The sequence below is a fragment of the Podarcis liolepis genome (assembly GCF_965112155.1).
Source record: "Podarcis liolepis genome assembly, chromosome: 7".
Taxonomy (NCBI): Eukaryota; Metazoa; Chordata; class Lepidosauria; order Squamata; family Lacertidae; genus Podarcis; species Podarcis liolepis.
Genome location: NC_139561.1, coordinates 27013852 through 27078564, shown reverse-complemented (window position 1 = coordinate 27078564; position 64713 = coordinate 27013852). Strand labels below are relative to the sequence as shown.

The window sequence follows — 64713 nt, the reverse complement described above, 5'->3', positions numbered from 1 at the left end:
GCTGTACTGGCAAAAGATTGTTGTCTAGACAAAAAAGGATAAAGAATGATCTACAGTCAACAATGTCCCCAATGATTGTCTTATATAAGCACTCTCTGCACTGAAAATGATAACATGTGGCTTAATGATTTTAATTGTTAAGTTTGCATCCAAATTAGCTCGGAAGAAACTGTTCTGAGTTTGTATACAGGGTAACGCTATGACATAGCTATGATTCCCCAATGAATGCTGTTTGTGTATGTCTTCATTAACTCAGTACATTTGTAAACTTATTAAAGGTTATAAATTTACAAACAGTTTTTTGTCATGCAAAAATTTCAGCAATATTCTGCTTTCATTGAGTAGATAGAGAAGAGAATGAGGTTTTGTGCTTCATGATCACAAATACAAAATAGGACAGTGCAGAATATCTGGAAAAGACTTAAATCAGGCAGGTAGAGAACTTAAGACCATCAGGAAAGCCAAGATTCATGTTGAGAAGGAGTCCAGTGTGTCTGCATTTGTTGTGTGTGTGATAAAATCTGACCAAGCAGCCTAGAATTTTTTGAGATTTTCCAAGCCTTGGTCAACATGTAGTTTATGTGTTATTTTTCAGCTAGTGCGAAACGCCACATATTTTTAACCCAGAGCGAATGTTGCAATTCCTGTAAGTTTTCCATTTGGGGTCAATTGACGTTCTGGCACTCATCAGCACCCACATCAAGAATTCCTGAGAACTGACACCTTTCAGTTGATTGTCCCAAAGATTTAGTAAACAAATCTGCAGTGAAGCTGGAATGGAATATTGGAGTATTTTGGTTGTTTCTTAACAAATCATTGTCCAGAATTCAAATACAGTGGTACCTCTGGTTGTGAACAGGATCCGTTCCGGAGCCCCATTCACAACCTGAAAGGAACACAACCCGTGTCTGCGCATGCGTGGGTCACAATTTGATGCTTCTGGGCATGCGTATGATGTAATTTTGCGTGTCTGCGCATGCGCGAGCGGCGAAACCCGGAAGTAACCCTTTCCGGTACTTCCGCGGGACACAACCTGAAAAGACGTAACCTGAACCGAACGTAACAAGAGGTATGTATGTACCTGTCTTTTGAATTGTTTAGACTTTCCCCAAATGTGTCATATAGGACAGTGTTTCTCAAACGTTTTTGGGCAACGGCACACCTGTTTACTGGAAAAAAATCTCGCGGCACACCACCATTAAAGCCCCGCCCCGTGACGTCAGCGCGCAGCGTCACGCCGGGAGGGACGCACAAAAGTGAAAGTTTTTTCCCTCGGCAGCTCCTCTCAGCTGCGCTCAATCCGCCTCGGAGCGCAGGAGCGATGCCTCTCTCTGGCTCTCCCTCCGCGCAGGCTGAGGGAGGGAGGGAGGGGCGCGTGTGACCCGTCTCTGCTGGGAGACCAAACCCAGCGAGGCAGAGTCGCGCGGAGGCGCCCAGGCAGCGCTGCCGGCTGCGAGGAGGAGCGCCAGGCAGCAGCAGGAGGCGCGGCCTCTCCTCGCCGCCGCCGCCCCGCCTCTCGCCGCCCGACTCGCCCGCCTCCCTCCAGGCATCTCGCGGCACACCAGCCGATGTCTCACGGCACACTCGTGTGCCGCGGAACACCGGTTGGGAAACACTGATATAGGAAGCAAATTTCTCAAGTGTACATAATTGCTGCTTCTCTCAACCTTCACACCGATACGAATCAGTAAAGAGAGCTTAATTGAAATGAAACCTTTAATAAACTCTGGCTTGTATCATGGTCATTGTATATCTATATGTCATGTGTTCAGCAATGCATGTTATAGAATGTAGTTGTTGTGGATGCAACAAAGATGGTGTGTTGGGAAAGTGGCCTTCCATGTTGCAGAATCCAAAAGTTAGCAACCACAACAACAACAAAACTGAGCAACAGTGAGATGAAAAGTGAATGGGATGGGGAGAACAAAGAAGAAATTCTAATGCATCACTTCAAAAAGACGTGGATGTGATCTGGTACTCCAGCATCAATCTGGAGGGGGGAAATCAGTTGAGAATTACATCTGAATACATCTGAAAAAATGACATCTGAATAGAGAGCTCAGGGGCCAAGCAGGGATCACCATAAACACCATGGGTGGGAGGAAAGGAGAAAAGAGGACAGTGATTCTTATAACATTTGCATATGCTGATTTAGAAATGAAACTCTTTTTTTAGATAAGATTTATTAATTTTGAAATTTACAAACAATGATCAAACAACCAATAAAAAGAGAATTCCATAGATGCCCCTGAACTTCCCTCCTCCCCTTTGTGGGTCCTTATGTTAACATTTTTCCTCCTGTTTCTTCTCTATTAATCCAAATCTGTTAAATCTCCATTACAAGCAAAGTTCAACATTAAACTGAAAGCATCATTCCCATCCTAATAATAATTTCAATTGTTTACAGTGATTTTTAAGGCAAATAATATATTTTCCCTATTCCTTATTAAAATTTTGGTCTTCCTGCTTTCTAATTCTTCTGGTCATTTTTGCCATTTTGCCATATGCCATCAGTTTAATTTGCCATTCTTCTCTAGTATGTCTTCTTTCCATCTCTGCGCTAGTAACATCCGAGCCACAGTGGTCGTGTACATAAATGGTCTTTTCTGACCCATTGGTATTTCAGCACCCAGAATTCCTAGAAGGAAAGTTTAGGGGTTTTTAAAGGAAATGTTATTTTAAACATTTTTTCCAGTTCATTATATGTCATCTCCAAAAATTTTTTTACTACTTTACAAGTCCACCACATGTGATAAAAGTTACCTTCTTTCCCCTTACATTTCCAGCATGTATGTGACCTTGTTTTATACATTTTAGCTAATTTACTAAGAGTTAAGTACCAACAATACATCATTTTCATACAATTTTCTTTCGAAGTATAACATGCTGTAAACCTCAAGTCTCAGTTCCATAACTTCTGCCATGCTGTAAGTTGTATATTATTTCTGAAGTCCCTCACCCAGTGTATCATAGCTGATGTAACCTGTTTATCTTTTGTATGCATTAATTTATGCATTTTAGAAAGCAACGTAATCTTATTTTCTAACAGCTCTTTTTCAAATTTAGAGGTTTGATTAAAAGAGCGTTTCTGGTCTCCCTTGTCTCTAGGGGGACTGGCAAAAGATCTCTCTGGAACGCTTCCCCTGTTGTTGAGGAGAGCAGGGGAGACTCCTTTAGGAGATTGCATTCCCAACGCAGGTGCAGTAGCAGGTGTTTCTCCACAGGTGCTGCAATGCCTTGGGTTTTAAGAGCGTAATCAGGGAGCAATGGCAAGATGGAGATGGCACTTACCTAACAGCTACAACCACCACTCCACATTCCTTGGCAATATGCCGCAATAATCTCTCGTAGCCATCTAAATGTGAGACAGCTGCAATGCATACAAGATTGATCAAGCCAACCATAGCCCCTTAAACTGTTTGCAGAGAGATGGCCAGTTGATGTCCTTTAGCAAGGGGTAAAGGTAAAGGGACCCCAAACCATTAGGTGGATCCACCATCGTGGATGACTCTGGGGTTGTGGCACTCATCTTGCTTTACTGGCCAAGGGAGTTGGCGTACAGCTTCCGGGCCATGTGGCCAGCATGACTAAGCCACTTCTGGCAGGGACTGAACAACGGGAGCTCACCCAACACGGGGATTTGAACCGCCGACCTTCTAATCGGCAAGCCCTGGGCTCTGTGGTTTAGACCACAGCGCCACCCGCGAGGGGTAGGGGATCCTTTTTTCTCAGCCCAGGTCATAGATTCCCCATTAGGAAACTTTTCAGGAGGGCACAGGCCAAGGGTGGCAGGGAGGGCCTGGTGCAAAACAAACAAACAAATTAGGTGTGGCAATGGACAAAGATCTTAGCTTCGTACTGCTGTAGGCTCCTACAAAAGCAGGGCAGACAAGCAAAATATGCAGGATGTGAATGAATCATAGAATCATAGAGCGGGAAGGGATCCCAGGGATCACTTAGTTCAACCCCCTGCAAAGCTGGAATCACAGCTAAAGAATCCCTGACAGATGGCCATCTAACCTCTGTTTAAAAACCTCCAGTGGAAAGAAAGAAAGAGTTGGACCTTAAGGGTAGGTCACAACTTTTTCAGCACACCTCTGAAACTTTTTCTCCCCAGCTGGAAAAATCTAATCATCCAAAAACGTAACGCAGCACTGGACTTCCGGTCTGCCAAGGGAGTTATGGGCCTATTCAGTCCCCTTTCCAGGTGCGAACTATCCAGTGATGAAACTAGGCTTTTTTTTTCTTCACCTGGGTCAAAGACTCATGCATACACACACACACACACATTTATTCATAGAGGGCATAAAAGGTATTTTATTCGAATACAAAGTTTTTTAAAAAATATACAGTGGTACCTCGGGTTAAGAACAGAAGTGGTGTGAGGCTTGTGGAAACATATTAACAAGCTACGGATTTATTGAGTATAAATCAGGACAAAGGAAACATGTCATCTCTTGTCTCCTCAAAGAGAGTCAAAAGCAAAAGCTACACACAATGTAGTGACTCGGCTGGCACCATTAGCGCCCTCCCGACTCATGAAGGAGCCTTTTTAAAGGCTTCGGATCGGGTGCCGGGGAGCGGCATGGTGCTTTGAGTCCTCTGCTTTCCCTGCCGAGCGCAGCCGCATGCCATTCGACGGAGAGCGCTGACTTCTTCCATTGGAAATTTGGACTATTAACAACAACCCATGAGTAATTGGGAAACCGGGTTCAAAAGGAGAAAAAAAAGGAATTTTTTTTCGGATTCGGCACGAGCGGGGGCAATCTAAAAAGGAAGTCAATCCCCCCCCCCATTGTAAACATTCCAAAACAAGGACTGGGTAACCAAGGTCGAAAGAGAAGTATACTTTTGATAAAAATCATTAATTCCACGATGTGAAATTATAAGCACTGTGCTGGAGGAGAAGAGTGGAGGGTGAGAAGGAAAATGCAACCCCCCCTGGGAACCGGGGCGATTCGCAGAGCCTGGTGAAGAGAGACGGAGACTTTGACAGCTGTCAAAGTAGCTGTCAAAGCTGGAGAATATAAAGAGGACTTTGTTATGAGGACAAAGGTTAATTTTGTTACAATTTGCTACAATATGGATATAAACTGTCGGAAAATAAGGAACAACAATTTGACTTTTGGATTAGAGGATACAAAGTCATTACAATCCCCCTAGAGGGGTTTCGGGACATTACAAGAACGGTCGTAAGTGGAAAAATACTCCGGGATTCGCACAGGACTTGTTATCTTCTGGGAAAGCTGCAAAACTGAAATAGTATTTTGTCTACAGAGGTATTTACATTAAAGGAGACAATAGAATTTTCTATTGAAGAAAGGAAGGGACTGGACGTAAGTTTTTGTTCCTGAATAGCAAACCTCTGTAGAGATACCAGATTTCTGAATTAGAACGTTTTAGCAGCTGCACAGGACAAGAAACCTGAGAAAGTGAGGAATAAGAAGAACAAAGGACTGACTACGACACGGAAAGAACAATGGGAGGATTGGCAAAGATCAAGGAAATTAAAGGCCTCTGTTAGATTGGACGTTTGAAGTTAAATATTATTAAAATTAATAATTTAAAAGAAAACCGGCAAGATGGAATTGGGGAGAAATTTGGCCATGACTTGAGACCTACAGGCTGATAACATATAGACTGATGGACATGGGGAATCCAAACCGGGGAAGGGGGGGGGAGATTTGGAATCCAAAGGCTGTGTAACCATCTTTTGAATCTTTTTATATCTTTTATTTTCTATTTCTTTATATAACTTACGTATGTCATTTTATTTTGATTGGACGTGTTTAAAAAAGGGAATTCGTGGAAGGAACTGGGGTGGATCTTGGGGAAAATCTTTTTTCTTTTCTTGTTAATGATGTGGGACGGTGGTAAGATTTGTACAATTCAATTTGGATAGTGGGTTAAACAAATTAAGCTTTAAATTGGGAGTGAGAGCTTGTAGAACCAAATTAATGAAAGGGGAATACAATTGGGAGGGGGAGGGGGGAGTCCCAGAAAGTAGGTAATGAAAGTAAGGTTTCAAGTATCTTATTTTCTTTTTCTTTTTCTTTGTATTTCTATATTTCTGGAAACTTTAATAAATATGATTTTTTTTTTTTAAAAAAAGCAAAAGCTACACACAATGGAAGTTCCCAGCAAACTGTGCTGGAATGTAAACAGACATGTGACATGTAACAATCTCACACATCTGCAAGTTATGGTGGAATTGAATTTTCCAACATCCTCCCCCTTTCCATGTAACCTGCGATGCAGTATTTCAACCTAACTGCAACTGTTGTACATATACCTGTTCCCTGTTAACAACTTTAGACAACAGGAATTTCGTTTCCTGGCATGTAGGACACCTGAATGAATCCTTTCTGAATAGACTCCTTTGCACGATGTAACTATCTGCAAGTACTTGGTTCTTTGCTTGCAACTCTCTGAATCTAGCAAAGCCAAACAGGACCTGTTGCCTTTATAAACCTGTATAGGACATGTCACATTAACCCTGAAACAGTTGCAACAACCATTCACAATCCATAAGTGAATAGGACAGTGCATTGAGTTCAGTTTCACAAGAACTCAGGCTCACTATTGTCTGCTTCTTGCACAACCAAACAGACACTGGTTGTACATGTAGCACACCCTGGAAGTGCTTGTGCCATCTGTGGTGTCACTTCCAAAACTTGCATCTGCAAACATCTCAAGACCCCTAGACTTCTGACTAGTGATCCTGAGTCTGTAGTGCATGTAACAATTTCAAATGTCTGCAACTTAAGGTGGAATGGAATTTTCCAACACTACCACCCACCCTTGTCTCTATCCCCCTCCTCACTTTCCTGCCTTGCAGATCCCTGCAGCCCTGGGACTCCCCTTCACCCAAAGGCACAGCGATTGGGCCCAGTAGCTCATGCAGTGTTCAGGAGTGACAGAAGCCACTTCGCTCTGGCCAGGAACCTGGCAGGAAAGGCATTGTTGAGGTCAAAGGTGATGCAAGGCCATGGAAAGGACTGGGGGTGGGGGGAGAAAATACTATTTCCTCTGCAAGATTATTCCTCCTTCCCACATTCCTTTCCTATCCTTAATTTTAATCTTTAGAAGGCCAAGCTGCAGGATTGTCTCTGCAAGCCGAAGCCGAGGAGAAACTGCACCCAAATGAATGGTGGTTTGGCTGGGGTGGGTGTGTGGCCTGTGGCAGAGAAGGGGTCACTGACATTTGCCTCCCCTGTGATGAAAATAGAAGGTTGAGAGGTAAAGCTCAGCAAAGATACTGGGAGAGTTGGTGAAACAATTCTAACTGGCGCCCTCTGGAGGCCTCACCCTGCACAAAATTCCTGGCTAAACGCCCATAGTTTTGGCACCGCACCTGTTGACGGACAATTTCAAGGCCTCCCTCCTCTCCCTTCTTAAAGTTTTGTATGTTTAAACCAGACTTGGACAAATCAACCCTTCAGATAGAAGCCTGTCCTCTAATAGCCCTTCAAACTGAGGGCTGTCTTCTGTGAAACAAGCTACATGGCCACTCTCAAATCATAGAATCATAGAATTGTAGAGTTGGAAGGGACCTTGAGAATAATCTAGTAATTCTAGTTCAATGTCCTACAATGTAGCAATATACAGTTTCCACATAGGGGGACTGAACTTGCAACCTTGGCATTATCAGCACCACGCTCTAACCAACTGAGCTATTCAGGCTGCAACCTTTCCTCACACACAAACTCAACACTCTAACACCCTTAACTTGGGATGATAACATATCCATTTTTACCTATGCAGGTGCTTCCCAAACATATTGGGTTGTAGCCAACTAAGCCCTACTCAGAGCAGACCCACTGGAATGAACAGACTCAAGTTAGCTGTGCCTGTTAACTTTAGTGGGTCAACCCTGAGTAGGACTGGCACTGGAGGCAGCAAACTGATGAGTTTTGAAGTGAACATGATAGTCAGTAGTAGGGTGTGCTGATGACAATATTCATTTCCGACACCCATTTGGTGCTCTGGAAAACAACCTGATTTGTCTTGGACTGATTTGATTAGGGAGCTGTCTGATTTAGCTCAGGAATGAATCTGAACCCCAATGGAGTTAACAGAAGTTTTACGCTTCCTCATTGTTATGGCAACTTTTATTATTTTTAAAAAATGGTTATAACTGCTTCTAGATGAAATTTGCAGGCTCATTGGGGGATGGAAAATATTCACTAAATTCCAAACAAATAGGTCTAGGGGATTTTGCACTGGGCTCCCTACTTGTTGTCCTGCCAGCAAGCGAAGGCTGTTTTATTCTTGATAAGTTTTTTGGGAACTAAGGAAAGCTCTTTTAATAGTGTAGTGCTGTTTTTATTATCTGTATTTTAATAGATTTGATTTGGGGGGGGGTTAATTCTATAGTTTAATTACTTTTAAATGATAGTCTTTCGCACCTTTTTAGCTTTTTTGTATTTTATCTGTGGTTTTCATATTAACAAAACAAATCAGAACAACAGAAAATTCCCCTATATAATTATTTTGGTTGCAACCCAGCATATCCAGGACAAGCAGCAAATCCAGCAATACAACCTGCAGCAACTAAAACGTTACTTCAACAAAAACAACAAACCAGCTGGAAAATACCTTTTCAAACAAAATGAAATACCGTATTTTTTGCACCATAACACACTTTTTTCCTCCTAAAAAGTAAGGGGAAATGTCTGTGCGTGTTATGGAGGGAATGCCTACGGGTGGCATGCCTACGGATTTTCCTCCTCTAAAAACTACGTGCGTGTTATGGTCGGGTGCGTGTTATAGAGCGAAAAATACAGTAAATTTGCAGCTAAAGCCTGCATTAAATAACATAGGAATTAAGGCTCTTACCTTCATGCAAGCCTCTGAAAAGCTAGAGCTGAATGATGGTGAGGGCAGGGCAGGCAAAGAGTGAGGGGTTTTTTAAAACGTTGGATCCCTTACCACTCTGGTTGTTTCTGAGGTACATCTGCCAGTCCCAGTCTCCCCAATCCAGTCCAGTTCCTGAGACTCCACAGGGTTCCAGTCATCCCACTCCTGACCCCAAACTTTTGGAGAAGTTTAAAAAGGGGTTCCTAGACTGAAGGTATCCCTCTCAGAAACCCAAAAGAAAATGATGCAAGCTCCGAGTGAAAAGATTGCTGAAATACAAATGTGCGTAGGGACAGCCTCAACATTCAGGAGGTGGCTGCAGAGAACCACATCCAAAACAGTATATTTTTAAATACACTTCCAGATTACTAGTCACCCATCAAAGGATTTCAGCAATCTTAATAGTTGCAACACAATGTCACAATCTTAATCACAATCTTATGGTTGCAACACAACGTCACAATCTTAATAGTTGCAACACAATGTCAACATTCTGAACCAGCCCTCATCATAATGTCCTGCCATTTCACAGTCTTTCTTTATTAAGATTTTGACTAATTTTCCTATTCATTAAATGTCTCCTAGTATCCTCTTTCATCTGTCTACAAAAGAATTCAAGGTTAATCACATTTGCCTGGATTATTCTCTTTTCATGCACACAGTGGCCATGATTCCTAGAATTTATTATTTGCAGTGCTCTGGAATGGACATTAGGGTTGCCATCTGAAGGCAGCCCTGTTTAGGGATGTTTTTAATGACTGATGTTTTAATGTATTTTTAATCTTTTGTTGGAAGCTGCCCAGAGTGGCTGGAGAAACCCAGCCAGATGGGCAGGGTATAAATTATTATTGTTGTTATTATTATTATTATTATTATTATTATTATTATTATTATTATACATCCAGAATTTCCTGGACATAGCTGGAATACAGCAGTCAAAAGAAGGGTCTGGGTGGAAATCACTTAAATGTCTGTGAAAATCTGGACCTATGGCAACCCTCGGAAGTCATGATTTTGCTGAATTACCTTAAAAATAGCTCAAAAACATCATCATCATAATCATCATCATCATCATAATTATTCTGAGATTTTGCGAAAACAGCTCAACAACTTTGCCAAAAAGAGTTCAACAGCTTTTGTATCTGGATTTTCACTTTTTGAAATATGGCAAACTTAACGGACATTCACTATGTACAGTACTTGTTCTGTACTGTAAAAGGTAGGCAAGCACAGGCCTTTTCAGTTTAGCTAGGTCATAGGCTCAAAACAAAATGGAATCATCATCAAAATGATGCACTTTTATGAAATTGCTCTTCTCTCCAGCGCTTACATTTCTGGTGCGGCATCAAATTGTCTCCTTTATTGGAGCACTGGTGAGCAAGTGTAAGAATTACAGGCGGGCCTTCCACGCTCTGCCTTGATAGGTTTGCACTGGAAGTGTGCATCAAGGCAGATTGGTGGGCATCTTTCTCAGCCACCCTCTTCACTTACATAGATGACACTGGCCGCATCCCAAGGGAATGGGGAACAGCCATAATAGTTCCAATCTATAAAAAGGGCAAGAGAGGGGACCCAGCGAATTATAGGCCGGTTAGCCTATTAAGTGTGATTAGTAAACTCTACTCAAAGCACCACCTTAATAAGTTTACAGAATGGCTAGAGAATGGAGATATCCTGGCCAATAGAACAACTGGGCTTCAGACCCGGAAGGTCCACGACAGATCACTGCCTAATGTTACAACATCTCATTGACAAATACAAATCAGGAGGGCATGCCTCACTATACGCAGCCTTTGTTGACCTAAAAGCAGCCTTTGATACAGTCTCCAGAACCAGACTCTGGGACAGACTACAGGGTACCAATATAGATAGAAGGCTCCTGCTCTTAATTCAGGCACTGCATGCAAACACGGCTCTTAGAGTCAGGTGCAGCAGCCTAGGACACCTAATGGACCCTATTAAAACCTTCAAAGGAGTCAGGCAAGGATGCCTATTGGCCCCTCTACTATTTACCTTGCCAATAAAGGTCCGTATAGTAAAAGCTATGGTTTTCCCAGTAGTGATGTATGGAAGTGAGAGCTGGACCATAAAGAAGGCTGGTCGCCGAAGAATTGATGCTTTTAAATTATGGTGCTGGAGGAGACTCTTGAGACTCCCATGGACTGCAAGAAGATCAAACCTATCCATTCTTAAGGAAATCAGCCCTGAGTGCTCACTGGAAGGACAGATCCTGAAACTGAGGCTCCAATACTTTGGCCACCTCATGAGAAGAGAAGACTCCCTGGAAAAGACCCTGATGTTGGGAAAGATGGAGGGCACAAGGAGAAGGGGAAGACAGAGGACGAGATGGTTGGGTAGTGTTCTCGAAGCTACCAGCATGAGTTTGACCAAACTTCGGGAGGCAGTGGAAGACAGAAGTGCCTGGCGTGCTCTGGCCCATGGGGTCACGATGAGTCGGACACGACTATACAACTAAACAACAACAACTATTTAATTTCTATCTAAATAACAGTATCTGCACTCAATGACTCAGAACTCCACCCGCCGAAGCTCGCAAATTGGCATATTTCAGTCCTGCTATATGCTGATGATGCAGTAATTCTATCTAGAACCCCCATTGGACTCAAAAGAGCACTAAGAAAACTCACAGCATACTGTGAATCTGAATGTCTCAAAATCAACTATCAAAAGACCAAGATACTCGCTTTTGGGGAAAAACCAAAGCTTAGAAGCTGGGAACTCCAAGGCCATAAATTAGAACAAGTCACAAACTACAAGTATCTAGGAATGGTGGTACAGGCCTCAGGAACCAATAAACTACACATAAACTCCATTGGGAGTTGAGTGGGAAAAACCACAAATTGTATCCTTAAATTCTTCAGAGCACAAGGGAGTTTCTTTGTCCCCGCAGCTCTAAAATTATACAAGGCCAAAACTTTGGCACAACTCCTTTATGGTTCCTTTTTGGGTCTGCCTTCCTCTGCTTTCTCCCCCCTTGAGAGAGTTCAATCTAGACTTCTTAGAGCTCTCCTACAAGTCCCTAGATGTGTCTCAAATGCATGGGTCAGATTGGAAATGGGGGTGATGAGAGTGGAGGCTAGCATCTGCCTAACATCAATCTACAAATGGCTGACATTGAATCTGCTCCCCCGAGGGATAGCCCCATTGATCCTCTGCGACCAATTCCAGTCAGGCTGGCAGACTGCAGTCCTGAACACCCTTCAGAAACTGGGTTTTGCCCCTCAAGCCCTTCTAAGTCTGGGCTTGGGCCAGGCAAAAGCTACAGTCAGGCAAAGAATATTAGACACCAAGAGACAACAGGACTGCGCAAGGTGCCCCGACTATAAAATTGGAGAAATCGAGAGATATATAGCCACACTGGCAGCATATCTCTTCTTTCTCGTATCTAGAAATGCAAGAAGGGCCTTTACACTCGCCAGAAGCTCGGCTCTTCCCTCTCCGGTCCTGGATGGAGCCTTTAGAAAAGTCCCCTATGCTCAGAGATTTTGCACCTGTCCTTTGGGAGAGATAGGAAGCCCAGAACACTTGTTCTTTAGATGTCCCTTTTATGAAGAGGCACGTAATAAGATGATTGATTTCCTACTGGTGAGGCTTGCTGACCTCCTGCAAAAGCAAATATTTGACCTTTTGCTGTTAGGCAAAGATCAGAAGATAACTTGGATGGTCGCCAGATTCTGTCTACATATCTGTAGGCGCAGACCATCGCCCAATTCAAAATAGTCCGGCATGAAAATCCCCAAACTCGGTTCCATGGGTGACTGTGAGTCAACTCCCTGGGATAGTTTATTGTTGTACATTGTTTCTAAATTTATTGTTGTACATTGTTTTAATTGTCTGTTTTAACCATATTTGCACATAAGTTTCTAATGCTGTGAGTGTCCTCTATTTCAGAGGCTTCTACTCTGCAGCCTCTTATAGTTGTTTTAACTGCGAGTCTTTTAGTTCTTATGCTCTTACAGTTGTTTTAACTGCATGTTTTTATTTGTTTTTAGTTCTTATCTGTTTTAATTATCAGTTTTTATCCATCCATTATCCGTGTTTAATCTTGTATTTTATTCAGATGTTTTATCCTATGCTTGTTTCTTTGTCCCCATTTGCTCTAACAATTATCAGTTTTTTAAAAAATCCTAACTGCTATTTTATTTATATGGGGTTTTTTTGTGTATGTGTGTGTGTGTTTTGTTTTTTATCCTGGTCTGTGACCGTAATAAAGTTCATTCAAGTGTGCATCAATGCATTTTTTGGTGGCATGGTTGTTTTCACAACCTGCAAAAGGGCATAGACACACACACACATATATATATGGGTGGGACGCGGGTGGCGCTGTGGGTAAACCCTCAGTGCCTAGGACTTGCCGATCATATGGTCGGCAGTTCGAATCCCCACGGCAGGGTGAGCTCCCAGCTCCTGCCCACCTAGCAGTTCGAAAGCACTCCTAAGTGCAAGTAGATAAATAGGGACCGCTTTATAGCGGGAAGGTAAACGGCGTTTCCGTGTGCTGCGCTGGTGCTGGCTCGCCAGCTGCAGCTTCGTCACGCTGGCCACATGACCCGGAAGTATCTTCGGACGGCGCCGGCTCACGGCCTCTAGAGCGAGATGAGCATGCAACCCTAGAGTCGGACACGACTGGCCCGTACGGGCAGGGGTACCTTTACCTTTATATAAAAACACTGAAACACTGTGCAAAGAATGAATCCTGATGAAACATATATATATAAAAACTAAATCCAACTTAAATCCTGCACAGCATAGTAGGGTTACCACCTGTCCTGTATAAAATAAGAATATCCTATATTCCAGTGTAAAATGCTATATCCAATACTGATATAGTTTTGTCTTGTATTTCAGGTCCCCCTCCCTCTCTCTTTCTCTGTCGAGTTAGGGATCCTCTCCAAATGCATGTGTTTGAAAGGGTGTGTGAAAGGTCACATATTTAAGCTCTGCGTAGCCAAGAAAAGATTTGCAAATTCATGTGTATGTGTGTGCACCGTGTGTGTGTGTGTGTGTGTGTGTGTGTGTAACAAATTCCAGAGGGAACATCCTTTGGGCTGCAATAGATTGTAATGGATTGCTTTGAAGTCACTTCAGCATCAGATTAAAAAATAAAATAGAATCGGCACCAGTTGTTGTTGTTGTTAATAATAATAATAATAATAATAATAATAATAATAATAATGGTAAGAAGAAGAAGCCACCACATCAAACACAATAAAACATCGAACATTAAAAACTTCCCTATAGAGGGCTGCCTTCAGGTGTCTTCTTTGTCTGATAGTTTGCTTGACATCTGACAGCAGGGCGTTCTGCAGGTCGGGCATGACTACTGAAAAGGCCCTCTGCCTGGTTTCCTGTAACCTCACTTCTCACAGTGAGGGAACCACCAGAAGGCCCTCGGAGCTGGACCTCCATGTCTGGGATGAAAGATGGGGGTGAAGATGCTCTTTCAGGTATACAGGGCCGAAGCGATTTACGACTTTAAAGGTCAGCACCAACACTTTGAATTGTGCTCAGAATGATACTGGGAGCCAATGTAGGTATTTTAAGGCTGGTGTTGTGTTATATGTGTTATAAACAGTTTTGCTGGGTAATCACTGAGGGTGCTTTAGAGGCTGAAGGACACAACATATTTGCTTTCATCACTGCTGTATGGTAGGCTATGTGACCGTACCTCAGCCAGCGTGGTGTGGTGGTTAAGAGCAGTGGACTCGTAATCTGGTGAACCGAGTTTGATTCCCTGCTTCTCCACATGAAGCTGCTAGGTGACCTTGGGCTAGTCACACTTCTCTGAAGTCTCTCAGCCCCACTCACCTCACAGAGTGTTTGTTGTGGGGGAGGAAGGTAAAAGGAGATTCTTAGCCTCTTTGAGACTCCTTTGGGTAGTGATAAAGTGGGTTATCATATCCAAACTCCTCCTCCTCCTCCTCCTCCTCTTCTTCTTTTCTCTTGGATTCTTGCAGAGACTTATGCCACCTGCCCTTTGGCGCAATCATGCCCGCTTTATTGCCCAGGGCTGCTCAGAAATCTAAGGAGCTTCCTGGAGTCCTCAAGAGGCTTCGGCGCAATAATGTCAACGACCCACTCCATCCCAACATTCCATACTGAAACTAGGGTCTCAAAAGGAGCACCAGTTGTGCTGCCTGGAAAATACCTCAGAGCCTTCAGAAATCCCTGAGGTTTCATCCGTTTCTCCGGTGGACTTTACTAGTTCACCACCCCTGTGAGGAGAGTCAGTCACAACCAATCCATATCTCGCCATGAGGTGATCCTTCCATGACAAATAGGTCTGTGCACTGGATTCCAGACAGAGCCCAGATCTCAAATCAAATTGGCCCAGTTTGATCCCCTAGGCCAGGTTGACTGACCCAATGTATCTACGTTAATTTCCAACAACTGCAATCCTTAAAAACATGTTTACATTTTCATCTAGGTGAACTTTTGGTCCATTAAACCCTGCTGCTTTATGGCCACATAATTCAGGGATAATGGCATGTTGACCTGGTTGTACAGCATCTAATCTTCAATTAAGGGCAGGAATATCTTCCAGACGCAGCAGTCGGAATTGCCCAATGCTGTCTTTTCAGATAAAGGCCATTGGAATTATGAGGAATTTATCCTATTCCTAGGTTCCTCCCTTGTTTGTTTCAGTATTGTCTCTTCAGGTTTTCTGCACCAGCTCTGCAGACTCTGATGGAGCAAGAACCTTTTTTCTGTTCATTCTGTTTTCTGTTGAGTCTTGATTTCTTATTCTTCCGATAAGTTTCACCATTTCTGCATACTCCATTAGTTTTTGTATCCAATCTTCTTTTGTTGGGGCCTCTTCATCCTTCCACTTTTGGGCAAATAATATTCTTGCAGCTGTAGTTGCATACATAAATAAATTTCTATACTGTTTGGGTAGTTCTAATCTTATAATTTCAAAAAGAAAAGTTTCTTTCTGGGTTTTTTAAATGAATGTTATCTTTTTCAATTCATTATATATCATTTTCCAGTAAGCTTTAACCTTATTACAAGACCACCACATGTGAAAAAGGTGCTTTTTTTCTCTTTACATTTCCAACATCTATTTGACTTTTATTTATACGTTTTTTGCCCCATTTACTAGGTGTTCAGTACCATCTAAATAACATTATAATTTTCTCTTAAACCGTAACATGCTGTAAATTTTATATCCATATATATTTGCAATTCATTTTTACTCTCGTCATTCATGTTTTTTTACCAGGAGCTTGGTTTTATCTTGGTTAATCTTAAGACCTGCTATTTCTCCAAAAACTTTTATCTCTCCTAATGCTTTCAGAATTGACACTATTGGTTCTTCTACAGAAATCACCGCCTCATCTGCAAATGCTTTTGATTTGTATTGTCTCTGTCTCACCCGGGACTCTCTTATATCTAGTGCTATTTAATATTGACATCAGTGGTGTGTGGTCAATGGACTAAGGGGACTAGGCTAGTCCCCTAAATGTTCCCCTGGTGTCTCCTTGGAAAGAGGCAGGAGGACGCCAACATCCTGTTAGAGCCCTGGCACTTTCAGGGACCATTCTGAGGAGGGCTGCACCAAGGAAGAATGGTGGGAGCCACCCCTCACACTGATCCTGAATCTTCTCAGGAGCAGGAGGACAGTATAGATTTGGAACAGTGGTTTGCAGAGGGGCATAGTTCAGAAGGCAGAAGCTGGGATACACTGGATGGAGAACAGCTAGCAGAAGAAACACCAGAAGAGAGAGAGAGTTAACAGATTCACAGTCTCTAGATAGCATCCACCCGCCTCCCTCTAACTCCCTTTGTGCTGCAAAAGGGGCAGAGACTCAGAGTGATCAACTCATAGCTAAGAGTGGCAAGCTCAGAGCCACTAGCTTGGTGTTAATTGTAAATAAACGTACCATAAAACTGCCAGAGACTGATTCATTCTTACCAGAGCTTGCTTGCCTGCCTGAGATCATTACAATTACATAAGGAAACAGAATCACATACCGTCCAACATTTTGGGAGGGCAAAGCAGGACATTCCATCCTATCAAGCCTGCCTGATCTCCACAGTTTATCAGAATAGACACAAATTATAAAACTCCACACATAGCTCAGCAGATGAGCAGAGGGCTGGGTTTTCCCTAAATTTCTGTGGGAGAAGATTACACAAGAATATAACACAACCTCCCATCCCACCCATTTCCTCTGTCCTTCTGACTTATTTAGTGTTGGCGTTACAATCTGCATTAAATGTATACCTGCACCACAACTGCATGAATTAGTCTGGGCCACATCCGTTTGTGGTGACGAAAATGTGATATGTTTGTCTTTAATGATTTAGGTGTTCTTTGTACACATGTACACCTATGAAAATTTCTTGTCTTTTTCCATGCTCCTGGTGAACACCATGTAATTGGGGAGAGGTCCCTATTTTACTAATGGCCACTATTGGAACATGCACTGCAGAAGCAGCTGGATTTCAGAAAAATTAAGAATTCCCCACTGATTTTTGCTTCCCTGTGGCTGCTGAAAACAGGGGGGGGGGGGACCTCTCCTTGAGCATGGCAAAAGGGAGGCAGTCCAGAAGGGCTCTAAATGTGGAAACTGCTACCTCTTCATGTTAGCTATGCTTCTCTTACAGATTATCACCAAGAAAAAGAGCGAGGAGAGTTGCCCAGCCCTCAGCTATGCCACACTCAGCTAGCTATCAGTAGAGAAAGCTGAAAACCCAGATGCTCCCGAGCCAGATTCAAGTTGTACTTTGCACAGAAACCATGTGTCTGAGTGATCATGAGCAAGGACAGTGAAGGCAAACAGAAGACTGCTGTGGACACAGAATACCCGAGTGATTGCACCGATGGATCATGACTTTGATGCACAAATAAGACATGGGTGGAGAGCTCAGGTGGGGGGCAATTCCATAAGTTCACCTGGTGAAGCAGACAGATGAGATTCCCTTCCACTTGATAATAATAATAATTTTTATTTATACCCCGCTGTCCCCAGCCAAGGCCAGGCTCAGGGCAGCTAACAAGCAATAATAAAAACAAGTTGAATGAATGCAGCTTAAAAACAAGATTAAAATACAACATTTAAAATATTGAAACATTAAAATATTAAAATGCAGCCTCATCACAGGAGGAGAAAGGAAAAGGAAAAAGAAAGAGGGGGAGGGAATCAAATTGGCTCCAAGTCAAAGGCCAGGTGGAACAACTCTGTCTTACAGGCCCTGTGGAAAGAAATCAGATCCTGCAGGGCCCTGGTCTCATGAGGCAGAGCATTCCACCAGGTCGGAGCCAGTGTTGAAAAGGCCCTGGCTCTGGTTGAAGCTAATCTAACTTCCTTAGGGCCCGGGACCACTAGGGTGTTGCTATTTATGGACCTTGAGGCTCTCCGTGGGGCATACCGGGAGAGGTGTCCCATAGATATGAGGGTCCTAGGCCGTGAAGGGCTTTAAAGGTCAAAACCAGCACCTTAAATCTGACCCTGTACTCCACCGGGAGCCAATGCAGCTGGAAAAGCACTGGGTGAATATGCTCCCGCTGGAGTTTCTGGGACAGCTTCAAGGGCAGCCCCGCGTAGAGCGAATTACAGTAGTCAAGCCTGGAGGTGACCGTCACATGGATCACTGTGGCCAGGTCGGGGCGGGAAAGGTAAGATAATGTTATCTTGCTCCTGCCGAGGGGAGAAGGCTAGTACTTAAGGTAGCAGCTATATGACAGGGAGAAAGGATGGTTCCCTCAGGTCTCTGCCCAGGAGATCACCAACCACAGCGTTGTGGAGTTCAGTGTGCCATGCATGGAACAGCTGTACATAGAAACCAAAGCATTTGTCCATTGGAGTGCTCTGGATACAAAGCCATTGATGAGCCCAGAGAAGGCATATCTGTGTGGTTGCTGCCTCTTTGTGTTTCTCCTGGTTCAAAAGAGTTCTCCTGGTATCAGATATGGCTCACAGGAGAGCCACCATCCCAAGAGATGGTAACCTTGCAGCAGCACTGTCCGGTGGATGTCCTTTGTCTAAATATCCAAAGACTGTGCTGGCCAGTGTTTTTGTTAAGTTTCTAGAAAACTGATGTAGAGCTGTATAGTTAGATCCAACTGTACACATGCTTTTGGGAGCTAGTGGGGACCCCTTTCATGTTCACTCTTTTTCTAAATTGTTGTATTCTATCTTGTTGCATTTCTTCTATTCCAGTGCATTTGTTCCTGGATTGATGGCTAGTGCTGTATTCAGCTCTGACATCTTTGTGAAAGAAACATGTAGTGCAATGCTCATGCTGGATCTGTTACACTTCAGAATCTGTCGGTTTTAAACATATTACTGTAGCCAAGTGACTTAATAAAAGCTGCACGGTGTTGTTATCACTGTGTTTGCAGGAGGGGTTTGTGCTTCAGCGTAAGGATTAAACTCTAAAGTTAACCAACTCTAAAAGCAGTTGGAGTTGTATGAGCAGCAATTGGGCTTTGGCAAGAGCAACTGACAGGGCAGGATTGGCACCATTATTCCAGCCACACAGCACTCATCTTTCCTGACACACCCATACTTCCCGTCTGAAGAATAGTTGTGATATTATAGAATTAAGGATGGTCTGGAATGTGTGGCCTGACTATTAAAGTGATTAGTTTTCCCCCTATCACCTGAGATCTGTGTGGGATGGCAAGGGATGCTATGTTTCACAAGGCATGAAGTACTTCCATGCCAAAGTCACCTGCGTCGGCTACAAGGAAATTCCCTTCTTCGGTGCTTCTTCGCTTAAGGAGAATGGCATTCGGTGAAACTCTGTGGATGCTGACATTATATGTGGCCATTTTAATCCATTCTTTGCTGCTTGCATGGGGAGTTTATTACCATCTCACCAGGACCCACATTCCTCCAGGAATCACCCATGGTGCAAAATTACAAATTATAAGTATGGCTTCGGGATATCTCTTCGGACTGGTAAGTGTGTGTATGATCATTTTCTCTTACTGAGCAACTTGTATGGGATAATGACTGCCTGTGTCTGTCAAGGGAAGAGGGAGCATCTTTGAGTTCCAACTTGTGTCTTGTGAATTACTCTGCCTGTCTCTAATATCTCCACCCCCCAACCACATTGTGACAATGCCTTCCACACTTCAAGCAAATGAGGGTTTTTTGGGTTTTTTCTTGCATGCAGCCTGAGTAGTGGTTTTTCTTTTCAGAGCACTTACTCGAATTCCGTCCAGCTGTCATATTTACAGTGTTACAAGTCTCTCCCTCTGCAAATGCAGTAATAAAGAGTCCACTTGTGATATATCAGTGGTTCAGTGCTCAGACGTTGTTCCAGTAATCCGACGTTTTGTCCATAAATAGCTTAGTCATTGAGTTTTGTAGAAACTAATATACAAGAGAAGACAGTATGGCTTAAAGCAGGGTTATATCTGTCCCCATCGGCGTGTTTCCATCGGGAGCAGGGCCATCTTTAGCATATGTGCTGCTGGTGTGCAAAGATTCGCTCAGCACCCCCAAATTAACTTTCATTATGCTTATGTCAGACACCACGCTTATGCCTTATCTCTTGTTTATGAAAGAAGGGAGAAAAAAGAAACAAACTTTTTTATTTGCTCATTTATTTACAATGCACTTATACTTAAGTACACAACACCACCACATTTAACATAAGTATTGTTTAGGCACCTACTTAGGAGAAACATCAGTCGTGTCAAAGGTGCCGCTGCCGCAAGCAGCTCAATGCAATACATACCATAATATTTTGATGTAAGAGTTAATTTTGCGTGCACAGCGCCATTGTGAATGGCAAGCGTTGCCTTTGAGTCTGACAAGCGCCACCGTTGTAAATGACAAGTGGCGCTGCTGGTGCGGCTCGTCTTTGGTAAACGAGCGCACAAAATCAAAAGTCCTTTAGTGAAACAGTAGGTATACATTTCGGTAATACCTAGGTATATATGTATTTTGTTTTTCTAGCTTCATCAAAATTATTTATTATTTCATAACAGGTAGATAGTTAAGAGCTTAGGAGGCTTCAGCGGCAGGCACCTGGTGCCCTCCAGAATTCAGCGCCCAGGTGCCCCGCACCCCTTGCACCCCCGGGTAAATACGGCTGTGATCAGGAGGAGCATAAAAAGAGGACTGTATCCTACTGTGGTGTTAGAACATTCCTACCTAAGGGGGAAAACCCACCTCTCTTTCCATTGCATTTTGATTCTGAATCCTGTGCTCCATCCTGCTACTCATCCTGCCCACCCCAACCTTTTAAAGAAGTGCTCAGGTTTAGTTTCTCTCCATTTCTCCCCACCCCCTCTTAATATTAAATGTTAATCCTTGTGAAAATGCACCAGCATTTTAGTACATACTTCTTCAGGGGTGCCAACTTGAATAAAATATTGGGATGTGACATATTTGAAAGCCCATCTACCTGATGGGGGGGTGTTTTGGCCCCCTCCAATATCTTAGGGTAGGGATCTTGGCCCCTAGGATTTGGCTCCTAAGCATCTAATATCCCTCCTATTATTTGTGCTCAGTTGTGACTAATAAACGTATTTGCAAGCAATTGACCTTAATGTGATGCATTTTCATACGTCATTAGGTAAGACGTTTAGGTAGGGTTGTTGTTGTTGTTGTTGTTGTTGTTGTTGTTGTTGTTGTTGTTGTTAAAAGGCAAACAAATTCAATTTCCCCCATCCCTATTTATCACTACAGGTGACAAAAAGTGGGTAAAGCCAGAAGAGATTCGGGAAATGAGAGTGATCCCAACTGTTAGGGGCAGGGCTGGCAAGGGGGAAAGATGTGATTGATTTGTGCCATTCTAAGTCAGGACGCGGGTGGCGCTGTGGGTTAAACCACAGAGCCTAGGGCTTGCCGATTGGAAGGTCGGCGGTTCGAATCCCCACGACAGGGTGAGCTCCCGTTGCTCGGTCCCAGCTCCTGCCAACCTAGCAGTTTGAAAGCACGTCAAAATGCAAGTAGATAAATAGGTACCACTCCGGTGGGAAGGTAAACGGTGTTTCCGTGCACTGCTCTGGTTTGCCAGAAGCGGACTAGTCATGCTGGGCACATGACCCGGAAGCTGTAAACTGGCTCGCTCAGCCAATAAAGCAAGATGAGCGCCGCAACCCCAGAGTCGGCCACGACTAGACCTAATGGTCAGGGGTCCCTTTACCTTTACCTAAGGTGGACGTTGGCATTTCTCTGCCTCTCAGTTCTGGTTCTCTCCATGGCGGGAGGTTGAGCTTTGGGCTTTTCACTGTGAATGCAAAAAGATATGAAGCGGATCATAAATGCTAAATGTTTTGGTCCAAATAGGGGCTGCTCCTGGAAAAACTTGGCATTTGTCACAGGTATATGATCTGGAGGATCTTAGATGTTTGCATATCACCAAAACACTACCAAGGGCTGATAATAAAGGACCTGGTTTTCGATGGGGTGCCAGTCAGGGTGCACTGGCCCCAAACATCACCTGCTGAGAACAGGAGAGGAGTGATGTATTTTCATGGAGGTATTGCTCTCTTTGGAACAATGCGTAAGTTCTTTGAAAGCATCTTAAAACTATATTGTTCTAAGATAATTTGAGAGTCCTGAAATGTTTGCCATGGAGGGTGGTGGGAGTGGTTTGTACTGCCCCTGTATGTAGCTCAAGTTAAATTCCCATGGCAGGATGGGATTCTATTACAAGAAAATGAGACAGAGAAATCCATTCACACTGGTGACCAATTCTGTACCCTCACCAGCCTTAATGGTCAATGAAAAATCCTTAAAATGCCAAAGAGCATGTTTCTGCTTTGTACGCCAAATGATTTGAAAAGAGGTTCCAGAAATGGTCAGAAATAACTAAGCAGAAATGTGGACTGAGCCTTGGTTCTGTTTATATTATATAATATTTTTATTTCTATTTATTTCTATTATTTCTATTATTTCTATTATTTCTATTATTTCTATTATTTCTATTATTTCTATTATTTCTATTATTTCTATTATTTCTGTTTCTGTTTCTGTTTCTGTTTCTGTTTCTGTTTCTATTTATTTGGTTCAATCCAAGTTTCTCCCAGAGTAGGTTCGTTAGGTTTCAGGGTTTTGTTTTGCTTTTTTTTTTTTACAATCCAGTGGCCTATAAATTTTATTCAATAAAATAAAATTTTATTCAATAAATAAGTAAAATAAGATAAATAGACCCAAATTAGTCATATCTGTTAATTTTAATGGATTTACTTTTTTCTTTAGAGCAAGAGCCTCCTATCTATATTGGTACCCTGTAATCTGTCCCAAAGTCTGGTTCTGGAGACTGTATCAAAGGCTGCTTTTAGGTCAACAAAGGCAGGGTATAGTTAGGCCTGGGTGAGATTGGAAATGGGGATGATGAGAGTGGAGGCTAGCATCTGCCTAACATCAATCTACAAATGGCTGACATTGAATCTGCTCCCCCGAGGGATAGCCCCATTGATCCTCTGCGACCAATTCCAGTCAGGCTGGCAGACTGCAGTCCTGAACACCCTCCAGAAACTGGGTTTTGCCCCTCAAGCCCTTCTAAGTCTGGGCTTGGGCCAGGCAAAAGCCACAGTCAGGCAAAGAATATTATATACCGAGAGACAACAGGACTGCGCAAGGTGCCCCGACTATAAAATTGGAGAAATCGAGAGAGATATAGCCGCACCGGCAGCATATCTCTTCTTTCTCGTATCTAGAAATGCAAGAAGGGCCTTTACACTCGCCAGAAGCTCGGCTCTTCCCTCTCCGGTCCTGGATGGAGCCTTTAGAAAAGTCCCCTATGCTCAGAGACTTTGCACCTGTCCTTTGGGAGAGATAGGAAGCCCAGAACACTTGTTCTTTAGATGTCCCTTTTATGAAGAGGCACGTAGTAAGATCATTGATCCCCTACTGGTGACGTTCGCCGACCTCCTGCAAAAGCAAAAATTTGACCTTTTGCTGTTGGGCAAAGATCAGAAGATGACCTGGATGGTCGCCAGATTCTGTGTACAAATCTGTAGGCGCAGACCATCGCCCAATTCAAAATCCCCAAACTCGGTTCCATGGGTGACTGTGAGTCAACTCCCTGGGATAGTTTATTGTTGTACATTGTTTCTAAATTTATTGTTGTACATTGTTTTAATTGTCTGTTTTAACCATATTTGCGCATCAGTTTCTAATGCTGTGAGTGTCTTCTATTTCAGAGGCTTCTACTCTGCAGCCTCTTATAGTTGTTTTAACTGTGAGTCTTTTAGTTCTTATGCTCTTACAGTTGTTTTAACTGCATGTTTTTATTTGTTTTTAGTTCTTATCTGTTTTAATTATCAGTTTTTATCCATCCATTATCCGTGTTTAATCTTGTATTTTATTCGGATGTTTTTATCCTATGCTTGTTTCTTTGTCCTTATCTGCTCCAACATTTATCAGTTAAAAAAATCCTAACTGCTATTTTATTTATATGTTGTTTTTGGTTTTTTTATCCTGGTCTGTGACTGTAATAAAGTTCATTCATTCATTCAATGGATTTACTTTGAGGAGGGCTAACGCTGGCTGTAACTCAAAATGATTTCAATATGAATGACCAGCAAATTTTGTTATGGACGCTCCCTGCCCCCTATAGCTGTTGACTGTGTGTGTGTGTGTGTTTTCATCCCCCAGGAGCCTTTGAAAGAACATGCTGCTATATTGCCCACCAAAGTGAGTCAGTGGTTGTGAATGTCAAGTAAGTGCTTACATTCTCTTTGTAAAAAGGGGGTGTGTGAGAGTCCCCTCAGCATCTAATCCTTCCTAAGACCTGAGCCTGGAGGAAGCCTGCTAAAATTTACATAGCGATTTGGCCAACCTCTCAAATGGACATTCCGTTTTGCATTTGGATATTTTTTTATGTTCTAGGCCCCAATCATAGGATGAGTTCTGCTGGATCAGGTCAGTGAATGGCCCATTTAATCCAACATCCTGTTCGCAACCAGTTGCCCATGGGAAGCCAGCAAGCAGGAAAAAAGTGCAACAGCCCTCTCCCCAGTTGTGATTCTCAGAAAGTCGTATTCAAGTGCATATTGCATCATCTGTAGCTTTTATCATCTGTAGCATCTGTAGCACAGCCACTTTCAGGGAATGATCTGAAACCTCTGAACCTCTCCTACCCCTAGTGTGGACCGATGGGCTAGTTCATGGGTAGGCAAACTAAGGCCCGGGGGCCAGATCCAGCGCAATCGCCTTCTCAATCCAGCCTGTGGATGTTCTGGGAATCAGCGTGTTTTTACACGAGTAGAATGTGTGCTTTAATTTAACATGCATCTCTGGGTTATTTGTGGGGCATAGGAATTCATTCGTTTTTTCCCCTTCAAAATATAGTCTGGCCCCACACAAGGTCTGAGGGACAGTGGACCGCCACCCCCCCCCCCCCCGATGAAAAAAATTTGCTGACCCCTGGCCTCTAGTTTCATTTTCTCTCAGTTTCTTCCTTTTGCTTAAGTCTTAAATTCAGTTCTCCACATAAGCTTGCCTTTAAAAAAGAGTCCACATAAAAACTGTTTGAATTCTTGTTTGAATTCACCCTTATTTTTGTATGTTATTTTCAAGAATATATATATGCATTTTTATGCCCACTTTACCCCAGTAAAGCATTTAGTTCTATCATTCCTTGGCTGGAAAACTGCACTGTGTATGTTTCAAAGGATGATTGTGTTTCTGTTTGTGCACTGTGTACGGAAACTTCAAATTAGGTGTGTTTATCTGCAGAGGTGAACTGAACTGGAATTTCTTCTCCAACGCTACCCAAGGTGGAGCATGAAAAGAAAGAGAGGAGCAAAATTCCTATAAAATCTTATAGAATCTCAGTCCACAACTATCATTTCTCTCTCTCCTCAGTGTCATATAGATATTTTTGTTTCATTTTAATTGAAGTAGAAACAGACATCAAAATGGCATAGCACAATTTGCAAGAATACCTCAGAATATACATAGGTAATCCTTAACCCTTCTTGGGAAGCGGGTGGTGCTATGGTCTAAACCAATAAGCCTAGGGCTTGCTGATTGGAAGGTCAGCGGTTTGAATCCCCACGACGGGGTGAGCTCCCGTTTCTCAGTCCCAGCTCCTGCCAACCTAGCAGTTCGAAAGCACGTCAAAGTGCAAGTAGATAAATAGGTACCGCTCTGGCGGGAAGGTAAACGGTGTTTCCGTGTGCTGGTCTGGTTTCACCAGAAGTGGCCTAGTCATGCTAGCCACATGACATGGAAAAACTGTCTGCAGACAAACGTCTCTCCCTTGGCCAGTAAAGTGAGATGAGCACTGCAACCCCAGAGTCCTTCGCAACTGGACTTAACTGTCAGGAGTCCTTTACCTTTACCCCTTAATCCTATTGTTGTTTTCATGTTTCAGCTTTACCTTATTTTTTGGAGTTCTAGGGTTTGCCATATGTCTGGAATTTCTCAGACGTATCCAAAATATTGCAATCGGCAGCAATGTCGGGGTGGAAATTGACAAAATGTCCAGGAAAATCAGCAACTTTTCTTTCCACATTTCCACTGTTTTACTCTTAGTTGGAGATGAGCTGTGGCATTTATTTAGCTCCACAGTATACTAGTATAATCTGAGGGTGCTTTATTTTGATGAGAGAATTAAAAACAGTGGCCCTAAACTGGGAGATTAAAACAAAACTCAGATAGTTTGAAAATTCAAAGCAATAGACCAGGGTTGGAAACCTCAGGGATGCGGGCTGAATGGAGCACTCTGTCCCTCAGAACTCACCCCAGATGACCACCTCCATAGTCCCTGTTTTGTGCACAAACACACACGCTTCATCTGCCTGGCTGGAATGTGCATAGTTTGCAAAGTTGGAGGAATGTGTGGTGTTCATAGGAAGTAGCCTACGAGTACAAAGATAAACTTTGCATTTTATGTCTGCTTAGGCTCTGGTTCCACCCATCATGTAGTCCCCAGAAGGTTGCACAGACAGGAATTTGCCCCATGGGGTAAAAAAAGACACACACACCCATACACACCTTCAATATGCCATGAAGAAACATGCTCATTTTCTATGCAGCGTACACTGTTGAATTTATAAAATCTCTCTCTTTCATGTAAGTTTCCGGTTAGCTCCTGAGCATCTGTATCCAACTCCGGTACTGGACTGCCGTACTGCTGCAACCCACTTTTTGAAGCATGCAAAGGAATACGGAGTGGACCCCAACCGAATTGCCATTGGAGGGGACAGTGGCGGGGGCACGATTGCTGCAGCTGTCTGTCAACAACTAGTGGCAAGGAAGGATCTCCCAAGAGTGCGAGCTCAGTTCCTGGTCTACCCTTTCCTCCAAGCAGTGGACTTCAATTTGCCTTCCTATCAGCTAAACCGTTCCATTCCTCTGTTGTTCAGGAAACGGGCTGTCAAACACGGTTTCCGGTATCTCACAGGGAAGATGATCAATGTAGATGGGATCATAAAGGGCGCCCATGTCTCTGCAGATATATGGCTGAAGCACCGGAAATGGATTAGTGCTGACAACATCCCAGAAGAGTTTAAGGGCAGGGGCTATGTCCCGGCAGTACCTCCTCCATTTTCTGAAAAGCTTCATGAACTCTGCAAACGAGGTTTTGAGACAATGTTTTCCCCCCTCTTAGCGGAGGATAACATCATCTGCCAGCTCCCCGAGACTTTCATTTTAACCTTTGAGTATGATCTTATCCGGGACGACGGACTGTTATACAAGAAACGTCTAGAGGACAATGGTGTGCCGGTGACATGGCATCATCTTCAGGATGGTTTCCATGGAATAACTGTATCTTTTGGCCTGGGGCCATTTGAATTTCCAGCTGCAAGGAAATGTTTGCAGCATGTAGCAGATTTCTTAAAAGGTATATAGAAATAAATGGCCCGTTTTGTCCTGCGCTGGTAGTCTTCCCCTTCTGTGCAGGCATATTCTTTTTCATGCCCTGCTCTCCCAATCATAACATTAAAAAAACTGAAAGTCAGCTCAAATGTTTGGCACAGTCTAATTTATTAAAGTCAATGTGCTGGACATAAGAAAAGCCTTCAGATTCAGGCCAATGGCCACACCTAGTCTAGTATACTGTTCTCACAATGACCAGGTAGATGCTGTCAAGAGTCCAGGTTCCCAGCTTGATAACACAGTAAGCATAGGTAAATAAAAAGGAAGATTTATTGTAAATACAAACATAACTCCGGATGGCTCTAGCCAAGCCACCGGCATTATCACTCAAGATGACCCTTCTGAAGACTCCTTCTGGTGTCGACAGAAGATATTGAACTTTTGACCTTTACGTCTCTTATTTTGCTTTCTGTCTAGCAGCCCCCCAATTCGCCTCTGCCTTGGACTTTTTTGTCAGCTACAGCCTCTTCCTATTCCGAAAAACTGTCTGTGTGGCTGTTCAAGCCTTTTTGAGCTTCCCGAGACCTTTGGCTGTTTTCCAGCCCGCTCTCAGTTGTTCCCTTGGCAACTGGCTGTCCAAGGTTAGAGGGAGTTGATGCTGGCAGCTGTGTGCTCTGCTCAGCCGGCATCGACTCCAAATGTCTCTGTTCCTGACTGTATTCAGCAGCCGGATGCAAAGTTACACTGGGAGCTGGCTCATTCCTGACAGATGCCTCTTGGGACACCCACAAGCAGTGCCTGAGAAAGCTCATAGCAGCTGACATTTGGAAGCATGCTGCCTTTAACTGTAGAGGAAGAACTTAGCCTTCTCTTTCATGAATTTGTCTAATCCTCTTTTAAGTACATCCATGTTCCTGACCATCACTACCCCTTGCAGTAGCCAGCTTCACAAGTTAACTGCATACTTCCTTCTCAAACCAGTAAGCAACAAACGCTTAGGAATTCTATCTGACCACGAGGGTCTTTGTGAACTGGTTTGATGACAACTTAAGCTATGCCTGCTTTATTTTAATCAATAATGCTCTTTCCTTTCTACTTTCTTTTGTCTGTCCTGAATCTCCCAACACAGAGCGTCATAGGATGCCCCTGAGTTCTAGTGTTAGTGAGAGAGAAGAGGACAACTTCTTCCTCTTTGTCTTCCTCTGCTGTTGGACCCATTGATGGCCCCTGGTGGGCCATCTAGTGGGATGTAGGCATTTAAGTTCATTCACATATATATATATATATAAATTTTACAATTTAGAATACTCATTTAAACATCCTTAAAATATCAATGACTCCCCCTTATTCTCTTTCCAAGGTTCATTTTGCATATCATAAATCTCTGCATTTTTTACATAAACTAAACCATTCAGTATTCCATAATTACATCCATCAAAACTTATTTACACTGTTGAATTCATCTTAATGCTGGCAACGTTTCTAAATGTACACAACCCTCCCATATATTCAATAAACATGTTCCAATCTTCTCTAAACAGATGTTCTTATTGTTCTTTTATTCTATATGTTAAGTTTGAAAGCTGCACAATATTCCGTCAGCTTAAGTTGCCTTGCTCGTTTTCCATTTTGGGGCTAACAAAACACGGGCTGCAGTAGTGGCCAGTCAGCTAGCTAAGTTATAAGCAGAGTAGATTCCTTGAAATTAATGGGCCTGAGTTACCCATATCCATTTTTGTCAGTGGGTCTTCCCTGGCTGTGATATAACATTGGATATAGCCTAATGGGGACGCGGGTGGCGCTGTGGGTAAAACCTCAGCACCTAGGGCTTGCCGATCGCATGGTCGGCGGTTCAAATCTCCGCAGCGGGGTGAGCTCCCGTCTTTCGGTCCTAGCTCCTGCCCACCTAGCAGTTCGAAAGCACCCCTAAGTGCAAGTAGATAAATAGGTACCGTTTTATAGCGGGAAGGTAAACGGTGATTCTGTGTGCTGCACTGGTGCTGGCTCGCCAGAGCAGCTTTGTCACGCTGGCCACGTGACCTGGAAGTGTCTCCAGACTGCGCTGGCCCCCAGCCTCTTAAGTGAGATGGGCGCACAACCCTAGAGTCGGACACAACTGGCCCGTACGGGCAGGGCTACCTTTACCTTTACTTATAGCCTAATGAATATAGACATACCTTTGATCCCAAACGCCTTGCGAGTTGAATGTTTTGGCTCCTGAACGCCGCAAACCCAGAAGTGAGTGTCCCGGTTTGTGAACGTTCTTTGGAACCCGAATGTCGGACGCGGCTTCTGTGGCTTCCGATTGGCTGCAAGAGCTTCCTTGGTTTCCGAATGTTTTGGAAGTCAAACAGACTTCTGGAACAGATTCCGTTCGACTTCCAAGGTATGGCTGTATTGAACACATTGTCAGATTCTCTCTCTCTCTTCTTGTGAAATCCAGAAACTGTCAAAACAAAATTCCAACCACATCTGCAAGAGGTGAAACATTTAGCAATAAGAAGGAGCACTTGCGCAGAATGATTCCATGTGTGACATAAGTAAGACCTGTTGAGAAAACTGAACACATTTCATTACACCCACCATGGGGAGGCTTATAACCAAACACAAGTTAGTATTTCAACTCTCTCCATATCAGGTCAACAAGCGAGGGAATGTTTGATCCCATTCTCCTGTGATCCACTACAGGTCAAACTTTCAAGGACCTTGAAATCACCTTGAAATGCAGTCCAGTTCATCATTGAGAAATAGTGGGGAAGGAAGGGTGCAAAGTATACCATTGCAATGCTGTGGTTTGACTAACTTGGCCTTATCCCAGACACAGTGGTGGAGGAACCCTCACTGGCACCCGGGGTGGGATGCCAAGGGGCGGGGCAAACCGCCCAGTGGCACACATGTGACATCTGTATGGACTGCGCATGCGCAGCATCCCATACGGACTGCCCTCGGCCGCCCTACAGCTGGGGGGAGGCAGCGGGCCATCATGTCACCCCCAGAGTGGTACCCGGGGCAGACCGCCCCTCCGCCCCCCTTCATATGCCCCTGATCCCAGAACAACTTAAATCCTGTTAGTTGGAACCAATAATGGTTAGCCAGGGACAGAATTTCGGACCTTCTGCACACAAACTCTAAGACTGAGCTCATAGGACCCTTGCTTCACCTAGCCTCTGGCTCTTCTGGTGACAGCAGATTACTAGCTGGGGTTCCATTTAGATCTCATAAAACATGAGATATAAAAACCGGTCCCAAGGGCTTTTGAAATAAAGTCTGAGTAAAATTGGTGAAGCAGCAGAAGTTTATTGATTACAAAAACATAGCTGCAAGAAAGGGTATCCAAAGGAGGCACATCTCAGGTCAGTACAACGCAGGCATTTATCCTTTCACGGAGCGCAAAGTTCCTTCCTCTGCCTGTCCACTGGGCAGGGGCCTGCAAAAGTCACAGCCTATCACGACCGCCTAAATAAAATACTAAATTCTCCTCCTTTGTTTACATCTCACCCTCTCCAGACCCTCGGTGCCCAATCCCCATGATTATCATTGTACAAATATGGTCGAAAGTCCCTTAACATTTGTCTATTTACATAAGTATTCTAACCACAAGTTGTTCTAGTTACACATGTTACACCACTATTTGTTTCAAATGCAAGCATAACCGAGTTTTATATCTTATGAAGCTAAAAGGGCAAACCACATTTTGACCACCAGCTGTTCTAATCACAGGTGCAAACAGGCTTCGTGTCTAGGTCCCAACCACAGGCTATGTGACTTGAACTTTTTAACCACGAATTTTGGCTAAATATGTGTTAGCTGTTATCTTGTGACCTATCAGTCTCAGCTTTCTTTCAGCAGTTGCAGCTTTCGCAAGGTCTGAAAAAGCAACACATTCCATTACCTTAAAAGGCAATATTTCTTGATATTCCTTACATAAAACCCCAGTTTTAAAACAGCTGCTTTGAGAGCCAGTTCATTTCCGGGCTCGATTCAGGGGGCTCAGGTAATAATAATAATAATAATAATAATAATAATAATAATAATAATAATAAATTATTTATACCCCGCCCATCTGGCTGAGTTTCCCCCAACCACTCTGGGCGGCTCCCAATCAAGTGTTAAAAACAGTACAGCGTTACATATTAAAAACTTCCCTGAACAGGGCTGCCTTAAGATAGGGCTGCCTTAAGGTTAGTGCTTAAAGCCCTAAACGACTCAGGAACCCTATACCTTAAAGTCTGTTTCCTTCCCTCCAGACCCTGTCAGGTGCCGAGGTTGCCAGAGGCAGTTCCCTTGGTTGTTCCACAACCCTTTGATGAGCATCTCTTAGTGTATGTTATGGTGTAGGAAAGGAAACATCTCAGTGGGGGATGAAGCACAGAAGAAAAGCTCTCCAGTGGTCTCCTCCAAAAAAACCCCCATAACTGAAGTACTGCCATCCCTGGAACCTCCCCCCATTCAGGGAATGGTGAGTGGAAAACAAAATACGTAGCCAGGTTCAAAGCCAGTTAGTTTAAAACGAATAACTGGAAAAACCAGGAATAAGTAAGGTTTACTTGCATTGTTTTAGTAATAGCGAAAACTCTAGTTGGTGAGTGATTCTTGCCTCCCTGCTTTTATTCTGGGTTGTTTAACTAGTAATTATGATATCTTGTTGTTATAATTATTGTATTTTCAGCCAGTTTTAAACTGCTGGTCTATGACCATAATAAGCTGATTGTTTGAGGAATAAGTAAGATTTAATGCAGTTCTATTCTGCAGTTTTGATTGACACCAGAAGAAGACTGAACATAGAAAGGAGATCTACAAAGTAGATCAAGATATACAGTATTAGATTTCTGGGTGATCTGCAGGATAGTGGCATGGGCTTCTGGGCAAGTAAAACTGCAAGTTAAATAAGAGTAATAATTTATCCCATTCTTTACTTGAAAAACATGTGTATTGCTTGTGCTGCAAGCGTCTTATTTATTTTATATATTTTCTCTAACCAATACAAAGAAAAAGAAAAAAAAGCTGAACCAACCAGTGCAAGAACAGGAAGACATTTCAGGCAAAGGGAGGGAGAGGAAAATTGAATATGGAATAGGAATGCAGATAGCCATTTTAAAATATTGTGTATTTCAAATAATGAAATCTAAAATATAAATAAACTTTCAAACACATTGTGGTGTATGATACTTTCTATTTTCTTTATCAGGGACGCGGGTGGCGCTGTGGGTAAAACCTCAGCGCCTAGGACTTGCCGATCGCATGGTCGGTGGTTCGAATCCCCGCGGCGGGGTGCGCTCCCATCTTTCGGTCCCAGCTCCTGCCCACCTAGCAGTTCGAAAGCACCCCTAAGTGCAAGTAGATAAATAGGGACCGCTTACTAGCGGGAAGGTAAACGGCGTTTTCGTGTGCTGCTCTGGCTTGCCAGAGCAGCTTCGTCACGCTGGCCACGTGACCTGGAAGTGTCTGTGGACAGTGCTGGCTCCTGGCCTATAGAGTGAGATGAGCACACAACCCTAGAGTCTGTCAAGACTGGCCCGTACGGGCAGGGGTACCTGTACCTTTACCTTTACCTATTTTCTTTATCTCCAGTTCAGCTGTTAGTTTAAGTTCACAGTCCTCAATAATTTCAAATCAATGAAATCACTGGAAGAAATCAAGTTTACTTACAACAGATGAATGATTGTGTTTGGGAGATGTTAACAACGATTTATTTTTTTTAAATAGACAGTTCAAAAGACTCTGGGACAACAATCCAAATTTATAATTCTATGGAATTTTAGATACCTATGCAAATACTCCAATATTTTTATCAGCAGTAACTGATGGTAGGGATTTTTTCCCCTGTTTATTGAAAAGGAGAATGCTTTGTCTTGCAAGAGAAACTGTGGGTTTTAAGTTTTGCTTATTCATTTATCTACTTTATTGGGGTATTTATGTATGTTAATTGGTGTTACTTCTATACAGATGTGCAGTTCGATTGGTTTGCTAAACCTTCTCATTGTAAGGGTCTGAGAACTAGATCTAATGTGCTTTATTAACAGCCCCATCGGCCTAACCCACCCTGCAGGGTTTCTATGCGGCTAAACCATTGGAAAGCTGTGCAATCGCATTCCCTTTCATTGCAACTTATGCTTCTTCTGCCTCTTGTAAGGTGAGTGGGAGGTAGACCTTTAGCTTATCTGACAAGAGCAAGAAGGAGAGCACTAATTACCTGTTACAAATGAACACACCTTACATTACCAAATCCTCATCTCATAAAATTGCAACCAGCATTGCTCCTGTGCCGTGTAAACCCATTCAAGTTAAACAAAACAACTAATTTGGATCTGTTCATTTCAGGCCCACAGAATTGAATGCAACTTATATTCACAGGTCATGCCAAAAACATTACTCTTCCTCTGGATTCATGACATGTGTTGGATATGTCCCATCTTATCTCATTGTTTTCTTAAGATGGTGTAACAGCCTTACCTCTTGGTAACACCTTCTTAATAGGCTTCTATTTCAATCCAGATAGTCCAGGCTATCTTCCTCACTGTTGCATTATAAAACCAGTTTGGGAGGCTGGGGAGTCCGATCACATACCAATGTATTTTGACTCCTTCCAGCTGCAGCAAATCATTCCTATGATTTCTACAGACTTGCTAACGTCTAGGGTTGTGTTGGAGGCACAAGATTCCACTTCCCTACCACTAAGAGTCTTCCACTTATTGCCCCAAATGAGGTCAATATAGAAGTTTTTATCCAACCCTTTCACATACAGAGGTGTGGCACAGTTGATAAGAAAGTGGGACTCCATTGCCTGCAAGACTGTTATGAAAACAATGTGTCACTTACGGGCTCACAACTCTTGGAACACTTGGAAGATTCAGGAACGGATTGGTTCGTACCCACCAAATTATCAGCATCTTAAAAGACCCTCTTATGCACAGTATAACTACTGTAGCCCTGAAACCTTCAGAATATCTAGAAGTAGAAGCACCCAGAAAGGCAAGGTCTCTGTGATATATTCCCTGCTGATACAATCCCAGCTCTTTCCACTTGTTACTTTGAAATCAGTGTAGGCAAACTTTAAGATTCAGAATGGTTTAGGACAGGCATCCCCAACCTTCGGCCCTGCAGATGTTTTGGACTACAATTCCCATCATCCCTGACCACTGGTCCTGTTAGCTAGGGATCATGGGAGTTGTAGGCCAAAACATCTGGAGGGCTGCAGATTGGGGGTGCCTGGTTTAAGATCTTTCTTTTTAAAAATGATTTTCATTTATGTACATTTCAATAGTAATTTAACAATAATTCAGACATTTCAAATCTCGACTTCCTTCCTCCTCTTTCTGCGGTTCGTTTTTTTAATCACCATTCCCTGCATATTCTAAGTTATATTAAATCATTCTTTTATTCATCTATTGTGTGGACAGGCAGAGTCCCCCCAACATGAGGCGACCCCTGAGCAGAATAATGACTCAAGACAACATGCTATGGGATTAAAATTGGCCACAACTTTATTAAGTTTCAGCTGTAGGGAGACCTTGGTTCAGGCATTGGGCATTTATACTTCCCAGTCCCCAGCCAGGGATCTGGGAGACTTCAGGGTTATCCAGAATGTGTGGGGATTGGGCTGGCTCTGGAGAGCATATGTTCAAGCAGAGAGAGCCCCCGCCCCCGTTTCACTGCCTTTGGAGGGGAGAGCAATGACAAACTCTCGGCATATGGCCAATGCCTCCCCCTCAAGACCCCTTTAACGGGGAACCCTGGTATCACCACCGCAAGGGGGGCGTGGGTCGCAACTTCATGCCCCCCCCCCATTTAGGAAGATAGACTAAAGGATTCCACCCAAGGCCTGAAACCACCAAAGTTGTGACGTTTTGCTACGGAGAAGGCAAAACCTGCCAAGGCAGGAAAATTCCTTTCCAGCCCTTCAACAGTGACCCTGATGTAGCAGCGCCTGCGTACCTGTGGAGAAGAGGTTAACCTGCAAAAGAAGACTTAACTGAGGGAGGGGAGGGTGGGAGAAGCTGTGGAGCCAACTTCCGCTTAGCCGGTAAGATTCACCTTCTATTGTGTGGGCAGGACGGTCCCTCCCCTTACCTGGCCAATCCCCTGGCAATGCCTCCCCAGGTGGGATTGGGCAATTGGCTGAGGTAGGAGGAGACCTCCAGGAATCCAGCCTGGGGAGTATGAAACCAGCCTAAACTACCAGGAGTCACACTGGGATCCAGGGGGCTGCGTGCGACCACGCAAAAGGAGCCCCCATTTGATGCGGGAGCGGTCATTTTCACTTATCTATACAGTGGTACCTCTGGATACACACACCTCAGGTTACGCATCCTTCAGGATGCGAATGTGGCAAACCCAGAAGTATTTTTCTGGGTTTCACCACACGCGCATGTGCAGAAGTGCTCTACCGCACTGCGCGCATATGCAGAAACAGCACCTCCGGTTGTGAATTTCTTGGGATTCGACCGGAGCTCCGGAACGTATCCTGTGCGCAACTGGAAGTACCACTGTATTTTTTTCAAACTGCCCCTTATCACAGTAGTCCTGCCAATGTTTTTTTCTGTTTTCAATTTGTTTGCAAATATTCAACATACCATTTCCATTCCCTTATAAAAAGTTTACTATCCTGATTTCATATTCTTACGGTAAGTTTTTCCATTCCTGCATAGTCCATAGGTTTTGTATACATTCTTCTTTTGTCGGGGTTCCATCATCTTTCCATTTTGGGGGCAAATAACATTCTCACAGATTTTCCAAGCAGAAGCTAGAAAAGAAAGGCAGCACAACTTAGGTTCCAAAGATGACAAAAGTTTCAAATTTATTTGCATAGAAACACAAAGATGGCCAAGGACAATGTTTCCCCCCAAAAGCTTGATCTCCGCTTTTGGTCAGCAAATCATGCTCAGAATGGTGTAAATCCCTAAGTAGGCCATTTGAAATAGGCCTGGTGTCTTGCGCTAGCAGCAGTGGTAGATTTGGGACTCTCAAATTTCAGCGGCACCATGTGCAATGCTAAAATTTGGTGCCCCCTGCCTCTTGCACTCCCAGTGCAGCTGAACCTATTTTGCTGCCCCATGACCACCTCTGCCAGCAGATTCTCCCTACACTGCCCTTCTAAGACCCTACATGTGTGGAAGGATGCACAAGGGCCAGGATAGACTTGGAAGGGACCTTGAGGAACATCTAGTTCAACCGCTGCAATGCTGGAATATGCACTTGTCTCATATGGGGATTGAACCTGCAACCTTGACATTGGGGCAACCCAGGAGATGGCCTGCCAGCAGGATCCACACACCCCACTCTTCCACAAGGAAAAGAGAAAAAAATTCATCAGCCTAGCATTGGGCAGATGCAAGGCGGGGGGGGGGGAATCTCCCCAATCATCCAGAGGATTTAGTGTCACAATGCAAAAGCAATGCAATGCAGTTTGAAAGTTCAATACAAACCATTTACATACATAACTGAACACACAATTGCATTTATTTATTTATTCAGAAGAAAGAATAGTATTGCATAAGAAATTCCTGGAAAAACAAGGGTGTGATCAATTGCTACAGAATTGCGACGGCAGAAGTTGGAATTGCATGATAGCAGAGAAAATAGTTGCCAGGAATCAGCCGGTTATTCAGTCCCTCCAAGGCTTCTCAGGAAGGAAGATGGATCTCTCCACGGTGATGCTGACATTTGTGATCTGCTTCCTCCTTTCCCAGGTGGTGCTCATTTACCGTGATGCCCGAAGAACAGATCTCCCTCCAGGAATCGATGGACCTATCAAACTCTTCCTAATTTCCATTATGTTACACTCATCCTTGCGTATGGTAAGTTGAATGGACTTTGAACCTGGAGTTTCTGTGGGGCAGCTCAGTCGCTAGAGCATGAGACTCTTAATCTCAAGGTTATCTGCTTGAGCCCCACGTTGGGCAAAATATTCCTGCATTGCAGGGGGTTGGACTAGATGGCCCTTGTGGTCCCTTCCAGTTCTACAAATTCTATGATTCTGCTATTTTTTTAGTTGCATGGGGGCTGGCCAGCCAGGAATGGTTCAAACAGGCAACATGTTTTAGGAGGTGCAACCCCACCCAGCCCATCATAGAAAAACGGAATTGTAGAGTTGGAAGGGACCACAAACCCAAGCACCACTCTGCAAGGCAGGAATCTTTCACCAAATGTGGAACTCGAACCCAGGACCCTAGGATTAAGAATCTCATTCTCTATCTACTGAGCTAGCCAGCCTGAAGGATTCATGTATTATAACTAGAGATCTGTGCAAAAATTTCCAGTTCTATTTGTGAGCGCTTGTTTGTGGAGGGACATCTATCTCCTCCACAGTTCAAATACAGTGCTGATCATCAATGTGACTTCTGGAGGGTGCTTTGTGCTATGACTTCTAGCATCCCCAGCTAGCAGGACCATGCTGGCAAAGACTGTCCCACGCAGTGGTATAGCATGGGTTGCGAGCATCTGGGGCCATGTGTGGGGTGAGGTGGGGACTATGGAGCTGCCTAACAGTGTCCGCATCACCCAAGAGATCACAGCCTCAGAAACAAGAGAAGAAGATTCTCTCTGCTATCTGGAAAGTCACACAGAGAAGCCATTTTCAACAGAGCCCAGTGACAGAAGTATGCAGCTGTATTTAGGCAGCACCGGGTGTTGAAATTTTTGCACCCAGGGCAACCGCACCTGTGGCCTCACCCCACGTTATGCCACTAGTCATGCAGTTCTATCTTGGGGCTCATCCACCTTTCTGCTTGTCCATTGCCTAGAAAGCAGTCGTTTCCCACTTTCCCCACACTATCCGAACGTTTTGCCTTTGTCTCACCGCTTTCAGCTGATTCCCTGGTGGCACGCTGGAATGCAGAGTTAACCAGGGCAATTGACTGTCTGGCTCTGAAGCGCCCTCTCCGATTGCATGGAGCCCGGACAGCCCCGTGGTTTTCCCCAGAGCTGAGGGCGATGAAACAATTGTTGAGACGGCTAGAGCGCCGGTGGCGGAAAACTCATTCTGAATCAGACCGGACCCGGGCTAGAGCTCAACGTCAAGCCTACCAAGTGGCAATGGTGACGGCGAAGAGGGCCGTCTTCGCTGCCTCCATTGCATCTGCAGAAAACAGCAGCAGGAGACTTTTTCAGGTGGTTTGCAATCTATCGGAACCACCTGTACCACTGGGGCCTGGTAGGGACCCCAAGATCTCCTGCAATGCTTTTGCAAAAAATTTTGCAGATAAAGTCGCTCAGATTCAGAAGGAGGTAGACTCCACCGTGGGAGCAGGGCCAGGACGGGAGAGTGCTAGAGTTCTGTCTGGTCCTGTTACATGGGATCAATTCCAATCTGTTACCTCCGAGGATGTGGACAGGCTGCTTGGACAAGTGAAACCGACCACCTGTCTCCTTGATCCTTGCCCATCCTGGCTGATAAAACCGAGCCGGGAAAGGCTGGGCGATGGGCTCTGCGGGGTGGTGAATGCTTCCCTCTGTGAGGGAGCCTTCCCAGACCCGCTGAAAGAGGCAGTCATTAAACCGCTTCTTAAAAAAACATATTTAGACCCGGCCAATTTGGCCAACTATTGCCCAGTCTCAAATCTTCCATTCTTGGGCAAGGTGATTGAGTGGGTGGTTGCCGAACAACTCCAAGCACACCTGGAGGATGTGGACCATTTGGATCCCTTCCAGTCAGGATTCAGGCCTCACCATGGGACTGAAACTGCCTTGGTTGCACTGGTTGATGATCTCCGGTGGGCTAGGGACAAAGGTGAGAGCTGTTTCCTAGTTCTGCTGGATCTCTCAGCGGCCTTTGACACCATCGACCATAACATCCTTCTGGACCGTCTAGAGGGGCTGGGAGCTGGGGGCACTGTTATATGGTGGTTCCACTCCTTTCTCCTGGGCCGTGTCCAGAAAGTGGTGGTGGGGGATGAGTGTTCAGACCCCTGGGCTCTCACTTGTGGGGTGCCTCAGGGTTCTGTCCTCTCCCCCATGCTTTTTAATATCTATATGAAGCCGCTGGGAGAGATCATCAGGGAGTTTGGACTGGGTGTTCATCAGTATGCAGATGACACCCAGCTCTACCTCTCCTTTAAATCATAACCAGTGAAGGCGGTGAAGGTCCTGTCTGAGTGCCTGGAGGCGGTTGGAGGATGGATGGTGGCTAAAAGATTGAAGTTGAATCCTGACAAGACAGAAGTACTGTTTTGGGGGGACAGGGGGCGGGTTGGTGTGGGGGATTCCCTGGTCCTGAATGGGGTAACTGTGCCCCTGAAGGACCAGGTGCACAGCCTAGGAGTCATTTTGGACTCACAGCTGTCCATGGAGGCACAGGTTAACTCTGTGCCCAGGGCAGCTGTCTACCAGCTCCACCTGGTACGCAGGCTAAGACCCTACCTGCCCGCAGACTGTCTCGCCAGAGTGGTGCATGCTCTAGTTATCTCCCGCTTGGACTACTGCAACATGCTCTACGTGGGGCTACCTTTGAAGGTGACCCGGAAACTGCAATTAATCCAGGATGCGGCAGCTAGACTGATGACTGGGAGTGGCCAACGGGACCACATAACACCAGTTCTGAGAGATCTGCATTGGCTCCCAGTACGTTTCCGAGCACAATTCAAAGTATTGGTGCTGACCTTTAAAGCCCCAAATGGCCTCGGTCCTGTATACCTGAAGGCGTGTCTCCACCCCCATCGTTCAGCCCGGATAGTGAGATCCAGTGCCGAGGGCCTTCTGGCGGTTCCCTCATTGCGAGAAGTGAGGCTACAGGGAACCAGACAGAGGCCCTTCTCGGTAGTGGCGCCCGCCCTGTGGAACGCCCTCCCATCAGGTGTCAAAGAGATAAACAATTACCTGACATTCAGAAGACATCTTAAGGCAGCCCTGTTCAGGGAAGTTTTTAATATGTAACGCTGTACTGTTTTTAACACTTGATTGGGAGCCGCCCAGAGTGGCTGGGGAAACTCAGCCAGATGGGCGGGGTATAAATAAATTATTATTATTATTATTATTATTATTATTATTATTATTATTATTATTTCCCCCAGAAAACCTGAACGCTATTCCAATTCAGACATAAAGATTGGGTTTCTCTGGGGTGAGGGAGTGCCAGGGCAAATGCCCTTTGTTTGCTGAAAGCAGCTGTGCTCAGTGTCGTAGCCCAGGGGGTTGTGCCTCCTGGTGGACTGGGCAGCTGGGGATGAGTTGCGCACTGGAGGCCCCCTTTGCCCTTGGGCACTTTCCCATACTACATCACAGGTCAATGGCATGCATATTCCAACCATGCAAAAACCCTGCATGACCAGTGAAGGAGGAGAGGCTGAGAGATGGGAAAATGGCCTAGGAAGAGATATTGAGGGCCAGAAAGAGATTTAGAGGACTGCATTAAGCCCCTGAGCCAATGGATTTCCACTGCTGCCTGGACTGAGTAACTCCAATAAGACAGCAAAAACAACAACACCCTACAGCAACAAATGCATGCCTGTATGATTTCATGTCACCATTAAAATGATGGTTCAGTCAGTAAAGCATGCGACTCTTAATCTCAGGGTCCTGAGTTTCAGCCCCATGTTGGGCAAAAGTGATCCTCATGGTCCTTTCCAACTCTATGATTCCAAACTTCTAACTTAAATGGATTGAAGTGAACTCAGCAAGCAAAAAAGTGGGAAGGGTTCTGCTTCGTCCACAAGTGTGGTCCTTTTGGACTAAAATGTGGACATCTCCCCCTCCCACCCAATACTTAATAGGCTTAACAAGTGGGTCTGATGCTGTTATGTGTTATGGCAGCCACCCTGCTTCTAAGCTAGATTTAAACAAACAAACATGCCTGAATAAGTGGGAAATAGTATTGCCAAATCAAAATCTCAAAGAAAATGTTCACAATAAGGGTGAACAGTCTACATAACAAGGCAATCACAGTCCTTTGGAAGATGGGCTATTTATGGCAGAAACTGGAGGTAGGTTTCCAACCATTTCCCTGTTAAAAGATCTAAGGCTTTTAAATCTGCATAAGGCAGATATCCAACAGGTGCAACTATTCCATTACTGTATTGGAAAAATCAAGACCAATTGAATTCCCTGCTTGTTATACCATTGTTACAAGAAACCGGGGTGCTGAGCGAGAGGATGTGGCAGCCCCCTTTCCGCATGATAGCAGCTTTACGCCTCCAACACCTATGCCAATGAGGAAGTCAACAGGTGCAGCCTTCCACCCTGCAATTTAGGCAGGGGGGAGCGTGCAAAAGTGGGGTGTCTACCTGTTAAAACCACAGTAACCAGCAAGAGAAGAAAGTGAGTTTGGTGACGGGGCTTGTGCACAGCAAGGGAGGGAGGCATGGGGTGTGTGTCTTGATTTTTCTAGCTTAGGTTTTAGTTTGATGATCCCATGCCTCCGCTAAAATCACCGGGCTTCCTTTCAGTAAAGGGGGTTCAGGTTTGCTACCACTCGCTCATTCAAGCGCTGCTGCTTCCAAGTAAGGATCGGAGCTTTGAAGCCCGCTCCTCTGCGCGCACGAACTCGGGACAACGGTTCTTGCTTCCGAGTAAAAACACACACACTCCCCAGCCAGTTAGGGTCCTCCTCCTATTCTCTCTGCCTAGCAACTTCCCCTGTGGTTTTCCCTCCCACGGATCTCCCCCTTGTGCAAGTGAATCAGCACCCGGGGGTGGGAAGGAGGTTCCCTCCATCCATGCGCGGTTGGAGAGGCTCCAGCCCGGGGTGCTCGATGCGTCTTTGCGCGCGGTGAAGTGAACAGAGGAAGCGCCCTCTCGAGTTCTCCCTCCTCTTGCTCTTCTCTCCCGCCCCCTAAAAGGTGGGGGTTGCCGAGATAGAGACGCTGCCCTGGACTCTCGCGTTGCGGTGGCTGGATCATCCAGGCAGGGATCTCTGCAAGGGGCGTGCCTGGTTTGCGCCCCCACCCATATTGTGCGCCCTGGGCAACGGCTCCCTGGCACACACCACCCCTCTATGCCTGTCTGTGCTGCAGCCTGGTAAACATCCTCCGCAATGACACAAACCTCGAGTCACGCACACAAATGATGGAGAATCTTCGGGCGGGGCGGGCAAGAACGATACTCTGAGAAAAATTTGTCTCACCTCTGGTTAGAGGTGTGTGGGAGGTCACTTGGAGGCAGCAGTTGCTGCGGAAGCAGCAATACCATTGCAACACCACGCAGAGATCTTGGAAGAAGGTAAGTGGTTTAAATAAAGCAACGCCGATGGAGTGTTGCAATGCCCTCGTGGAGATTCTCCCGTACGGGTGTAAAGCCAAGAGCATCTTCCGGAGGTCACTGTTCATTCATTTTTAAACTGAATGGGGAACAAAACAAATGAGCCCCAATCCGTCCCTTTCCGTTGACATATTAGAGTGATAGGGGCATTCAAATTGCATGACCCCCTCCTTCCCCCCCAAAACTCTCCTGAAGTATCTCAACAGTTGTCAGTGATGAGAAAAATCCCTGTCCTCAGACTTGCAACCAAAATGAAATGACACAAAAGGTAAAAGAGGCAGAGGGAGGAAGCAAGCTTGGAGATTGGTTCTTCATTGATAAAATTGCACCTGTTAAATTAGGACCTACTGGGTAATCTGTCTGGTGCCTGTGGGGTGTGGGTGGTGGAATTCAAGAATGTAATAATAATATTTTCATACCAATGCTATTTGGATGGAAAACAGTGGAGTTACAAGCTGATTCCCCATCAGGACCTGGTGGGGGAGGAATGTTAAAGTCGCCTAAAAATGTCACAGAAGACATTAGAGACTGCATAAAGCTGTCTGAGTCTCCCATTGAAACCAAAGGGGAAATGAAAACGGGGGGGGGGGGAATGAAAACAAAGAGAACATTTAATGAATGCAATTGGAACAAATGGAAATGAAATCAATTAAACTTCTGAATGAATCAACGAAGCATTTCTCACCCCACACTACTCCTACAAACAGACCTTTCGAAAACCTTATTGAACTGAAAGCTAACTATGCTTGATACTAGCTTCTGTTGCTTTTTTGGTTTTTTCTAAACAGGGATCTATTTTGGAGAAGTTGGGAATCTGTACAAAACCGACACTCCTTAAATGGAGTTCCTCTGCAATGCCAGCAGGGAGCGAGCCCCGACTCTACACTATTGACACAAAATTTGACAATGTGACTGTGAGGATTTATCAGCCAAAGGGCCTATCCACAGGACAGAGAGGAATTATCTACCTGTATGGAGGAGCTGGCTTATTCGGGAGCATAAGTGAGTCATTCTAATTTAAATTGCAACCAGTGTGATCTGTGTGGGGCTTGATCTGGAAACTGCATCTCGTGCACGGTGCTGGGACCAGGTTATTGAGTAGAACAACCGGACAAGCAGATATTACACCTGTGCTGAAGCCACTGCACTGGCTGCTGATCAGTTACCGGGGCATGTTCAAGGTCTTGTGGTTAGGATCAGGACAGCTCAGGAGCAGGTTACCTGAAAGGCCCCTTACCCATTACATAGGTCGTTTATGGAAATTCTAATCAGGGCACCGCATCCTACAGAATATCCAGGGCCGGCCCTAGATATTTTGCCACCTGAGGCAAAGCAGAACATGGCACACACACCCAACGCCCTGCCGCCTGAGGCAACTGGAGGTGACCTGGGGAAGCCCCAGCCCACTGAAGGCAGTGGAGGAGAAAAAAGGAGGCTGGATAGGAACAATGGCAGCAGCAGTATCCCTGCTCTTTCCAGGTGGTGCATGGGTGACAAGTGTTGGAGGCAGTGAGCAGTGAGCAGCACACTCCTGGGGGACTTCCCAGCTCTCCCCAGCCTGCTGCCTGAGGAGACTGCCTCACCCAAGCCTAATGGGCTGGCTGGCTCTGAGAATATCATGGGGCAGTGTCCCCCAAAACAGGCATTTTCTGTTTGTTGTTCTCCGTGTACTGTGAAATCCCCTTTCCTCTTCCATACACATAGCAGCTACCACCAGTTGCTACAGGCATCTTGTGAAGTCTTTTCCTTTTGCCCTGGCTTTCCCTGGCCCATGACTGTGATCTTGTAATTAGGGTTGCCATGTGTCCTCTTTTTCCAGGACATGTCCTCTTTTTCATGGGTAGCGATCCATGTCGATCCATAGTTGAAAGTAGAAGTTGGCAAAAGTGTCCTCTTTTTTGCTCTTCAAAATATGGCAACCCATATGTTTCTAAACTTTTTTATGTTTTTATGTTGCTACATAAAAACATATAGGCTGTATTTTAATGTTTTGATGTTTTTCGTTTCCTTTTTGGACTGTACACTGCTCAGGGATTTTTGGAATATTAAGTGGTTTATAAATGCTTTCTAAAAATTATATATAGAAGAAAAGGCACACTAACCTGGGAACCTCCTCTCTGCCCAGAACGTTGGAGGCTATACACCACACCCCCTCAACAGTATTTATAGGAACTCAAACACTGAGATCCTGCTCTGTTCCAGTAACAAGAAGCCGAAAGCACCAGCCTGAAGATGACGAGTGAGACCTCGTCGAAACGTCGCCTAGACACCCCAACTCTTACACGGGAAGACACCCGAAGACACCAAAACCTGCATATATATATATATATATATATATATATATATATATATATATACACACACACACACACACACACACACACACATTTTAAAGGAATTGGTGTGAAGAAAGAAGCTGTAATGGTAATGAAGGTATCATATGTAGCTTTCAGCCGTATTTGCAGTCATCACTATAATTTAAATAAAGAGGTCGTTTAGGCCGGAGAGAGATAAAGTAACCCTGAGAAGAAGAGTTCAATGTATATGGGGAAAAACTATTCCACATTAGGTATCTGCTAAGTATGTGCATTTCAGAAATGGATAAACAGATAAGATGATTTCACACACATGGTATCCTTTTTTCTATGTAGCTCAAGGTATAATTAAGAAAGCGCCCCTGATTAAATCCTATTCTTATCTCCTTACTTCCAATCTCTTAGCACAATTGATGGATACCAAATTAGTACTATGGTGACCAGATTTCTAACTAGTGAGAAAGGCTATAAGCAAGTATTGCCAAATCGGTACCCCTCAGCCATTGTGAATTACAACTCCTCCTGGACCATTAGGATAGCTGGGGCTGATGGAAGTTGTAGTCCAATGACATCCAATGTAGTCCAATCTTTTCTGTGAACTGCCCTGAGGCCTCTGGCTATAGGGTTGGTATATAAACTCTAATAATAATAATAATAATAATAATAATAATAATAATAATAATAATAAATTGAAGGGCAACCCCTGGCTCAGAGAGTCAGAAGCCAGATTTATCGGTTTGTCGTATAGTAGGAAGAAAGAAGAGACACATGCAGGAAATGCCTAGGGGAGGGAAATAATCTTTGACAACGAGGGCATTAGTTTGACTTTGGGGCCTTGGGATCTGGATGGGTGGAAGGCTGGATAAATAGGAAAGATGGGGATTCTCCTCTGGCTCAGATACAAACAGAGCCACAAAGAAGACTTGGGGTTGCGTCATACTCGTCATCCCAACCCACATTAATGTAGAAATGTGCATGCCATTGTGTAAAGTATTAATACACTGAAGGTCTTTTTACTATCCAGACGCTTATCGGAAGCTGTGCCGCTACCTTTCCAGAGAAAGTGAATCAGTGCTTGTGTGTGTTGGGTAAGTCTACGTATTCCTGCATTCATCCTGGATATTCTGAACAGCTGATAAGTGTGGAAGCAGGTGACACCCCCCAAAAAAAATTACTCCCAAAAGCAGTGGGGGAATTTGCCACTACATGGTACAGGGTTAGCAAATGCAGTGTCCTCCAGGGGTTGTTAAATGCCAAGTCCCATCAACCCCAGACAGCATGATTTATGGTCTGGGCTTATAAGAGTTGTCGTAGAAGTTGTTGTGCACGTGGGGCTGCAAGCAAGGGAGGGACGCCCATACATGGATGGTGGCAGTGTGACAAGTTTCCTGCGTTTGGGCAAATTACTTTTGATGTCGTTTCTCATCTTGGTCTATCCCTGAACGCAAACCCTGCTCCGGCCGTTCTGCCACTAGATCCTGATCTAGATGCTCCCATTGTACATAAACCGCTGCCCATTTCCCAATGGAAAGGTCTCAAAGGTCCATCTATGATGGGATGGCAAGGAGAAGTCTGAGGTTTGGCTCTCTTCAAGCATCTTACATAGCACAGAAGGGTGCTGAGAGGCCAAACTAAACATGACCCTTTTGACAAGGTATAGATCAGCTGTGTGGACAGATGTCAGTGGCAGACCACCAGGCACACATACTGAGTTATGAAGAGGCTGTGCCACATATAGATGAAGCCTTTGCAATGCTTCAGTGATTCAGTTCCATGGCAGTGCCCATGCTCAAGCTTCCTTCTTATATGTGACTGGGGAACTCATGGAACACAGGTATTGTTGGAGTTGATCAATGTCATCTTATTATAAGACCAATTAATATTCTAGAAAATAAAAATAAAGAAAACAGAACCAGCCATTTGCCTCCTTGTCTCAAACTGTTTGCAGGCTTTCAGATCTCCAAGTGTCAACACAATATTGAAAAAGATACCCTATATATAAAGTGCTTTGACAATAAGTGAGCCTCTTTTGGTTTATGACTTGTGTACCACAGCAGTGCTAGAACCACAGCAGTGTTTACAGAAATTTAAAATTAAATTACATTGTGAAGTTGTTGACCATTTGGAAGTTCATTAAGGCTTCCCATAAACATCTGGTTGGCCACTGTGAAAACTGGGTGCTGGACCAGATAGCCTGAGCCATCAGTGCAGACATTACTCTATGCATTTTTCTACATGTCACTTGGATGGGGAACAGTCCTACCAAAGTTGGAGAAGGGCAGATTCCAAACGCTGACTATGTTTCATTTCACATATTGTTTTAGAAAGTGTGAACTAGACTGGTTTGTCTTTAACTAAGAATAGGATTGACTTTCTCCCCTGCCCCTTCTCTCCATCATCTTCTAGGCAACGTTTGGCTCCTAAGTACCGCTGTCCTACACAAATCATGGACTGCATCACTGCCACTGAATACTTTTTGAAAAATGCAAGTGATTATGGGGTAGACCCTAATCGTATTGTCATTGCTGGTGACAGCACTGGGGCTGGAATTGTACCCCTTGTCTGTCAACATCTGTTAACGAGAAAGGATCTCCCAAAGGTCAGAGCCCAGATCCTGCTCTACCCAAATATTCAAACACTGGACTACAACTTGCCATCTTATCAGCAAAACCGAAATGTCCCCATCCTGTTCACAAAATGGACTGTTGAATTTGACCTCAGGTTTATGAATGTGAAGCTAGCATATTTGGATCAAGTCCTGAAGGGGGGCCATGTTTCCGAAGAAATGAAGATGAAATACAAGAAATGGATCCATGCAGATCATATCCCGAATGAGTTTAAAGTCAGGGGCTACAAACCACCCTCGCCAGTCCCGTTTTCAAAGGAGCTGCACGAAATGATGAAGCTTTCTTTTGATCCCAAGCACTGTGCTCTTCTAGTGGAAGATGACATTGTGCGTCAGCTCCCCGAGACGTTTATGTTAACCTGCGAGTATGATGTGCTTAGGGATGATGGACTGCTATACAAAAAACGGTTGGAGGACAACGGTGTGCCCGTAACTTGGCACCATGCAAAGGAAGGGTTCCATGGGATTGTAAGTTCAGTTGATTGGTTCTTTGAATGGCCATGTGGAAGGGTGGCAGCAGAGCATGTAACAAGCTTCATAAAACGATTCTGATCAAAAATCTGTTCTCTTTCCCGCATAAAGACCGTTCATTTTACTGCATGCAGTGCACTCGAAGAAAATGTTATGAAAATGATGTACAGATTGTATTTAACACCAGCTAAACTGGCTAAAATGTACAAGACAAGAACTAATGAGTGCTGGAAATGTAAGGGAAGGGAAGGTATCTTTTACTACATGTGGTGGAGGTAAAGGCTTTCTGGGAAATGGCATATAATGAGTTAAAGAAAATGTTTAAAAATACTTTTTGTTAAAAAACCCCAGAAGCCTTTTTTACTGGGTGTAGTGGGTGAAGAGATACTATGGGAAGATAAAAGACTGTTTATGTATGCAACAACTGCGGCAAGAAATCTTTTAGCCCAAAAAATGGAAACAGCAAGAAGTACCAATGAAAAGGAGTGGCAGATGAGGATGATGGACTTTGCAGAACTGGCGAAGCTGACAGGAAAAATCCAAAACCAGCACGATCAAGTATTCCAAAAGCATTGGAGTAAATTTATACGATATTTGAAAGATTATTGTAAGCAATTAACATCACTAGCAGGGTTGTCCGATGACCTGTAGTGAGAAATTTTCTACCTTTCTATTTTTATTTAAATTTTGAGACATTCTGTAATAAGTCTAATTAGAATTGAAATTGAAAAAACTTATAAATAGCAGTGATATAAAGGTTAATTTCGAAATCCATGAGGTGGAAGGCAAAGAAATCAACGGGCTCTAAAGAGCCAGGGCAGTATAGTGGATAATGACGATGTGAATGTATAACATTAAATGAAATAATAATAATAACAACAACAACAACAACAACAACAACAACAACAACAACATACCTCTCATCCAACTTTTGGGTGCCTCGTTTAGGGCTGTAGAATGCACATAATTCTGAAAAGGATTTCTTATTTGTGATTGCTTGTGTCTGCCGATATAGTATGTTACATTTGGCCTAATCTCAGAGTGTTATATATAAAATGTTTGTCCTAAGCAGAATTGTTGGCATCTGTCTTGAGAGACAAAGGAGTGCACCTCCGGGGATGAAGTCAAACCAAAGTGATCTCTCTGGGGCGCAAGCCTGGGCGATGCATGTGGAAGTCCTGGACCGCCTAGACGACAAGACCTCCATCTCAGCATCACTGATGTGGTCCAAAGGAAAGCAGAGCAATACGTTTGTCACCAGCTTGGCTGCAGGGATTGCTGGAAAGAGGCGTAGAAGGAGCCATCTAACCTAGGGTTACCAGATGTCCCCGGTTTCCGGGGACAGTCCCTAGATTTGCAAATCTGTCCCCGGACAAATTCCGTCCCCGGAATGTCCCCAGATTTGCAAATCTGTCCCCTGGAAACGTGGCAGCGGCAGCCTCAGGTCTGGCAGGCTTCAGGAGGTGCCCGCTGCTGTGGCGCCCACCATTTTTCCTTGCCGGAACTTCTGGCGAGGAAAAATGGCAGGCACCACAGCAGCGAGCAGCAACCAGGCTGGGTCAGGGCTGTTGACTGCCGCTGCTGCCGTCACTGCCAAAGGGGAACCGGGGACATCCGGCAGTACAGATCTCCTGTCCCCTCCCCCCTTTGTTTTGACTGATAGGGGAAGGCTCGAGATTTGCAGGCGGGCAGCCGTTGCCCAGTTTTTTTTAAAAAACTCTGCACATTTATGTTTCACAGAGTGCGAAAGAAGGGCTTTGCACCTTTATGCAATATGCATGTGTGCTTGGGCCCAGGGTCTTTTGCCTCACCATCCCCACTACTGACTCCCTGTTGCTACTCAGCTTCAAAAAGAATAAAAAGTGTCCCTGGATTCATTGAAAAAAATCTGGTAACCATAATCTAACCATTTTATGGATGCCACTCAGGATTTGTGTAGCATTTACAGTACTCCTTAGCCTGTATTTGGGAACTTGGGGACAGTACTGAGCCGAACATTTGTTCATTGGCAGCTGGGGTTTATGGGCAAACTTTAAGACCCCTAGGAATTATATGAGAACTTAGTCTCATATAAGTAACTGCTTCCCGCCTAGAAATTTACAGCCACCTTGTCACCTGAGGCTGGTATCACAAAGCTCAAGGATGCCCTACCTACAGTCCATCTCTTTAATGTAACATTTGGCAGCAGGACTTGTCACAGGGATGTTTCATGCTAAAGTTCAAAATGAGTCTAGCCTCTTGTGCTCTTGAAAGGGTTAGGACCATTGAGAGTTGTGTCTCAGGGAAATGTATAAAACATTCTTTAACTTGGTGGGTTTTTTTGTCCACTCAGTTCTCCTACAAATCTGCTTCTGTTGGCTTTTTCAGGCAGTGATGCACCAAGCCAATCTCACTTCAGGAGTGGGTTGAGGTTTATGAGGAAAGTGTATCATAATAGCTAGTAAAATCTTCCTTATTTTATTGTGTTCTGGTGCTGTGATTCCTATCTTAAATAAATTCTGCTGCTATAGAAACAGCTGGTGTGAGTTATTGGAAATGGGCTCTGATTCTGATTTCAGTGTTCTGGACTATTTGGGGGGGGGGTCATGGAGGCTTCTGGGGGAAAGTGTGCTTCCCATTTTTTGGCTGAGGATTTGCAGAAGGGAGAGAGAGCTGAGCCACATCTCAGTCCTAGAGGGTCCCTGAAAGTTGAGTTGTCTAATTTGGACTCCTGCTGCAATGGTCAAAAGACTTTGGGACAACAATGCAAATTTATAATTCTAGGGAATTTAAGATAGCAAATACTCCAATATTTTTATCAGCAGTAACTGATGGTAGGGATTTTTTCCCCTGTTTATTGAAAAGGAGAATGCTTTGTCTTGCAAGAGAAACTGTGGGTTTTAAGTTTTGCTTATTCATTTATCTACTTTATTGGGGTATTTATGTATGTTAATTGGTGTTACTTCTATACAGATGTGCAGTTCGATTGGTTTGCTAAACCTTTTCATTGTAAGGGTCTGAGAACTAGAATTCAGACTGTTCAAATGTGCTTGATTAACAGCCCCATCTGCCTAACCCACCCTGCAGGGTTTCTATGAGGCTAAACCATTGGAAAGCGGTGCAATTGCATTCCCTTTCATTGCAACTTATGCTTCTTCTGCCTCTTGTAAGGTGAGTGGGAGGTAGACCTTTAGCTTATCTGACAAGAGCAAGAAGGAGAGCACTAATTACCTGTTACAAATGAACACACCTTACATTACCAAATCCTCATCTCATAAAATTGCAACCAGCATTGCTCCTGTGCCGTGTAAACCCATTCAAGTTAAACAAAACAACTAATTTGGATCTGTTCATTTCAGGCCCATAGAATTGAATGCAACTTATATTCACAGGTCATGCCAAAAACATTACTCTTCCTCTGGATTCATGACATGTGTTGGATATGTCCCATCTTTACCTCATTGTTTTCTTAAGATGGTGTAACAGCCTGACCTCTTGGTAACACCTTCTTAATAGGCTTCTATTTCAATCCAGATAGTCCAGGCTATCTTCCTCACTGTTGCATTATAAAACCAGTTTGGGAGGCTGGGGAGTCCGATCACATACCAATGTATTTTGACTCCTTCCAGCTGCAGGAAATCATTCCTATGATTTCTACAGACTTGCTAACATCTAGGGTTGTGTTGGAGGCACAAGATTCCACTTCCCTACCACTAAGAGTCTTCCCCTTATTGCCCCAAATGAGGTCAATATAGAAGTTTTTATCCAAGCCTTTCACATACAGAGGTGTGGCACAGTTGATAAGAAACTAGCATCCATACCCTCACCCTTAGTCCCGCTTCCTTATATATCACAATTTTAGGTTCAATATCTACTACTCTTTCCAAAGTGGGACTCCATTGCCTGCAAGACTGTTATGAAAACAATGTGTCACTTACAGACTCACAACTCTTGGAACACGTGGAAGATTCAGGAATGGATTGGTTTGTACCCACCAATTTATCAGCATCTTAAAAGACCCTCTTGTGCACAGTATAACTACTGTAGCCCTGAAACCTTCAGAGTATCTAGAAGTAGAAGCACCCAGAAAGGCAAGGTCTCTGTGATATATTCCCTGCTGATACAATCCCAGTTCTTTCCACTTGTTACTTTGAAATCAGTGTAGGCAAACTTTAAGATTCAGAATGGTGTATCTGAAGAAGTGTGCATGCACACGAAAGCTCATACCAGGAACTAACTTAGTTGGTCTTTAAGGTGCTACTGGAAGGAATTTTTTTATTTTGACTATGGCAGACCAACACGGCTACCTACCTGTAACTGGAAGAATGGTTTAGGACAGGCATCCCCAACCTTCGGCCCTGCAGATGTTTTGGACTACAATTCCCATCATCCCAGACCACTGGTCCTGTTAGCTAGGGATCATGGGAGTTGTAGGCCAAAACATCTGGAGGGCTGCAGATTGGGGATGCCTGGTTTAAGATCTTTCTTTTTAAAAATGATTTTCATTTATGTACATTTCAATAGTAATTTAACAATAATTCAGACATTTCAAATATCGACTTCCTTCCTCCTCTTTCTGCGGTTCGTTTTTTTAATCACCATTCCCTGCATATTCTAAGTTATATTAAATCATTCTTTTATTCATCTATTGCATGGACAGGCAGAGTCCCCCCAACATGAGGCGACCCCTGAGCGGAATAATGACTCAAGACAACATGCTATGGGATTAAAATTGGCCACAACTTTATTAAGTTTCAGCTGTAGGGAGACCTTGGTTCAGGCATTGGGCGTTTATACTTCCCAGTCCCCAGCCAGGGATCTGGGAGACTTCAGGGTTATCCAGAATGTGTGGGGATTGGGCTGGCTCTGGAGAGCATATGTTCAAGCAGAAAGAGCCCCCGCCCCCGTTTCACTGCCTTTGGAGGGGAGAGCAATGACAAACTCTCAGCATATGGCCAATGCCTCCCCCTCAAGACCCCTTTAACGGGGAACCCTGGTATCACCACCGCAAGGGGGGCGTGGGTCGCAACTTCATGCCCCCCCATTTAGGAAGATAGAAAAAGGATTCCACCCAAGGCCTGAAACCACCAAAGTTGTGACGTTTTGCTACGGGGTAGGCAAAACCTGCCAAGGAGGAAAATTCCTTTCCAGCCCTTTAACAGTGACCCTGATGTAGCAGCGCCTGCGTACCTGTGGAGAAGAGGTTAACCTGCAAAAGAAGACTTAACTGAGGGAGGGGAAGGTGGGAGAAGCTTTGGAGCCGACTGCCGCTTTGCAGGTAAGATTCACCTTCTATTGTGTGGGCAGGACAGTCCCTCCCCTTACCTGGCCAATCCCCTGGCAATGCCTCCCCAGGTGGGATTGGCCAATTGGCTGAGGTAGGAGAAGCCCTCAGGTATCCAGCCTGGGGAGTATGAAACCAGCCTAAACTACCAGGAGTCACACTGGGATCCAGGGGGCTGCGTGCAACAACGCAAAAGGAGCCCCCATTTGATGTGGGAGCGGTCATTTTCATTTATCTATACAGTGGTACCTCTGGATACACACACCTCAGGTTACGTATCCTTCAGGATGCGAATGTGGCAAACCCAGAAGTATTTTTCTGGGTTTCACCACACGCGCATGTGCAGAAGTGCTCTACAGTGCTCTACCGCACTGCTACACATACGCAGAAACAGCACCTCCGGGTGTGAATTTCTCGGGATCCGACCGGAGCTCCGGAACGTATCCTGTGCACAACTGGAAGTACCACTGTATTTTTTTCAAACTGCACCTTATCACAGTAGTCCTGCCAATGTTTTTATCTGTTTTCAATTTGTTTTCAAATATTCAATATACCATTTCCATTCCTTTATAAAAAGTTTACTATCCTGATTTCATATTCTTATGGTAAGTTTTTCCATTCCTGCATAGTCCATAGGTTTTGTATACATTCTTCTTTTGTCGGGGTTCCATCGTCTTTCCATTTTGGGGGCAAATAACATTCTCACAGATTTTCCAAGCAGAAGCTAGAAAAGAAAGGCAGCACAACTTAGGTTCCAAAGATGACAAAAGTTTCAAATTTATTTGCATAGAAACACAAAGATGGCCAAGGACAATGTTTCCCCAAAAAAGCTTGATCTCCGCTTTTGGTCAGCACATAGTGCTCAGAATGGTGTAAATCCCTAAGTAGGCCATTTGAAATAGGCCTGGTGTCTTGCGCTAGCAGCAGTGGCAGATTTGGGACTCTCAAATTTCAGCGGCACCATGTGCAATGGTTAAATTCGGCGCCCCCTGCCTCTTGCACTCCCAGTGCAGCTGAACCAGTTACTCTGCCCTATAACCACCTCTGCCAGCAGATTCTCCCTACACTGCCCTTCTAAGAACCTACATGTGTGGAAGGATGCACAAGGGCCAGGATACCTTTAGATCGTAGTGAAGAAGGCTACTATTGCTGACAATGGTCTTCATTGCTAAACCCTAATCACTACAGGAGGCTAAGTACTAAGTAGGCTCTTTTTGTTCCTGCATACATGTCTCCGCCCTGTGATAATCTAACTCAGTTAAAATATTTGTAGAATCAGATGAAATATCTTGCATAGGAAAAGAAACAATGGGAATGAAGGTTTGGGACGTACCATATTATGAGGTCAAGCAATTATTTCATATGTGTGTTTTTTTTTATAAAGAGTTAGACAGTCCTATAGAACGCTGCAAACAATTTGAAAATGGAACCCTGAGTTCTCGCAGTCCTTTGCTTCCATAACAACCTTTGATGGAATTATGCAGCGCATAATTACATGGTGTTAATTCACCAAGAAGCTGGCTTGGCTATTCCAACAATTTAATCCTTGCTGATTAGAAGGGACTCTGCCATACAGCCAAACTCCGCCCCCAAACTCACAACTATATCATGAATGTCCATTTCAAATTCAGTATGGATCAGGAATTGTAGCCAACATTAACTCAGAGGAGGCCCGTTGACGTTAATGAACATGACTTTGCTTGGCTGCATCAATTTCTGTGGGGCTATTATGAGTATAGATTAATTGGATACAACTCACAGACCAGAGTCTTACAGAATCTCCACTTCAAAATCTGCTTGAAAGGAGAAGGTCTTCATTCATAGAATTCATAAAATCATGGACTTGGAAGGGACCCTGAGGATCATCTAGTCCAACCTCTTCAATGCTGGAATATGCACTTGTCTCATATGGGGATTGAACCTGCAACCTTGGCATTGGGGCAACCCAGGAGAAGGAAGGAAGATGGATCTCTCCACGGTGATGCTGACATTTGTGATCTGCTTCCTCCTTTCCCAGGTGGTGCTCATTTATCGTGATGCCCGAAGAACAGATCTCCCTCCAGGAATCGATGGACCTATCAAACTCCTCCTAATCTCCATTATGGCACACTCATCCTTGCGTATGGTAAGTTGGATGGACTTTGAACCTGGAGTTTCTGTGGGGCAGCTCAGTCGCTAGAGCATGAGACTCTTAATCTCAAGGTTATCTGCTTGAGCCCCACGTTGGGCAAAATATTCCTGCATTGCAGGGGGTTGGACTAGATGGCCCTTGTGGTCCCTTCTAGTTCTACAAATTCTATGATTCTACTATTTTTTAGTTGCATGGGGGCTGGCCAGCCAGGAATGGTTCAAACAGGCAACATGTTTTAGGAGGTGCAACCCCATCCACCCCATCATAGAATCATGGAATTGTAGAGCTGGAAGGGACCACAAACCCAAGCACCACTCTGCAAGGCAGGAATCTTTCACCAAATGTGGAACTCGAACCCAGGACCCTAGGATTAAATATCTCATGCTCTATCTACTGAGCTAGCCAGCCTGAAGGATTCATGTATTATAACTAGAGATCTGTGCAAAAATTTCCAGTTCTATTTGTGAGCGCTTGTTTGTGGAGGGACATCTATCTCCTCCACAGTTCAAATACAGTGTTGATCATCAATGTGACTTCTGGAGGATGCTTTGTGCTATGACTTCTAGCATCCCCAGCTAGCAGGACCATGCTGGCAAAGACTGTCCCACGCAGTGGTATAGCATGGGTTGCGGGCATCTGGGGCCATGTGTGGGGTGAGGTGGGGACTATGGAGCTGCCTAACAGTGTCCGCATCACCCAAGAGATCACAGCCTCAGAAACAAGAGAAGAAGATTCTCTCTGCTATCTGGAAAGTCACACAGAGAAGCCATTTCAACAGAGCCCAGTGACAGAAGTATGCAGCTGTATTTAGGCAGCACCGGGTGTTGAAATTTTTGCACCCAGGGCAACCGCACCTGTGGCCTCACCCCACGTTATGCCACTAGTCATGCAGTTCTATCTCGGGGGTCATCCACTTTTCTGCTTGTCCATTGCCTAGAAAGCAGTCGTTTCCCGGGGGGCCACTAGCAGCGCCTTGAAAGATGGCTGCTAATAACATCTTGTCCGGCTTGCAAGAGGTAATTAGAGGCTGGTATGGGGAGTACATTAGCCTCCCTTCGTCTTTTCAGGGAAGGAAAAGACGCTGCCTCACCTGCTGTTGCCATAAATCACCCCCGAGTTCGGATGAAGGAAGGGGGTGAGAGGCACTAGGTGGAAAGCCCTTGGGCAAGCTTGGAGCTCCCTGCCAGCTTCTTTCAGGAGCGAGCCTGGCTGCGATGTTTAAAAAGAAGAAAAGAATTGGACCAATAAATGCACATGCTTCAAGAGAAATCAGGAATGCTTTTATCTGCTAATAAATTTACCACTGAGTGAAGAAGATCAAGACGGAAGGACGAAGGACGGAAGGAACAGAGATAACACCAGAGAACTGCCAACATTTTGGTATGTGGAGGTACGAGGGGGGGGGGAGAATTTTTTATTTCATTTTTATGTGAGTACCTGATAACCCTTCCCCTCAAAAAACCGCCTCGACGACTAATTTACAAGTGGGAGTGAAAATGAACTGTGTGGAAAAAATTATATGTCTGTGAAAGATCTGGAAACAAGTGAGTCTCTATCAGTGACGCAGTAAGAAATGCTCCGTTGCGTAGGCAGATCTCGGCTGCAAGATGGATGGCCTAGGGCAGGGGTCTGCAACCCGCGGCTCCGGAGCCGCATGTGGCTCTTTTACACCTTTGCCACGGCTCCGGGGCGGATACTAGCGAGGGGAGGAGGCGCATTGTGCGCCCCGAGACTCCCCACTGTGGCGGGCGCTGTACTGGCTGTGACATCGCATGGGAGCGGTGCGTGCGTTAGTCATGCACCGTCCCGACGTCACCTTCCCGTCCGCTGTCAGATTGCGGCTCCGGAGATATATTTGTTTTAAATGTCGCAATGGTTTTGCGGCTCCCAGTTTTTTTTCCCTTCGGAAACGGGTCCAAGTGGCTCTTTTTGTCTTAAAGGTTGCAGACCCCTGGTCTAGGGAGGAAGAGCTGCTTGGATATCAGGCTGGAATCGTAAATCAGAAAGGGCTGTTATCCTCCTGGAAGACTAATTATGAGGCAGCGGGTCTGGAAAGTAAACGAGTGGACATTTAGACTGTACATATTTCACCGGAATGACAGTGTCTGCTCGAAAACATGATGGTTGGATTTGTGGACATACGAGAGAGCATTATAAAAACCCACACAGAGACAAAATAAGACTGTTCCTTTTAATCCACTTGTGGAGAAAACTCGGAGGTGACAGAAAAGGAAAATGAATAAATGACAAATATGAGAAGATGGGACTGGAAACATCATTGCAGTAAGGAAAGCAGCACGAATTTGGATCCTTGGATTCCTGACGATCGAGGAGCATGGGTACCCCCCACAAAAAAAAAATCTTAATTTGGAAAACATTTGGACTTTATGATGTGTATTGATATAATTTGGACTAATTGGTATCATATGTTTAATTTGGCAAATGGAAACTTAATAAAAATTATTGAAGAAGAAAAAAAGAAAGCAGTCATTTCCCACTTTCCCCACACTATCCAAAGGTTTTGCCTTCGTCTCACCCGGGGTGCTCGGTGCGTCTTTGCGCGCGGTGAAGTGAGCAGAGGAAGCTCCCTCTCCAGTTCCCCTCCTCTTGCCCTTCCCTCCCGCCCCCCAAAAGGTGGGGGTTGACGAGATAGAGACGCTCCCCAGCATCTTCTCATACAGAGGCTCCCTCCGACGCGGCACCCACCTGCTTGCAGCTCATCTGCCTGCCCGTGGCGCCTTGGGAGCTTCCAGCGCCCCGCCAGCCACGGTTGCGTGGCGAGTGGCCAGCATCCCAGCCGGCTCCACCGGCTCTTCACTCTTAGCCCTCACCGCCGCCGGGTGGACTCTCGCGTTGCGATGGCTGGCCGCTGGATCATCCAGGCAGAGATCTCTGCAAGGGGCGTGCCTGGTTTGCGACCCCACCCATATTGTGCGCCCGGGGCAACGGCTCCCTGGCACACACCACCCCTCTATGCCTATGTCTGTGCTGCAGCCTGGTAAACACCCTCCGCAATGACACAAACCTCGAGTCACGCACACAAATGATGGAGAATCTTCGGGCGGGGCGGGCAAGAACGATACTCTGAGAAAAAATTGTCTCACCTCTGATTAGAGGTGTGTGGGAGGTCACCTGGAGGCAGCAGTTGCTGCGGAAGCAGCAATACCATTGCAACACCACGCAGAGATCTTGGAAGAAGGTAAGTGGTTTAAATGAAGCAACGCAGATGGAGTGTTGCAATGCCCTCGTGGGGATTCTCCCGTACGGGTGTAAAGCCAAGAGCATCCTCCGGAGGTCACTGTTCATTCATTTTTAAACTGAATGGGGAACAAAAGAAATGAGCCCCAATCCGTCCCTTTCCGTTGACATATTAGAGTGATAGGGGCATTCAAATTGCAGGACCCCTCCTTCCCCCAAAAAACTCTTCTGAAGTATCTCAACAGTTGTCAGTGATGAGAAAAATCCCTGTCCTCAGACTTGCAACCAAAATGAAATGACACAAAAGGTAAAAGAGGCAGAGGGAGGAAGCAAGCTCGGAGATTGGTTCTTCATTGATAAAATTGCACCTGTTAAATTAGGACCTACTGGGTAATCTGTCTGATGCCTGTGGGGTGTGGGTGGTGGAATTCAAGAATGTAATAATAATATTTTCATACCAATGCTATTTGGATGGAAAACAGTGAAGTTACAAGCTGATTCCCCCAGAGGACACAATAAGAAGATTATAGAACGTGTGTGTGTGTGTGTGTGTGTGTTTAATGGCTTATAAAACTGTGACTCTCTGTCCATTATGTTGGAGGTTTGGTGGACCTGATGGGGGAGGAATGTTAAAGTCGCCTAAAAATGTCACAGAAGACATTACAGACTGCATAAAGCTGTCTGAGTCAACCCATTGAAACCAAAGGGGAAATGAAAACTAAGGGGGGGATGAAAACAAAGAGAACATTTAATGAATGCAATTGGAACAAATGGAGATGAAATCAATTAAACTTCTGAATGAATCAACGAAGCATTTCTCACCCCACACTACTCCTACAAACAGACCTTTCGAAAACCTTATTGAACTGAAAGCTAACTATGCTTGATACTAGCTTTTGTTGCTTTTTTGTTTTTTTCCAAACAGGGATCTATTTTGGAGAAGTTGGGAATCTGTACAAAACCGACATTCCTTAAATGGAGTTCCTCTGCAATGCCAGCAGGGAGCGAGCCCAGATACACTATCGACACAAAATTTGACAATGTGACTGTGAGGATTTATCAGCCAAAGGGCCTATCCACAGGACAGAGAGGAATTATCTACCTGTATGGAGGAGCTGGCTTGTTCGGGAGCATAAGTGAGTCATTCTAATTTAACTTACAACCAGTGTGATCTGTGTGGGGCTGGATCTGGAAACTGCATCTCGTGCACGGTGCTGGGATCAGGTTGTTGAGTAGAACAACCGGACAAGCAGATATTACACCTGTGCTGAAGCCACTGCACGTGTACTGTGAAATCCCCTTTCCTCTTCCATACAGGAAGCAGCTACCACCAGTTGCTACAGGCATCTTGTGAAGTCTTTTCCTTTTGCCCTGGCTTTCCCTGGCCCATGACTGTGATCCTGCAATTGGGGTTGCCATGTGTCCTCTTTTTCTAGGACATGTCCTCTTTTTCATGGGTAGCGATCCATAACGATCCATAGTTAAAAGTAGAAGTTGGCATCATCATCTGAAGGGCAACCCCTGGCTCAGAGAGTCAGAAGCCAGATCTATCTGTTTGTCGTATAGTAGGAAGAAAGAAGAGGTACATGCAGGAAATGCCTAGGGGAGGAAATAATCCTTGACAACGAGGGCATTAGTTTGACTTTGGGGCCTTGGGATCTGAATGGGTGGAAGGCTGGGTAAATAGGAAAGATGGGGATTCTCCTCTGGCTCAGATACAAACAGAGCCACAAAGAAGACTTGGGGTTGCGTCATACTCGTCATCCCAACCCACATTAATGTAGAAATGTGCATGCCATTGTGTAAAGTATTAATACACTGAAGGTCTTTTTACTATCCAGAAGGTTATCGGAAGCTGTGCCGCTACTTTTCCAGAGAAAGTGAATCAGTGCTTGTGTGTGTTGGGTAAGTCTACTTATTCCTGTATTCATCCTGGATATCCTGAACAGCTGATAAGTGTGGAATCAGGTGACACCCCCCAAAAAAAATTACTCCCAAAAGCAGTGGGGGAATTTGCCACTAATGGTACAGAGATAGCCAATGCAGTGTCCTCCAGGTGTTGTTAAATGCCAAGTCCCATCAACCCCAGACAGCATGATTTATTGTCTGGGCTTATGAGAGTTGTTGTCCAACTACATCTGCAGGGCACCACGATTGCTACCTCTGTATTAAAGGCAGTTTCTTCATGATACGTCTGTTACGACAATTTTCTAACAGGCGTGTGGGAAAGCTGACTTCTTGACAGTTCTTCTAACAGCAGCCAAGGCACAGAATTGCAAGGGAATAAGAAACTGTGGCAAAGGGACCCAAGGTCCAGAAGGCTGGGCTGAAGTCTGGGCTCCAGTCAAGCTCGCTCCCATCACCACTGCGAGTTCACCACAATGCTGGTGGGGCTGCAAGCAAGGGAAGGACTCCCATACAGTTATGGTGGTAGTGTGACAAGCTTACTGGGTTTGGGCAAATTACTTTTGATGTCGTTTCTCATCTTGGTCTATCCCTGAACGCAAACCCTGCTCCGGCCCTTCTGCCACTAGATCCTGACCCAGATGCTCTCATTATACATAAACCGCTGCCCATTTCCCAATGGAAAGATCTCAAAGGTCCATCTATGATGGGATAGCAAGGAGAAGTCTGAGGTTTGGCTCTCTTCAAGCATCTTACATGGCACAGAAGGGTGCTGAGAGGCCAAACTAAACATGACCCTTTTGACAAGGTGTAAATCAGCTGTGTGAACAGATGTCAGTGGCAGACCACCAGGCACACATACTGAGTTATGAAGAGGCTGTGCCACATATAGATGAAGCCTTTGCAATGCTTCAGTGACTCAGTTATGTGGCAGTGTCCTAGTCAAGCTTTCTTCTTATATGTGACTGGGGAACTCATGTAACACAGATATTGTTGGAGTTGATCAATGTCATCTTATTATAAGACCAATTAATATTCTAGAAAATAAAAATAAAGAAAACAGAACCAGCCATTTGCCTCCTTGTCTCAAACTGTTTGCAGGCTTTCAGATCTCCAAGTGTCAACACAATATTTAAAAAGATATCCTATATATAAAGTGCTTTGACAATATCACCAGATTTATTAATCAGCAAAACAAAGTAAATTGATGTTTCTGGTTTTTCTTCTTCTGCGCCTGTTCCTGAAACAGTAACGGACAATTACAGTCTAGGTTTTGCATCCTGTTACACCTAATCTATTTCCATGGCAACTCACTGCTACAGTTATATGGTGGAAACATGTTTCTGACATATTGAATATTTTTTGGGAGAATTCCATGCTCTAAGGCAGACATCATGTCTGCTGTGTAATTGCCCAGGGTGTAAAAATCATTTGCTCAGGATTGTAAATTTTAATTAAGTGAGCCTCTTTTGGTTTATGACTTGTGTACCACAGCAGTGCTAGAACCACAGCAGTGTTTACTGAAATTTAAAATTAAATTACATTGTGAAGTTGTTGACCTTTAGGAAGTTCATTAAGGCTTCCCATAAACATCTGGTTGGCCACTGTGAAAACTGGGTGCTGGACTAGAATGTCCCATAGCCTGAGCCATCAGTGCAGACATTACTCTATGCATTTTTCTACATGTCACTTGGATGGGGAACAGTCCTACCAAAGTTGGAGAAGGGCAGATTTCAAACAATGGCTATGTTTCATTTCACATATTGTTTTAGAAAGTGTGAACTAGACTGGTTTGTCTTTAACTAAGAATAGGATTGACTTTCTCCCCTGCCCCTTCTCTCCATCATCTTCTAGGCAACGTTTGGCTCCTAAGCACCGCTGTCCTACACAAATCATGGACTGCATCACCGCCACTGAATACTTTTTGAAAAATGCAAGTGATTATGGGGTAGACCCTAATCGTATTGTCATTGCTGGTGACAGCACTGGGGCTGGAATTGTTCCCCTTGTCTGTCAACATCTGTTAACAAGAAAGGATCTCCCAAAGGTCAGAGCCCAGATCCTGCTCTACCCAAATATTCAAACAGTGGACTACAACTTGCCATCTTATCAGCAAAACCGAAATGTCCCCCTCCTGTTCACAAAATGGTCTGCCGAATTTGAACTCAGGTTTATGAATGTGAAGCCAGCATATTTGGATCAATTCCTGAAGGGGGCCCATGTTTCCGAAGAAATGAAGATGAAATACAAGAAATGGATCCATGCAGATCATATCCCAGATGAGTTTAAAGTCAGGGGCTACAAACCACCCCCGCCAGTCCCGTTTTCAAAGGAGCTGCACGAAATGATGAAGCTTTCTTTTGATCCCAAGCACTGTGCTCTTCTAGTGGAAGATGACATTGTGCGTCAGCTCCCCGAGACGTTTATGTTAACCTGTGAGTATGATGTGCTTAGGGATGATGGACTGCTATACAAAAAACGGTTGGTGGACAACGGTGTGCCTGTAACTTGGCACCATGCAAAGGAAGGATTCCATGGGATTGTAAGTTCAGTTGATTGGTTCTTTGAATGGCCATGTGGAAGGGTGGCAGCAGAGCATGTAACAAGCTTCATAAAACGATTCTGATCAAAAATCTGTTCTCTATCCCGCATAAAGACCTTTCATTTTACTGCATGCAGTGCACTCGAAGAAAATGTTATGAAAATGATATACAGATTGTATTTTACACCAGCTAAATTGGCTAAAATGTACAAGACAAGAACTAATGAGTCCTGGAAATGTAAGGGAAGGGAAGGTATCTTTTACTACATGTGGTGGAGGTAAAGGCTTTCTGGGAAATGGCATATAATGAGTTAAAGAAAATGTTTAAAAATACTTTTTATTAAAAAACCAGAAGTGATATAAAGGTTAATTTCGAAAGCCATGAGGCGGGAAGAAAAGAAATTGACAGGCTCTAAAGAGCCAGGGCAGTATAGTGGATAATGACGATGTGAATGTATAACATTAAATGGAATAATAATAATAATAATAATAATAATATACCTCTCATCCAACTTTTGGGTGCCTCGTTTAGGGCTGTAGAATGCACATAATTCTGAAAAGGATTCCTTATTTGTGATTGTGCGTTGGAACCGGTCTGCCGATATAGTATGTTACATTTGGCCTAATCTCAGAGTGTTATATATAAAATGTTTGTCCTAAGCAGAATTGTTGGCATCTGTCTTGAGAGACAAAGGAGTGCACCTCCGGGGATGAAGTCAAACCAAAGTGATCTCTCTGGGGCGCAAGCCTGGGCGATGCATGTGGAAGTCCTGGACCGCCGAGACAAGACCTCCATCTTGTCAGGAGTGCTCTGATGGTGTTTCCTGCTTGGCAGGGGGTTGGACTCGATGGCTCTTGTGGTCTCTTCCAACTCTATGATTCTATGATTCTATTCTATGATTCTATCTCAGCCTCACTGATGTGGTCCAAAGGAAAGCAGAGCAATATGTTTGTCACCAGCTTAGCTGCAGGGGTTGCTGGAAAGAGGTATAGAAGGAGCCATCTAACCATCTTAGGGATGCCACTCCAGATTTGTGTAGCATTTACTCCTTAGCCTGTATTTGGGAACTTGGGGACAGTACTGAGCCGAACTTTTGTTCATTGGCAGCTGGGGTTTATGGGGAAACTTTAAGACCCCTAGGAATTATATGAGGACTTAGTCTCATATAAGTAACTGCTTCCTGCCTAGAAATTTACAGCCACCTTGTCACCTGAGGCTGGTATCACAAAACTCAAGGATGCCCTACCTGCAGTCCATCTCTTTAATGTAACATTTGGCAGCAGGACTTGTCACAGGGATTTTTCATGCTAAAGTTCAAAATGAGTCTAGCCTCTTGTGCTCTTTTCCAATAATTTTTATTAAGTTTCCATTTACCAGATTAAACATATCATACCAATTAATCCAAATTATATCAATACACATCATAAAGTCCAAATGTTTTCCAAATTAATT

General features: G+C 44.4%; 3 protein-coding genes and 2 long non-coding RNA genes across 7 annotated transcripts; 3 read left to right on the top strand and 2 right to left on the bottom strand.

Moving 5' to 3' along the window:
* Positions 1 to 2164: 2164 nt before the first annotated feature.
* LOC310711448 lies at positions 2165 to 9099 on the bottom strand. Its single transcript, XR_014528441.1, has 2 exons — positions 8839 to 9099; positions 2165 to 2638 (listed from the first exon to the last, which is right to left on the bottom strand). It is a non-coding gene; the product is annotated as an uncharacterized lncRNA (long non-coding RNA).
* Positions 9100 to 19349: 10250 nt separating this feature from the next.
* On the top strand, positions 19350 to 27678 carry LOC310711318 (arylacetamide deacetylase-like 4). 2 transcript variants are annotated; one of them, XM_083513138.1, is made up of 4 exons: positions 19357 to 19790; positions 22134 to 22350; positions 24450 to 24513; positions 26879 to 27678. In XM_083513138.1, the coding sequence occupies exons 1-4, from the start codon at positions 19548 to 19550 to the stop codon at positions 27651 to 27653; spliced, it is 1299 nt and encodes a 432-aa protein (XP_083369264.1). In that variant the 5' UTR covers positions 19357 to 19547; the 3' UTR covers positions 27654 to 27678. The 2 variants fall into 2 exon arrangements, with proteins under 2 accessions (XP_083369265.1, XP_083369264.1); XM_083513139.1 differs by lacking the exon at positions 22134 to 22350 and having other exon boundaries at positions 19350 to 19790.
* Positions 27679 to 35023: 7345 nt separating this feature from the next.
* Positions 35024 to 59493, bottom strand: LOC310711473. 2 transcript variants are annotated; one of them, XR_014528476.1, is made up of 3 exons: positions 58655 to 59493; positions 58322 to 58564; positions 35024 to 36363 (listed from the first exon to the last, which is right to left on the bottom strand). It is a non-coding gene; the product is annotated as an uncharacterized lncRNA (long non-coding RNA). The 2 variants fall into 2 exon arrangements; XR_014528477.1 differs by lacking the exon at positions 35024 to 36363 and adding an exon at positions 53660 to 54208.
* On the top strand, positions 37170 to 50681 carry LOC310711321 (arylacetamide deacetylase-like 4). Its single transcript, XM_083513142.1, has 4 exons — positions 37170 to 37417; positions 43598 to 43811; positions 46149 to 46212; positions 47531 to 50681. Exons 1-4 carry the CDS (start codon positions 37184 to 37186, stop codon positions 48300 to 48302), a joined length of 1284 nt encoding a protein of 427 aa, XP_083369268.1. The 5' UTR covers positions 37170 to 37183; the 3' UTR covers positions 48303 to 50681.
* LOC310711342 (arylacetamide deacetylase-like 3) lies at positions 54299 to 63609 on the top strand. The gene is made up of 4 exons (XM_083513186.1): positions 54299 to 55609; positions 59739 to 59949; positions 60655 to 60718; positions 62573 to 63609. The coding sequence occupies exons 1-4, from the start codon at positions 55448 to 55450 to the stop codon at positions 63342 to 63344; spliced, it is 1209 nt and encodes a 402-aa protein (XP_083369312.1). The 5' UTR covers positions 54299 to 55447; the 3' UTR covers positions 63345 to 63609.
* The last annotated feature ends 1104 nt before the right edge of the window (positions 63610 to 64713 follow it).

Excerpts from the sequence above, each read along its gene's own strand:
- LOC310711318 (XM_083513138.1), top strand. The coding sequence starts at position 19,548 with ATGCCAAAGTCACCTGCGTCGGCTACAAGGAAATTCCCTTCTTCGGTG. Across the intron at positions 19,791-22,133 it reads CGGGATATCTCTTCGGACTG|GGGCTGCTCCTGGAAAAACT; the intron begins GTAAGTGTGTGT and ends TGGTCCAAATAG. Across the intron at positions 24,514-26,878 it reads TCAGTGGTTGTGAATGTCAA|TTTCCGGTTAGCTCCTGAGC; the intron begins GTAAGTGCTTAC and ends CTTTCATGTAAG.
- LOC310711321 (XM_083513142.1), top strand. The coding sequence starts at position 37,184 with ATGATAGCAGAGAAAATAGTTGCCAGGAATCAGCCGGTTATTCAGTCC. Across the intron at positions 37,418-43,597 it reads TACACTCATCCTTGCGTATG|GGATCTATTTTGGAGAAGTT; the intron begins GTAAGTTGAATG and ends TTTTCTAAACAG. Across the intron at positions 46,213-47,530 it reads TCAGTGCTTGTGTGTGTTGG|GCAACGTTTGGCTCCTAAGT; the intron begins GTAAGTCTACGT and ends ATCATCTTCTAG.
- LOC310711342 (XM_083513186.1), top strand. The coding sequence starts at position 55,448 with ATGGATCTCTCCACGGTGATGCTGACATTTGTGATCTGCTTCCTCCTT. Across the intron at positions 55,610-59,738 it reads CACACTCATCCTTGCGTATG|GGATCTATTTTGGAGAAGTT; the intron begins GTAAGTTGGATG and ends TTTTCCAAACAG. Across the intron at positions 60,719-62,572 it reads TCAGTGCTTGTGTGTGTTGG|GCAACGTTTGGCTCCTAAGC; the intron begins GTAAGTCTACTT and ends ATCATCTTCTAG.